The 72,089-nt window shown below is 43.0% G+C and overlaps 1 protein-coding gene across 1 annotated transcript; it reads right to left on the bottom strand.

Annotated features, from left to right (window-relative positions):
- Positions 1-26,056: 26,056 nt before the first annotated feature.
- On the bottom strand, positions 26,057-52,158 carry TRIM42 (tripartite motif containing 42). Its single transcript, XM_040233853.1, has 5 exons — positions 51,818-52,158; positions 46,126-46,826; positions 40,338-41,161; positions 36,026-36,250; positions 26,057-26,143 (listed from the first exon to the last, which is right to left on the bottom strand). Exons 1-5 carry the CDS (start codon positions 52,156-52,158, stop codon positions 26,057-26,059), a joined length of 2,178 nt encoding a protein of 725 aa, XP_040089787.1.
- Between the last annotated feature and the right edge of the window lie 19,931 nt (positions 52,159-72,089).

Below are 72,089 nucleotides of genomic sequence, written 5' to 3'. Positions count from 1 at the left end.
ATACTAATGTCTTCTCAAGGAAGTGTGATAGCTGGAAAAAAAGAAGGCCAAGAAAAGGAAAGCAGACCTGTGTTTTTGCCACAGCTGATGAGGAGGTAAGGTGGAAAGGAGCAGAACTGTGTGATGGAAGAGAAGGGTGTGTGGTCCAGGCAAAGAAGATGATCAGAACAAAGGAACACTTTGGGGAGGCGTGAACTCGCCAGAGACCCCTTCTCACCCCACCTCCACCTGCTTCAGCAAATGCCTGTCAGGGACCTTGTTGAAGGTTGTAGACCCTGACATCACAGAGTTTTCCTCTTTGCCGCAGTCCCTTCATCTATAAAACGAGACCAATGCTAGTGTATTGTGAGGATTTAATGAGTGAACATTTGTAAAGTGTTTAAAATAGGGCCTGGTGAGCCATGAGGGCCGTGTAAGTATAGGTATTAATATTGTGATGGACAATCTGTGGCATTTGATTATTTTTCTTTACAGATGAGCTGTCTGTTTTTAAATTTTCCTTAGAATATCTTCTTTTCTGTTCAGGGAGAGAAAAGAACCTGTCAGCTTTGTACATTTAAACAATAAAGTGGTTTTATTTCAGAAACAGCCCCTATCATCCAGTCCTGGCCAAAACTTTTTTGGCCTTTGCTTCTCTTTATCCTTTTTTTTTTTTTTGCCATACCACGAGGCTTGCGGGATCTTAGTTCCCCAACCAGGGATTGAATCTGGGCTGTGGCCGTGAAAGCGCCGAGTCCTAACCATTGGACTGTCAGGGAATGTTTAACAGGAAGATTCCTACGTGCTGGTTCTCACAAGTCCTTCATTTCTTTTTAAGCGAAACAGCACGCTGCTCCCAGGAACTGGGGTCATTGTGTGAGACAGGCTTAAATCTCCTTTAGTAAACATTTCTTTATGACAAAACTGCTTAGTCTCAATCCCCTTTCTTGAGATATGGATTCTCTCCTGACCTTGTGACCATCATCATCCCTTGTTTCCTTGGTAACAGTTACTGTACATTTGGTTTTCTGATCTTTATCACTGACGAAAGAAACTTCTTGTACTACAGCCTATATATACTCACAGAAAAATCATTAAAGCACCTTTGCTCCATCAGAGCTTGGGTCCCCGGGTCTTTCTCTCTCTCTCTCACTCTCCTCGGCTGATTCCTTGGAACACAGAGGAATCAGCTCACTCTCCTGCCTGGGCTTCTAAGACTCTCTCGAGAAGGTGCCCTGTGCCTTCACCCCCCTTGAGCGGGTGCTCGGCACCTTCACCCCCCTCGAGTGGGCGCCAGTGCCTTCGTGAGAGATCCAAGTCCTGTGTCAAGGACTTTATTGGTTTTCCGCGTGAACCAGGGAGTATCAGCCTCTTTCTCTCTTTCACTTTCTTATCATCGCCTCCAGACCGCCAGGTCCCAGTCCATTAAAGGACCCCAACATTGGACCACTAGAGAATTCCCATCATTTGCTTACCTGATTTGAGAAAGAGTTGGCCTCTGGGTACATGTTCTTTTTTGTTGGCTTTCCCTGTCGTTGGAGAATCAGTGATGGCCGCATGGGAGCTGTTGGGAAAGCTCTGTATAATTTGGAGAGAAGTATGCCTTAGGTCCAAAGTTCCCCACAATGTCCAGCCACCTGCCCATGGGTTCTGGGTGGGGTCTGGGTAAGTAGCTTGGTGGAGAAGTGTAGCCTGCCAGCAGGGTAAGCAAATAAACAGGTCCCAGGATGGGAGCTTTGATGTGTAGCATTACCAATTGCCATAGTGTAAACAGTCCTACCATGGCCAATTTCAGACAGCCAGCATGAGGTCCCTGAATTGTGGAGCTGTGAGGAGATGATGCTGGTGGGTAGGAACTGGCCTGCAAGCTGGTATGAGCCAGCTGGGGCTACCAGCATCTGCTCAGGAAGAACATAGATGGAGCAGAAGAACACTTACTCCCATAGCAAAGGGGCTGCAGCTGGCAAGGTCAGGAGTGTTCCTGCAGGGATTTCTTTCCGAGCAGGGAGTATTGGCCGAATCAGAATGGATTAACATTGGCTGAGCATCTCCAGAGTACTTTCTGAGCTCCATGCTTTGCAGACATGATCTCATTTGATCTTTGCGATGACATTGTGAGCCAGCTAATGTCAACCCCATTTTCATAGGAGAAGACAGAGCCTCAGAGCTTTAAGTATCTTGCCCAAGGTGATGCAGTGGTAGAACAGGGATTTAAACAGTACCAGTGAAAGCATAATGACTCCTGAGATGGAAAGCAGCAGAGAATAATGCTAATGAAGAAATTATAGGTAATTCTCTATGGGTGAATCCATTTTCATGTTACTCTATCACTCTGACACAAAACCCATGGATTTAAGACTTGAAAGGAGGCTTTATTGAGTTTATCAAACAGATAGGGAAATTGGGCTAGAGCTATTGAAATAGACAGCATGAGCACATGGGCAGCAATAGTTAGGAAGGTAGTCTGTACTCTTGGAAGAAAGAGGGAAGAACTGATTTTACTTCCCCAGGTCCCTTCCTCCCACTCCAGAGCAAGAGGCAAGGGCATTCTGTACCCTAATTTTGGGTAAAACAGAGTGACTCCTTGGGCCAGAATTGTAAATAAGCCCATGGGAGGATGTACATCCTTCCTTCCTTGAGGGGCCTTCCCATGGGCACCTGGGCCATGGATTCAAGCCCAAGAAGAGAGACACTGCTGAGGATGCTGATCGCTTCAAACCTGCAGGTGACCAGCTGGCTGGGCACACGTCCCATGGTCTCCCTCTGAGGAGGAGGGCTGCCTTTGAGAACAGCATTGTGGGACTTCCTGGTTTGGCTGTCACTTCTGTGCAGAGGGACTGGAGAAAGTTCTGGCCCTCACCTTGTATTTCAGCTTTTGTTTATTAGGGAGGAGCTAAGGTGGCACATTTGAAACCTTCTGCTCATTCTGCATTGATTTCCTCTATGAATGTAATGACAGCCTCTGGGTCAGATGGGGTCACCATAGGCACAGGGTCACCACGCCTTCGGCCTGCAGGCAGACTTCCCCATCATGTCCTGGCTTCTCCTCTCTCTCTCTGTGGCCCCTGGGCAGAGTGTGGTCAGCTTTGGGCCACACCATCTTTTCTTTACTCCATAAGATCATTCTGATGGTAGAGGCATAAAACAGATGTTTGGCTGAGGTGAATAGACTATTTTTTCCTACCATACTGCCTTTTGGGGTGTTGCTTATATGCCTATAAAGTCTGCTGTTGTGCTAACCATAGTTTATTCACTCATTCATTTTTTTAATGTTAATTTTTCCTTTTTTATAAAATTTATTTTTAATTGGAGGATAATTGCTTTACAATATTGTGTCAATTCCTGCCATACCTCAACATGAATTAGTCATAAGTATACATATGTCCCTTCCTTCTTGAAATCCCCTCCCACCTTCCACTCCTCTAGGTTGTCACAGAGCTTCCTGAGTCATACATCCAGTTCCCCCTGGCTATCTACTTTACATACGGTAGTATATGTGTTTCTGTGCTGCTCTCTCTATTTGTCCCATGCGCTTCTTTCTGCTGTGTGTCACAAGCCTGTTCTCCATTGCTGCCCCTCCATTGCTGCCCTGAAAATTGGTTTATCAGTACCATCTTTCTAGATTCCATATATGTATTAATATACAATATTTATTTTTCTCTTTCTGACTCACTTCACTTCGTATAATAGGCTCTAGGTTTGTCCACCTCATTAGAACTGACTCAATTGTATTTCTTTTTATAGCTGAGTAATATTCCATTGTATATAGGCACCACAACTTTATCCATTCATCTGTCTTTTTAAACATTTTTCTTTAGAGCATAGTTGATTTAAAATGTTGTGTTAGTTTCTGCTATACAGCAAATCAAATCAGTTATATGTGTACATATATCCACTCCTTTCCCATGTAGGTCATTACAGAGTGTTGGTAGTGGCTTAGGTGGGTGGTTCTTTTTTTTTTTTTTAAACTTTATTTTACTTTACAATACTGTATTGGTTTTGCCATACATCAACATGAGGTGGGTGGTTCTTGTTCTAGCTCTTTTATGAGGTTGCTGGCAAGACACTGGATGGGCCATATGAAGGCTTGACTAGGGCTGAAATGTCCACTCACGTGGCTGTGGGCAAGGGCCGTCACTTCCTCTCCGGCTGTTGGCAGGAGACCTGGGTTCCTCGCCACGTGGATCTTTCTTTAGGGCTGCCTGAGTGTCCTCTGACGGGGTAGCTGGCTTTTCCCAGAGCAAGAGATCCAAAAGAAAGCAAGATAAAAGCCACCTACCCTTGAGTCTCACCCTGTAATTTCCACCACATTCTATATATTAGAAGCGACTCACCAAATCCAGCCCACCACACGATTCCCTGATGTGGCTCCACCTGTTGAAGGGAGGAGTGCCAAATGATCTGTAGACATATTTTACATTTATCACACTGAGTTTGACTGGATTCAACCATGAGAATAAGATCTTTCTGTCTCACTCTCAGTCTTTTTCTCCTGCTTCCTTTTCACCAAAACACATGTCAGAAATGCCTTGGCTACTCTTGTTAAACCCTTCCCTCTGTTCCTCATTTACTCAATCAGTGCTTATAAGGCACTTACACAAGGCAATGATTAAGCCAAAGGAATGAATTTCTAATGATAAAATATCAGGCATCATAGCAGGTTGATAGAGGAGATATTTTGGACGGGAGAAGGATAACTATGTCCTTGTTCCAGGCATAAAACTATTACATCTCATAATAATTAAATGCTAGGGAACACTGCTTTTCATATCTTTTTTTTTTTTTTCATCCTCATAGCTCTTACTGGCTATGCCCTCGTACCAAGCACCAAGGGCTGGCTATATGAGTGTGGCCATCAGTGCACAGTGTTCAACACCAGTTACAGGCTTGCAAAGCTGGGCCAGATAACAACACCATCAACAGCAAGGAAAGCAATTTTAAAAGTCCCAGGCTCTCTGCTAAGTGTTCTACATGTATTATCGCGTGTGATTCTCACTATAGTTCCAAAAGGTTAAGTACTGGCACTATTGTCATTTTGCAACTGAGAAAATAGGCTCAAAGAGCTTGCATACTCAATTGCATCCAACTCTTTGCAACCTCCCGGACTGTAGCCCACCAGGCTCTTCTGTCCATGGGATTTTTCAGGCAAGAATACTGGTGTGGGTTGCCATTTCCTTCTCTGGGGGATTATCATGACCCAGGAATCGAACCTGGTGCACCTCTTGCATTGGCAGGTGGATTCTTCACTGCTAGCACCACCTCCGAGAGGTTGAGGTTGAGTCAGTTTTTCATAGTCACATGCTAAAAAGTGATGGCTTTGAACCAAGGTAATGTGATTCCAACTCTGCATGCTGCAACCTGACTTTGGTTAACACACTACAGCCTAGGTCAATGACATGACCCTCTGGGTGGAGACTTACTTGTGTGGGTGGTATGTGGCTCTGTGGAGCTGGCAGTTCACTACTGTGAACTTCCTCCTTCCCCCACCCTCATTGGGGAATATTTTGATCTCTGTGAATCTCCAGGCAAGACTAGGATTTCAACTACTGTCACTCCTCTGGGAAATATCTTACAAGAAATAGCAAAGAAAAGCTTAGCCAAAAAAAAAAAAAAGCAACATATCAGAACAGGAGAATGTAACATAACAGAATGCATTTTCTGCCTGTTCATACAGGTACATTGCATTGAGAAGGGGCTCTGGAAGCACCCCTGAGCTGAATTCTAGGAAAGGCCAACCCCACTGTGGTCATTAGGAATGCGGTCCTCTGATTTTCTTCCATCTGGGGCGCGACAAAGTCAAAGTTGCACATACCTGCCCTTTTGAGGTCAGGTGTGGTCATGGGGTTTTTGTTGGCTGGTGGAATGTGAGCAGAGGTGACATATCTCACTTCTGGATGGAAGCCATGCTCCGCCCCTTTGCCTAGGGGCTGGCCAGGCTGCAGATGGCGCATGCTGTCAGCCTGGATCACAGAGTGGCAGAGCCCAGCTAATCTGGGATACACATGCAGTGAGAGATAGCTATACTTTTCTTAGGCCATTGATTTTGGAATTTTTGTTGCTAGGATCACGATGTTATGACTGATTAGTCATGACTGATGCATCAAGTCTGTCTCCCTGATGAAGGAATTACCCTACGTCTCTAACTGAACCTGATCAAGAGGACAGGTCATGCTTAGGAGACTGCAGTAGTTGGATTTGGGACGGACCCATTGTTTACCTCAAAGTCACCCGAACCAAATAGATTAAAAATGGGAAATTGAGAGGCTTCCCTGGTAGCTCAGTGGTGGAGAATCTGCATGCAAATTCAGGAGATACAGGTTTGATCCCTGGTCTGGGAAGATCCCATATGCCACGGAGCAACTAAGCCTGTGCACCACAGCTGTTGAGCCTCAGCTCTAAAGACTGGAAGTTGCAACCACTAAAGCCTGAGGCCCTAGAGCCTGTGCTCCAATACGAGAAGCCAGTGCGATGAGAGGGCCAGCATTGCAACTAGAGAGTGGCCCCACTTGCCACCAATGAAGGAAGGCCTGAGCGGCAAGGAAGACCTAGCACAGCCAATAATAAATAAATAAGTAAATGATGTTTTTTTAAAAATCGAAAATTGCACTGAGGATCATAACGGAACTTGGTAGATACATGGGAATTTAATTTTCCAGACAAAGGTTATATGAGACAGATTCTACTTTTCTGTATCTAATATCCCATTTGCTCTTCTGCAACATGATCTTGCCCTTCCCCTAACAAGAGATGAGGTTGATGTCTCAGTTCTTGATTCCAGGCTGGACTTTGAGTACTCTGACCAAGAGAAGAAATCCAGTGGAATTTGTGCTTCGCCAGGTCTGAAAGTAACTCTTAATTGACTGAATTTTGCCTGCTGTATTCAGGTTCTGAGATACCATGTGGAGAGAGAGAGAGACTAAGAAGTATTACTGTACCAGATAAGTGAGTGATAGAAGCATCATGGAACTGGATTTTCCAGCCCCAGAAGCCCCGGTTAATCCCACATAGGGCTAAGGTGAACCATCCAGCTGGGTCTTTCCCCAGATCCAAGACCCATATAATCACGAGCAGAAACGAATCACCAGTCTAGGTTCGATGCAGGATACAGGATGCTTGGGGCTGTTGCACTGGGATGACCCAGAGGGATGGTATGGGGAGGGAGGTGGGAAGGGGGTTCAGGATTGGAAACACGTGTATACCTGTGGCGGATTCATGTTGATATATGGCAAAACCAATACAATATTGTAAAGTAATTAGCCTCCAATTAAAATAAATAAATTTAAATTAAAAAAGAAAAAAAATAGATGGTTGTTTTTAGCCAGTATGTCTCATGATAGTGTTAGGAAATACTAGATAACTATGCATGAAAACAACAGACACCTGGAGGTAGCTAAAGCGTGACTTATTTTATTATTTTAAAGAAAAGTAAACAATGCTCAATGACACTAACTCTTTTGCTCGGGATCACAGTGCTCCTTGGAGCCACAGAAAGGGCTGAATACACGTCTGATTATCAGCCTTGCTGAGGTTTTTCTACAACAAAAGACATCGGGGCACACAGGATGCCTGTGGCATATACTGCAAGTGGATCTACATAAGAAGAAAATGAAGCCCAGAGAGACCAGGGCCTAGCTCAAGGTCACCTGGGGAGTCTGAGCCCCTGAACTGACAATAATCCCCATCTTTTAACTCCAGGTCCAGTTCTCTGCCCTACAGGCTTCTGAGTTCTCTATTATCTGAAAGAAAAAGAGCCAAATTGCTTGAACAATTAAAATGTGTTTTGTTGCCTTTGTTTCTTGGTAATACCCTGTAAAAGCAAATGATCATTCTCAGGGGGATGTTAAATAAAAAGCTATAAAAGTATCTCATTGCCACAGGCTGAACATTTGAAGGGAAATTTGCTGAGCGTGAGCCATGTTGTTAGAGCCAAGGGTACTGCAGAGAGAAGGCAGCAGTCTGTTCCCACAGCCAGAGACCCCTCTCTCAGACACCCTGCCCAGACCCACCTCTAGCTGTTGGTTTTCTCAAAATAGAAATAAAAATATAAATCTCAAGTGACATGCTTAAAAGATGCTATTTAATAGTTATATATTATAACATAAATTACATAGTTCATAGATGGTTTAAAGCCCCATCATTGTCTTCCAAATTGTTCTGTCTCATCTCTTTCTCCCTCCCTAACGTTACCTCTAGAAGATTTTACAGCTTTCTAGTCACTTCTTGGTTACAAGAACCCTGCTTTCAGGTGTTAAAAGGTCTAGTCAAATCTAAATAAAGACTCTAATTTCACATCTCCTTCCAGGTTAGAATGAGCCAAGCTGAGGGCTCTGTAATGGGAAAGGAGGGCATGGTGACCTTGTCACATTTCCTTGCTGTTCATTCGTATCCTTGCCACTGGTTCCTGCTCCCACTGCTTTGTCCTCCAAAGGTGCACCCACAGCCTCTAACTCACCTGGAAGACACTGCTTTTGAATGAGATTCCATCAGGCTGCCTCAAGCCTTCTAACTTGTGTCCATGGAGTTGTGTGGGAATGTATGGGAATCTCATACGTCCTTGTCCTACCAAATGGTGGCAGTGCAGCCACCAGCTGTGTCCCATCTCTCCTTGTCCTGGCATTATGGGCAGCTTTTGCCAGGTGCTGCCTTCACAGTTTTCCAGGTGTGAATCTCTAGGCTCATGTATCAAACCCCAGAGTAAATTATCAAGGTGTCTGAAGAACTCTCACCATTGTATCAGTCAGCTAGATGTACAATAACTCTGTGTAACAACTCACTTCCAAACTGAGCGACATGTAGATTACTACATTTATTAAGCATTTATTTTCACAATCACAGGACTTCTGTTCAACTGATACAAGTTTGGCATGTCTGGCAGCTCAGCTTCAAGTGATGGTTCCAGGTGGTCTTGGCTCCTTGCTGCTGATTGGGCTCAGGTTTATTTTGTGTGTGTTCCTTCAAGGCCAAAACTAAAGGGGGAGCAGGTTTCCTGGGAAGTTAAGCCCAAGAGATGACAGAAGTACAAGAGAAAAAATCAAATCATGCCTACACACATCGTAATCTGCTAATTATGATGTCTGCTAATGTATCATTGGTCAGAACAAGCCCCATGACTGAATGTAAATCCAGAGATAAGGAGGGAGGCATACTCTGCTCACTATGGTGTCAAAACAAGTCACATGACCAAGTTCAAACTCCATGGTGTGGGAAAGAACACTCCCATGGGAATGGTTGATTGGAGGGAATATTTGCTCAATAAAAATCTAGTTTACCACAGTCACTAAGACAGGATTTTGTTTCTGGAACTCAGCTTCTAGTTGGAGAGAAAACTGCCAGCCCTCCTTCAGTCTCTCCAGGAAGTTCTCCTCCTCCTGCCCTGAGGCGGCACACACATTCTGCTCCAGGGCAGAGGAAGGGAGGAGACCAATCTACTTTACATTCAGTGAGCTCTCCTTGATTGACTCATCTTCTAATTTATAATTTGGATAGAGTAGCGGTCACTGAATGGGTCACTGTCTTTTAGCAAGACCTATATGGATGTATCTAGAGATTCTCTTTAAAACGGGTGAATACATATCATCTTTGGTTCTCAGCTTTGGAGCTTCAGCCACCCAGAAGAAAAGTCCAGTTAACCAGTCTCTTTCAAAATGATTATGCTATAATTCCCCACAGATTCTCTGTTTCTCCCCTACCTCCTTTAACACCCATCAATGGACACCTTTCCATGCCAACATTCCTTATAACGATTTTAGAGTATTTGAAAGTATGGAGATATCATTATTTAAATACTCAAGCTCTTAAATGGTAGGTTTTTAGCTTGTCTTTATTGTTTTGTTATTTTGAACAACTTTGCAATAAGTATTCCTGACATGCATCTTTATACACTTCTTTGTTTCCCATAGGATATATTTCTAATGGTGGGATTGCTGAATTTGCAATAAATTCCAAAAATTTTTTTTTTTTTTATGGAGAAATTTAAACGTAACATAATATTTCCATACAACATTTCTTTACAACAACTATTGCTAAAGGCATCCCTCTTTTACATTTTGGTAGACTGGCTAATTCTGATGTGAAAGTAGAAAGTCCCAAAGGGAAATCTGATTTAGAGTTGAGAAGACACAGAAAAGAAAAACACTTCAGTTGCTCCTTTTCTTTCCTCTAAATTTGTTCTACATGTGCTGACCAATAGTGCCAGGTTGAAAGATGTCTTACGATCAAAGGAGAGACCAGACATTGGAGTTTCTGTTTCCTTCAGGGTCTCCAGATTTTTTGCAGCAGCAGCATTTGGTGTCTTCTGAGCCAGACTAACATGCTGAATGCACGAGTGACAAGGATGACTGTTCAAATAATAAATGGCTTCTTAATGGGATAGGCAAGCTATATATCATGATTGCATCCAGATTTCATGAATTCATCATGTACACCATGGAACATAAACTCTTATATTGAATGGTAATAAAAGGTAATATCCCAGGAACTATTTTTCTGTGTTTGTTCTTTGAGTAATATTATTACATCGTAGTAACTTTAAAATATTTTCAATTTATTTCTTTTCTGGTTATCAAAGAAACATATTCTCTTCTGAAAGTAGAAGAAATGTATAAAGATGCAGGAGAAGATTTACCCCCATAATCGCACCACTTACAGGTTTATAGAATAAATATTGGTATCTTGGCCCTGATTTACGCTAATATTATTGCTGAGGCTGCAAAATGGGGTATCGCCCCCTGGTGGAAGCTTCCTGAATTGCAGGTAATGCAGATGACCAGTCATTTACTAAGAGAGAAACAAGAAGCTTATCAGCTAGGAAGCAGTTCCGGGATGGAAATGATGCCCCTTTCCCTTGGCAACATAATTCTCCTAAAAGAAAAGGCGTTGGAGGGGGGAATGAGAGAGTAACAGGCAGGAAAGCTAGGGGTCTCCAAATGGAGGAAATAGGCTGCCAATGTCAGACATTTTTTCTCTGTCTCTTAAGCAGCAGGAGGAAACAAACTACACGTGTCAGATTTTTGGCTTCCCTGATAGCTTAGTCGGTAAAGAATCACCCTGCAATGCAGGAAACTGCAGTTTGATTCCTGGGTTGGGAAGATCCCCTGGAGAAGGGATAGGTTACCCACCCCAGTATTCTGGCCTGGAGAATATCCATGGGGTCACAGAGAGTTGGACATGACTGAGCAACTTTAAATGCAAATGTAAAAAAGGAAAAAGAAGTAATAGATCTCTGTTCACCTTTCAGTTCAGTTCCTTTTAGTCACTCAGTCATATCCAACTCTTTGCAGCCCCATGGACTGCAGCATGCCAGGCTTCCCCATCCATCACAAGCTCCCGAAGCTTGCTCAAACTCATGTCCATCGATTTGGTGATGCAATCCAACCATCTCATCCTCTATTGTCCCCTTCTCCTTCTGCCTTCAATCTTTCCCAGCATCAGGGTCTTTTCCAATGAGTCAGTTCTTTGCATCAGGTGGCCAAAGTATTGGAGTTTCAGCTTCAGCATCTGTCCTTTCAATGAATATTCAGGACTGATTTCCTTTAGGATGGACTGGTTGGATCTCCTTGCAGTCCAAGGGACTCTCAAGAGTCTTCTCCAACACCACAGTTCAAAAGCATCAATTCTTCAGTGCTCACCTTTCTTTATAGTCCAGCTCTCACATCTATGCATGACTACTGGAAAAGCCATAGCTTTGACTTGATGGACCTTTGTTGGCAAAGTAATGTCTCTGCTTTTTGATATGCTGTCTAGGTTGGTTATAGCTTTTCTTCCAAGGAGAAAGTGTCTTTTAATTTCATGGCTCCAGTCACCATCTTCAGCGATTTTGGAGCCCCCCAAAATAAAGTCTCTCATTGTTTTCATTGTTTCCCCATCTATTTGCCATGAAGTGATAGGACCAGATGCCATGATCTTTTCTGATAAGTTTTCTGAATGTTGAGTTTAAAGCCAACTTTTTCACTCTCTGCTTTCACTTTCATCAAGAGGCTCTTTAGCTCTTCTTCACTTTTTGCCGTAAGGGTGTTGTCATCTGTGTATCTGAAGTTATTGCTGTTTCTCCTGGCAATCTTGATTCCAGCTTGTGCTTCATCCAGCCTGGGATTTTGCATGATATACTCTGTGTAAAAGTTAAATAAGCAGGGTGACAATATACAATCTTGACGTACACCTTTCCCTATTTGGAACCAGTCTGTTGTTCCATGTCCAGTTCTAACTGTTGCTTCTTGACCTGCATACAGATTTCTCAGGAGGCAGGTCAGGTGGTCTGGTATTCCCATCTCTTTAAGAATTTTCCATGGTTTGTTGTGATCTACACAGTCAAAGGCTTTGATGAAGTCAATAAAACAGATGTTTTTCTGGAATGCTCTTTCTTTTTTTTAATGATCCAATGGATGTTGGCAATTTGGTCACTGGTTCCTCTGTCTTTTCTAAATTCAGCTTGTACATCTGGAAGTTCTCAGTTCTTCACTGTTGAAGCCTGGCTTGGAGAATTTTGAGCATTACTTTACTAGCATGCGAGACTGTGCGTAAGTTTGTGCAAAAGATTGTGCGATTGTGCATAAGTTTGAACATTCTTTGGCATTGCCTTTCTTTGGGATTGGAATGAAAACGGACCTTTTCCAGTCCTGTGGCCACTGCTGAGTTTTCCAAATTTGCTGGCATATTGAGTGCAGCACTTTAACAGCATCATCTTTTAGGATTTGAAATAGCTCAACTATCCATCAGCCCTACTTGCTTTGTTTTTAGTGATGTTTCCTAAGGACCACTTGACTTCGCATTCCAGGATGTCTGGCTCTAGGTGAGTGATTATACTATTGTGGTTATCTGGGTTGTGAAGATCTTTTTTGTACAGTTCTTCTGTGTATTCTTGTCACTTCTTCTTAATATGTTCTGCTTCTGTTAGGTCCATACAATTTCTGTCCTTTATTGGGCCCATCTTTGCATGAAATGTTCCCTTGGTATCTCTAATTTTCTTGAAGAGATCTCTAGTCTTTCACAGTCTATTGTTTTCCTCTATCTCTTTGCATTGAGCACTGAGGAAGGCTTTCTTATCTCTCCTTGCTATTCTTTGGAACTCTGCATTCAAATGGGTATATCTTTCCTTTTCTCCTTTGCCTTTAGCTTTTCTTCTTTTCTCAGCTATTTGTAAGGCCTCCTCAGACAGCCATTTTGCTTCTTGGGGGATGGTCTTGATCACTGCCTCCTGTACAATGTCATGAACCTCTGTCCATAGTTCTTTAGGGACTCTGTCTATCAGATCTAATCCCTTGAATCTATCTGTCACTTCCACTGTATAATCATGAGGGATTTGATTTAGGTCAGGTCCAGTGGACCAGGTTTTGTTCACCTTTGCCTCAAGACTTCTTTGTTCACCTTTGTTTGGAAGATGCAGTAAGAGCTGGGGAGAGGGGCTGGAAGAAGCACAGGTGTGGAATCAGAGGAGGAACACAGAGGTGATGGAGAGGGCTTTAGAAAAAAAGCTTCATTCATTCAACTCTCTTGCCCTAGGCATCTTTGCTTTTTATTATTATTAAATTTCTCCCTATTTTCATTGGCTACAGTATAGTAAGTTGGAGATAGTGTAAACCTACTGGTTTGATTGAGTAGTTCTTTGGAAGAAAATTGAATCATATGCTTTCCACATTTGAAAATCAGGCAAAACTATTTAATCATTCTAACTTTAGTTTCTGTGACTTCAAGAGAGCAAGATGAAAGAAAAAGAAACAAAGACAAACCAACCCAGCCACGACCTTCTTCTTTGTGTATGAGAGTCTAGTTATGGGGAACTGGCAAAGGGGTTATGAGGAGAATCCATGACCAGGGGATCCTGGAAATGGGATTTATTTGCAGGGTCTAAATAAAGGGGGATTATTTTCTTCCATTTAAACCATGCTCTAAAAGATTTCCACTTTAATTAGGTTAGTGGCCACAGGAGGCCCGATACTCAGGCATTGCTAGGCAACCTTCCGTCACAGATGCTGATGCTGGGTGGGGGGCGGGGGAGGGGCAGCTGGACTGTAGCAGGGATTTCTGACCTTGTCAAGTTTGTGGGTTTCCCTAAATGTCAAGCTGTTTCTGGTACCTGCACAGGCTGTTGCCTGTGCTTTCAGAAGCTCTTTGTATCTTGCATTTGTTCATTGCCACAGCAGCTTCAAGTTTGAAAAATGCAAGCTTGCCTGGGGAACAGGTGCTGCTATTTTTTCAGGCTGCACTCACTGCTTGGTGAGCATGCTGATTCCAGGGCATTTTTGTTGCTGGGTGGCCCAATAGGGGGCTCTATGGCAGTGATGGTGATGGGCCTCCTAAAACTGCCCTGGGAAAAAAGTGCCAGGAGGCACTCTTACCCTCATCTCAGGGCAAAATGAAGGAGCTCAGAGATAGGCAAATTCTCCTGGATGCAGAGCCTTTGAACTTGGAGCCCCCAGACGCCCACAGGGCACAAAGGTGGGATTATGGGCTTCTGGACTCTATTGACATCCTGTTCGAAATTTTGTGGGTATGTGCTTTATGCCAGGGTCTGTCATTTCTCCATATTCTCAAAGTTGTTGTTGTTGTTCAGTTGCTAAGGTGTGTCTAAGTCTAGGAATTTTGAAAAAATTCAGAACGGCTCTGCCTTAAAAGGGGCAGTTTTCATCGAGACGTGGCTGAATGGAATGATGGCAATTGTGTGGGTTATTATTGCAACTGTAGCAACACATCCCGGTTACTGGGCGTCCATCACAGGCCAGCACTTCATTTGAGGTTGTGGGGACGTATTCTCCTTACACCCCATGGTCTTCATGAGAGTCCTTTCCAGTGTTACGCTCCCCCATAACAGTGAACTCCTGAGGATCAGAGAATGTCAACACCCTGACAGGGTCCTGCAGGCAGAGAGTGGCCAAGACAGCACAGGGGCCCAGCTCTGGTGCCTCCTAGGCTGTGTCTCTCTGGAGAATCACCCAGGGAAGGTGACAATTGTTCAAATGAGGTGTCCTCTTGGGAATCTCTGCGTATGTGTGAGGGTGTTTTTGAAGTTGAGATCAATCCCCTGAGACAACCCACATGCCATAGGCGAGGTCCAATCAGCAGGTGGGTTCTCACCTTTAAGCCCACAGAGCACTGGGCTGGTCCCAAGAGACCATTTCTCTACAGCCTAGCCCTTCAATTTTGCCCGTATAAGGCCTCAGCTGCTTTTAAAGTGGAAAACACACACTTGAGCTCAGGGCCCTAATGTGTGACGCTGGACCTCAGTGGCCCTTCTTTCAGTGTCCCTTGTGGGGGGCCATGCCCGAAACCTCTGCTGAGATGAGACAAGAATGCAGGGGAAGAGCCTGTCTGAACTTGGTCGTGAGATCTTAGTGGGTGTCTCTGGGTCCAGGCCAGGACCTGGGCCCCTCTCCTAGTGTCCCTGTTCCCGCAGGGCCACCTGGCAGACTCCACCCACCCTCCTCACCTGCCTCCTCTGAGAGCCTTTCCATACTCCCAGGGCATCTTGGACCTGCTTAGATCATGACCCGCCCAGGCTTGCACTTGAAGAGCCCCAATCTGAAAACAGTAAATAATGAAGTGAGAGCTTATGTAAGTGGCAGGACTGCTACTCCAACTAGAGGATTTAAGAGGATGGTGTGGATCCTGATCAGACCCAGAAGCAGCCCCAGGCACCTGTCTACCTCCCACTTTTCAGCTTCATTTTCAGAATGGCTGTGCATGAGACAGGGTACAGAGTGAAGGCAGGGCAGACCCCTCACCCATCAAGTCTCCAGGGCCAGTCTGCATTCTGTCTCAGCTTCTCCGTGCCACTTATAAGCCGTGTCACCTTGGGAAAGTTATTGAACCTCTCTGTGGCTCAGTTCCTCACCAGTGAAATGGAGATGATAATAATAGTTCCTGCTGTGCTAAGTTGCTTCAGTTGTGTCCGACTCTTTGCAGCCCCATGGACTGTAGTCCACCAGGCTTCTCTGTCCATGGGATTTCCCAGGCAAGAATACTGGAGTGGATTGCCATTTCCTTCTCCAGGTCATCTTCCTGCCCCAGGGATTGAACTTGCATCTCTTATGTCTCCTTTATTTGGCAGGTGGGTTCTTTACTACTAGTGCCAGCTGGAAAGCCCTAATAAAGGGCCTACTTCATAGAATTATGGGAAAATTAAATGATCCCATACCTGTAAAATGCTTGGTACAGTGCCTGGCAAGAATCATAAGTATCAACTCTTTCGATTATAATTACTACCAATCTTCATTTCCAGCTTAACAACCTCATCAGCCATAGGATAAACTTGAAATTTGTTTTTCATTGACCTCTCTTCAGTTCAATTCAGTCTCTCAGTCATGTCTGACTCTTTGTGACCCTAAGAACCGCAGCACATCAGGCTTCCCTGTCCATTACCAACTCCCGGAGTTTATCGAAACTCATGTCTATCAAGTCGGTGATGCCATCCAGCCATCTCATCCTCTGTCGTCCCCTTCTCCTCCGCCCCCAATCCCTCCCAGCATCAGGGTCTTTTCCAATGAGTCATCTCTTCGCATGAGGTGGCCAAAGTATTGGAGTTTCAGCCACAGCATCAGTCCTTTCAATGAATACCCAGGACTGATCTCCTTTCGAATGGACTGGTTGGATCTCCTTGCAGTCCAAGGGACTCTCAAGAGTCTTCTCCAACACTGCAGTTCAAAAGCATCAATTCTTCGGTGCTCAGCTTTCTTCACAGTCCTCTTCTCTGGCCACAAATGCCCCATCTAGGCTTTCCTCTCCATTCTTAGAGAGGAAAAACACATTCCTGTGTATTTTTTCCTTCTGTGTGAGGGTTTCCCAACACCAAGTAATTCTCCATGACATCAGCTGGGTGTCCTCCGATTCACTTCAGATCCGACCCTGTCTCCCTTCAGATCCCAGCAGTGAGGGGCTCAGTCCCACCAGACTGCCTTCGCAGTTCTCAGGTGGTCACCTGCGTTTTTGAGCCACTGGCCAACCATCAGGCTTCCCACAACTCCTCCTTGGGCTTGATCATTGCTAAAACAGCTCACAGAACTCAGGGAAACAATCCCCTATGTTTACTAGTTTAGTATAGGATAAAGCCTTTCATAAAGGATGCAGATGAACAACCAGATTGAGATACAGTAGAGAGGTCTGGGATGGTCCCGAGTTCAGGTGCTTCTGTCCTCGTGGAGTTGGGGTGCATCACCCTCCAAGCACATTATTCACTAGACTGGAAGCTCCTAGAACATGTACTATTGGGATTTTTATGGGGCATCATCATGAAAGCATGTTTGCTTATTAACTCCATTTCTAGACCCTCTCCCCTCTCTGGAGGATGGGGAGGGGTTGGGCTGAAAAATTCCCAGCTTCCAAACTTGGTGTGGTCTTTCTGGTGATCAACCCCTGTTGGAAGCCACCCAGAAGCCCACCCAGAGTTGTCTCAATAGAACAAAAGATGCTCTCATCACGTAGGAAATTACGAGGATTTTAGAAGCTGTGCATCAGAGACTGGGGTCAAAGGTTAAATGTCAGACTAGAAGATCCTCCCAGCACTCCTATTTACAAGAGTTTTAGAAGCTCTATGTCAGAAACTGAGAGCAGAGACCAATGTATGTATTTCTTTTTGTTTCACATTCATGCATTTGATACACTAACCTAGCTTCTACCTCTTTCTCCGTGCTGTTCCCCTACCTGCTCTGCCTACTGCTTGTTTTTCTGCTCCTTTAATTTCCTTCAACTTTCATGGCCCTAGGAATGTTCCATGCCTTCAACCAAACCTGGTCTGGACACAGAGCCCGATGGGGGTGGCTTTGCCTGTCTCCTGTTGCTTCCAGTGTGGAAACCCATGGAGGGAAGAGCTTCCTCTATCAGCTCCTCTATTTGGCTGGTGCAGTTTTAATTTTTTAAGTAATTATTTAATTTCAGTTTTGGCTGCTCTGGGTCTTGGTTGCTGTGCAGGAGCTTTCTCTAGTTGTGACAGGTGGGGTCTACTCTCTAGTTGCGGTGCACAGGCTTCTCATTGCGATGACTTCCCTTGTTGCGGAACATGGGCTCTAGGCACTCGGGCTCTGGTAGTTGCAGCATGCAGGCTCAGTAGTTGTGGTTCTCAGGCTCTAGAGCACCTGCTCAGTAGCTGGGTGGGGGGGGGGCAGAGGCTTAGTTGCTCTGCAGCATGTGGACTCCTCCTGGAGCAGGGATCGAACCCATGCCCCTTGCATTGGCAGGCAGACTCTTAACCACTGACCACCAAGAAAGCCCTTGATCAGTTTTTATGGAGTGACTTTGTTGTCTACTTCGGGGCTTGGAAAGAAACTTGCTATGCCTGGCTTTATTGAGATGAAAGACTCTCTTTATCATGATTTTCTTGGAAGGCAAAAAAAAAAAAATCAAAGAAATAAACCCTGAAACATCTACATTTTTATATAGAAAGCATTATTTCTGAGCTAAATGATTTTTTTTTTCCTGAAGGAAAATTTAGAAATTGTAGCTCCTAGTGGAATTAAAGGAATGAAAATGAAGTCATGCATAGATTCGCAGCAGCTGAAGAACTCTGTTCAGGACTCTATTTTGCTAACTTCTACAATTTGCTGTAAAAAAAATCAAGCTTCTGGGCCTGGTTCAGTTTTGCAGTAACCCGTGTCCCTTGGGCTTCTCCCTAAATTGCATTTTTCCCCTAGATTCAGTCAATTATTTGCCTTAGAGCATATTGGCTTTTCTGAGAGCTTCTACACAACCCGACTTCTGGTTGTTTTTTCTGGCAAAGAAATCATTTGATTTAAAACCAAAATGTCCTTGTGAATCCTCTGGAAAACAGGGTGACAGGGAGAGGTCTACCATCATTCCTCCATCATGTCAGACCTTGCCTTCCTCCCTGTCCCCTTCCCGTTGCAGAATTGGAGTTACATTGGAGTATAATTGATTTGGGCTTCCCTGGTGTCTCAGTGGTAAAGAATCTACCTGCTCATGCAGGAGTTGCATTGATTGAACCCTGAACCCAGGGTTCGACCTCTAGGTCAGGACAATCCCCTGGCGAAGAAAATGGCAACTCACCCCTGTATTCTTGCCTGGAAGATCCCAAGGCAAAGGAGCCTGGCAGGCTGCAATCCATGGGATTGCAAAAGTGTTGAATACAACTTAGTGACTAAACAACAATAATAATAGTTGATTTACAATGCTGTGTTAGTTTCAGGTGTACAGCAAAGTGATTCAGTTATATATATATATATATATATATATATATTTCAGATTCTTTTCCATATAAGTTACTACAAGATATTGAAGATACTTCCCTGTGCCATACAGTGGATCCTTGCTGTTTATCTATTTTATATAGCATGTATCTATTAATCCCAAACTCCTAATTATCCCCCGTCTTCTCCTCTGGCAACCACACATCTATTCTCTGTTTCTGTAAGTCTATTTCTGTTTCATATATAAGTTCATTTGTGTCATATTTTAGATTCCACATATAAGGGTTATTATACATTTGTCTTTCTCTGTCTGCCTTACTTCACTTAGTATGTTAATCTCTAGGTCTATCCGTGTTTCTGCAAATGGGAATGTTTCGCCTTTTTTGTGGCATACATTCCATTGTATGTATGTACCACATTTTCTGTATCCATTCATCTGTTGATGGACGTTTTAAGAACCATGCCTCTTTGATCTTTTAATCCTTCAAATCTAAGTGAAAGTGAAAAGTGAATGTGGCAGTTGCTCAGTCCTGTCTGACTCTGCGACCCTGTGGCCTGGAGCCCACCAGGCTCCCCTGTCCATGGATTTCTCCAGGCAAGAACACTGGAGTGGGTAGCCATTCCCTTCTCCAGAGGATCTTCCTACCCAGGGGCTGAACACCAGGACTCCTGTATTACAGGCAGATTCTTTACCACTGAGCGACTAAGACAAGTTCCTATTGGTTCAAGTTTTTTGGGAGAGATGATATGGTTCAAAGGCAGTGAATCTGGAGTGCATGTGTGCATATATGTGTGTTTGTGTGCACATATATTTGTTCATACAAGTGTATGTGTATATACATGTATATGTGTATGTGTGTGTGGGGGTGCACAGCTGAGTGTGTGTGGCTGGGTGCTGCTGATGACTTTTACCAGGAAGACATGTCAGTGGGCAGAAATAGGAGCATTTTCATATAACATTATTCCTGCCGTTTTTGGTTCATATTATCTCTTTTCTCCCCCTGCATATACCCCTTTATTTATTTTGGAGCAAAGCAACTGTTGAAATGATATGAACCTTTCCCCACATACCCTGTTTCTCATTATCTCTCAGAGAAAAATGAGAGATAAAGATAAACAGCACAGGGTAAATTCAGACTTTAACAACTCAAATCAATGAACATTTTCTGAGGGTTTTTTGTGCCCAGCTTCCATTCACTCCTGCTGCCATGCCCTTCTGCAAGCCATCTTCACGGTGGCCTCTCCTCTGGCCTGTGCCTTATCATTCCTGTTCATCCCTTAAAGGCTAACTCTGGTCCTCCTGCAGCCTGGAAGCATCTTCCAGTAACTCAGACCGGGAACCATCTTTCAGCATCTCAGCAGATCTAGTGGTTAACACATGCTTGCTGGTCTGGGAAAGGGCTATTCCTCACAATCACTCAAAAGCTTTTAAAAAATACCAAAACCAAGGTCTCTGGGCCCTATAATCTGATCAGTGGCTCTGGGGTGGACCCTGGGCATCTTTAGTTTTAAAAAGGTCTATAGGTGATTCCAATGCTTGCTTGGGATGGGGCCCCATAACTCCAGAGGCCTCACAACAGATTCAACACCCATGTGCTTTCCAGGTGGCCTGGTGGTTAGTAAGCAACCTGAAGACAGGAACTAGCTTCTTGTCTCTCTGGTCTCTCCTGCAGAGCCTATTTGAGTTGGAGACAGTTTATGCCATTAGTATTCTAGCAAATCACTGAATCACATTAACTGATGACTCGAGTTTGTGTCCCCAGTCCAGGCCTATCCTTTGGGTCCCAGTCTCACATAATTGCAGAGAAGGCAATGGCAACCCACTCCAGTACTCTTGCCTGGAAAATTCCAAGGATGGAGGAGACTGGTAGGCTGCAGTCCATGGGGTCGTTAAGAGTCGGACACGACTGATCGACTTCACTTTCACTTTTCACTTTCATGCATTGGAGAAGGACATGGCAACCCACTCCAGTGTTCTTGCCTGGAGAATCCCAGGGTCAGGAGAGCCTGGTGGGCTGCTGTCTATGGGGTCGCACAGAGTTGGACACGACTGAAGTGACTTAGCAGCAGCAGCAGCTCACATAATTGTGTCAATTATTAAGCGGATGTCTCTCAGCCTTTACTCCACCTTTCTGGACTTGGTCTCTGATGCTGAGGTTGTGGCTCTGCAGATAGCATTTTTTTTTTTTTTTTTTGCCAGCTGACTCCATGATGCTCTGCTACTAGGGGACACCAGAGGAAGACTGGGCTCCTGGGAGGGGGTGTAGGAAAAAGTTTCTTCCGGTCTTGCCCCCTCTTTGGGGCAGCGTCACCTCCCAGGCCGTGGCAGCTCAGCTGTCACTGACAGTTTCCAGCTTTTCTCCCCACACCCTAGAACAGGCCTCCCAGAACTCCCCCAGAGATACCAGCACCAGCACCACTGGTCCTGGCCCTTGCTCAGAGATCTGAGTCCCAGCTCGGCAGGGCTTCTCCTCCAGCCTCTGGTTCTGGTAACCACACCTTCTTCCCTCCATTTCCCTGGCCATGGGGGTGCGGTGGCACCTAGGGATGACAGTTGCCACCTCTGTGTTATGCCAGTGGCTCTTTTCTGTCCTGAGTCTTCCAACATCTGTTGATCAATTCCTGTACTCAGTTCACTCTGTTAAAAGGGCTGGTGTGGTTTCTGTTTTCCAGACTGAATCAGATTGACACAACACCCAGATGCCACTGATTCCACGAATCCTTCAAGCACCCTCTTTCACCCAAGGCAGAACTGTAATGTTTCCCCAAAACTGAAACTTGTCTCTTCTTCCCTTTCTGGATCTGTCATCCACCCAGTGCTTAATCAGGAATCTTTAACACCATCCTTGGTTACTATCTCCTGCTCACCCATATGCACCATTGGTCAGAAAAGGCTCTTGTTCCACCTTGATTCTGTCCCTTCAGCCCAGGTAGCCACGCTGGTGCTAACAGTCCTCCTGCCTTTGCTCTTGGCTCCTTGCAACTCACTGTCCACACAGAAACAAAAGTAACACTGCTAATACATAAATAGGGTTGTGACATTGCCTGGGTTACAGCTTCCTTACATGCACACCCTCTGTGATGGCCTTTAAGTTCTGCCAAGGCCATTTACCACCCTTCTTTTCTCCTAATTTCCTGCAATCAAGCCTCGAGGATTGCTGTGTTCCTGTTTTTTTCCTGCCTCAGGGCCTTAGTACTGCTGCCACTCTATCTGGGATGTTTTTCTCCTCTGCTTGTCACATGGCTGGTTTCTTCCCTTTCTTAAGGAGATAGCTTTAAATTCACTTCTTGGGGAGCCCTTTACTAACAAAGTATCATAGACTGAGTGTCTTATAATAACAGAAATTTACTTCTCACAGTTCTAGAGGCTGGAAGTCCAAGATCAGGGTACCAGCATAATCAGGTTCTGGTGAGGACCCTTCTTCTGTGGGTGTAGATGGTTGTCTTCTTGTTGTTCCCTCAAGTGATAGAAAGACAGTGAGTTAGTTCTCTGGCTTCATCTTATAAAGGCACTAACTCCATTCTTGAGGGTCCTATCCTCATGACCTAATTACCTCCCAAAGCTCCACCTCCAAACACCATCACATTGGGATTAGGGTTTCAACAGATGAATTTTGGAGAATGCAACATTCAGGCCATTTCACCCTCTTTTGAATTGATACCTCCCAGCTCCATGCTCCTTTCCTCCCTAGCACTTTTCATCATTTCTAGTCATCAGCATACTTATATCTTTGTCTTCCTCATTAGACTGTAAAATATGTGTGGCACGACCATGCCTGTTTAATTCCCCACTGTGTTCCTTGTACCTAGGTCTCATTACAGATGTGTTAAATGAATGAATGAGTTTAGAGTGAAAAGAAAAAAAAAAAGAAAAAAGAAAGAAGAAGAGAAGTGCTAGAAAACTACCATTTTCTTAGCTAGCCACTATAGTAATATACTACAAAGTCTTTTCAAGTAGACACAACCACTAATTATCTGTTCCTGAACTCAAACACTGGTCTCTAAAGAAAGACTGATAGGGATGTTGAAATATGCAGATATACAGTGAGATTATTGCTCAACTTAGTGGTGTATATTTATGAATCTCTTGGTTACATTAGTAGCACACACATATATGTACTACTATGCACATGCAGAATTATAAATCATTGTATTTTATGGATGTAACTTATGAAATACTGTGCATCAAATACACTTCAATTAAAAAAAAACTTCCTCTTCAGAACAGACTTGTAGACAGAGTCGGGGATGGAGAGGGTGGGACTTGAGAGAGTACCACATTACTGTATGTGAAATAGATAGCTAGTGGGAAGTTGCTGTAGAGCACAGGGAGCTTGCCCCAGTGCTCTGGGACAACCTACAGGAGTGGGCTGGGTTTGGGGGGTGGGAGGGAAGTTCAAAAGGGAGGAGACATATGTGTACTTATGGTTGATTTACGTTGTAAGGCTGAAACCAGCACAACATTGTAAAGCAATCATTCTCCAATTTTAAGAAGAAACTAACAAAAACTTCCTCTTTAATAGTATTTTCTACTTTGGTACATGCTTTCATGTTTATTACTCATTTGCGTTTGACAATAGTCCTAAGAAGTGGGAAAAGAAATATTATTCTTATTTTATTAAAGATTAGCTGTAAAATATCTAAACAAACCACATCATCATATAGACAATAAAGCTGACATTCAGCTTTATAAGATGAGAGGGAATCAGGCAAGGTGAGAGAGGAGCTCATTCAAGGCCACACGCCAGGTTAGGGAAGTGCTGGTTTTACACCAGGTCCTTGCTTCCCTTTTTATACCACAGGAAGAGTCCTGGGAAGGTGCACTCTGTGTAAACCATAACCCAGGAACCCAATGATGTGCAAGGATTTCTGCACCATTAAGAAACTCCATCTTGCATTTGGGAGAATAGTTCAGCTACCAGTGAAGTGGGCTGCTCAGAGAATCCCACTGACTGTCTTGGTTGCTGAACGCAAGTTTACATGTTCTCTAGAGAGGCAAGATGGGGTGCTGAGGCTTATCTGATTCTGGTCATTCTTCTCAGCTCTGAGTAGGTGTGATCTTTGTAATGCAAGATTGGTATCATTCTATTTTTTTTTCATCTAATTTCATTTTAGTTTATCAGTAGTAAAATCCCTGCTGGCATGTCATTTAATTTGCTCCCTGTGCTAATGATGATTCTGAAGCCTTTTACAGAAATGATTATATGGCAATACCAAATCTGATGGTGGATTTAAGCCATCATTTATAGTAATAGGATCATGACGAAGCTCCCTGCGGTACTGCTTCTTCTAATACTGTTGGGGGGAAGGGCAGGAATCAGCTGAGCTTCATCTCACATTATTAGAAGACCATCACCAGGGACTCCTCACAGGGAAAGGCCCTTTTCTGGCTCTGATGCTGAGCCTCTGGGCAAAATTATGGGTTGCAAATACCATGGCCCTGTGGGTGAAGCTAGGTTGGCTGGCCACATATGCCCGTGGGACAGCTCATGAAAAGGATGGGATTAGAGAAAGGGGAGACCACTGACCACCTGTCCCTTTCCATGCCCCCTCCCACTTCTGTGTATAGACCCTCAAGGTGCAATTTAATGTGTGTGGGGGGGTGGGGTTCACAGGAGGGTCATTCTGTGCACCTGTCTTCCAACACTAGTTCCTCTGTCCCTGGTACTAATGTGAGCTTCACTAAATCAGCCATTGGAACAGACTAAATGAGATGCTGTCCCTGCCCTAGAGACTAGGGACCAATGAGTGCTTCTAAGCATCATGGACTGAAATAGATGACTCTGTGGGGGAGGGGGTGGGGAAGAATTGCTCTGTGTTTAGTGAGAACCCAGGGGAAAAAAGGAGGTATCATCCCAAATTAGACCACCTAGAGATTCAGCAAAGACTTCCGGAAGGAAGTGGTTGAGCTGGGGCCTGTAAGACTGGTGGTGTCTTCTAACCAGCAATTGGGTGCAGTTCAGGAGAGGGTCATTCCAGGCATGGGTCCTTGTCAGGCAAGAAGCTCTGGAGGCTTCACGTTGTCTGAAGGGCCTGGCCAAGTTCAGTGAGGTTGGAGCTGACACACAACTCTGCCATTCTTTACTGCCTTACTTCAAAGAACTGTAGGGGGTCTTCCACCAGGCATTCTACTGCTCCTCCTTTGCTCTGGGGACCAGAAGGAGTGAAGAGACGAGGGAGCACTTGCATTCTTTTGGTTCCGAGGCATGCCATAGGGTTAAAGTTATGGCAAGGCAAGTCCAGGCTCAATAATTAGGAAGTGCATTTTAACAATATTGGCTTTTTCATATTAAAACAGACTGAATCGGAAGGGAGTGATAGGCATATGTTCATATGTGCCGTGTGCTTAGTCATGTCTGACTCTTTGTGACCCCATAGACTGTAGCCTGCCAGGCTCCTCTGTCCATGAAATTTTCCAGGCAAGAATACTGGAGTGGGTTGCCATTTCCTATTCCAGGGAATCTTCCCTACCCGAGATCAAACCTGTGTCTCCTACATCTTCTGCCTCCCCATCCATCAGTGATTTGCCCAAACATTAGTTCTAGTAACTAGAACTACTTAGGCCAGGATCAGAATGCTCACCCAGGGACCTGACTTCAAAGAGAGTGACTTTTTTTTTTTTTTTTTAATTTAACCAATGCTGCCTCCCACAAAACACTACAGAATTCTGAGCCTAGGGTTAGACCTGAGATAATAAAACATACTGACTTGCTGACTGTTTTGTATCTTAGTTTCAATTTAATGAGCAAACAGCAAGCCAAGACATCAGACATTTCCTTTTATTAGCTCTTAGTAGACTCCTGCTGAAATGGCTCAGAAGTCCAGGGAGTATTGTCTACAACCTCACTGAAGAATGTGGTGAGAAAAATACTTTTACATATGTGTGTGTCTCTGTGTGTCTATTTTGTGTTGCATCTCTGAGGTTGCTGCCTGCTCTGCGGGGCTGCTCAGAAGCGTTTCTGGAGGGCAGTCTGGATATTCTTCAGCAGGCCCCACTTAGCTCGGTTCTTTCCACGCCCATCTGGTGTTACCACCTGCAATCAGAAGCAGAGAGCCCTGGAACCAACCACAAGGGACACAGCAGCTCCCAGAAGCCTGGCCTCTGCAGTGGGCCAGACACTACACACATTATCTGATTAGCTCCTCATGCCAACAATCACGTAAGGCAGGTGCCATTGATTCCATTTCAAAGATGAAAAAACTGAGGCTCAGAAGAACCAGGTAGATTTCCTAAAGTCTCAGTATGTGGTGGGTTTGGGATTTCACAGAGAAGGTCCCACTTCTTTAAGGCAGCTCATGGGACCGAGTGCTGATTATTGTGTTGAGGTTGTGACCCAGGTGGGCTTCACCAGAAAGTAGCTCCAGGGTGCTCCCCACCCAACCCATGGAAATTGTTTCTGTCACAGCTCTTATCATTTGTACATTTCAGTGAGTGTGTTTCATTTTCTTACCAGAGTGTGGGCACTTTGATTGGGATGTGGAGGCAATGACAGTCTTTCATTTCTGTATTGCCAACATTGGATATGGTACAGAGAAGTGTCTTAGAAAATTGAATGAAAGGTGAATAGAACCATAATTTGTACATCTGCCAACTGCTTCTCTTTGATGCTTCATACCGTCCCTGACCACAGTGCATAGTCAGTGCTCCCTAGAAAAGGCAGCTTGCATTGGGTAGCAGGACTTTCCTAGAAGTCTCACTGACTCAACTTAGCTGTGGAGCTCCATGCCTTACCTTGAGTATGATGGACTTACCCAAATCTTGCCCTGGTGGCATTTTTGTTCCTTCCCAATACACATTTACTGAGAAGGCATTTAGGGAGTGAGGTCAAAATCCAGGTGTGATAGACAGCACACAGGATCAATGAGCTTAGTCTTGATGGATCAGGACTCATGGGGGAGGTAGACTGAGGGTGCAGTTTGGATTGTGAAGAGCAATGTTTGTACAAAGCACAAAGTCTGTCTATATAAAGATTTTTATGTTTGTATTCAAGGGGAAAGGACAAAAAATAGACACTATTACCATTATGCTCTCTAGTTTTACAAAATTTATTTTTAGTTATAGAGAAAACAGGGCTTCATGCAAGATAAAGATTATATGTATGGTGTTAGATTACCCATTCCTAGATAAAAATGGGAATAATACGTGGAGATAACCCTGATAAGGGTTATATAAATGTGTAAGATACACACACAGAGCTATTGGGGGGCAATGAGGAAGAAATAACAGCATTGTGACAGGTTGAGAATTGACTCATAAAAATAGGGGATTTAAGCTCTATCTTAAAGGACAGGATCTTCAGAGACAAAGCCTAAGTATGACATGTGAATGGGACAGTGGGGACTGAGGTGTGTCTATGAACAAGAGGATCAGATGAAACAGGACAGAAGCAACAGAGAAGAGAACTTGAGATACTAAAGACACTGAAATGATAGCTGATAGGCCTTCCCCTGACCCAAAACCTCAGATGGGTTTCCAAATCAATTCTATCAAACTTTTGAAAAAGAGTACTTTTAGAAAATAGAAAAAGAACAATAGTTTCCTAGCTCATTTTATCAAGCTAGTAAAATATTGGTTCCAGAAGCAGATAAAACCACATAAGCAAAACAGTATAGGTCCAGTTCATATATGATCATAGATGCAATACTCCAAAGCAAAATATGAGCTAACTAAAACCAGGTATATTATAAAAACAATGCATCATGATCATAGAGGGTTTATTTCATGAATTAAAGTAGATTTTAACATCAGGAAAATTAATGTGATTTATTTCATTAATGCCTAAAGGAGAAAAATCACATGATTATCTTAAATGATATAAAAAATTATAAAGTTGCATAAGCTCTCAAAAATTTAAAAGTAGAAAGAACTTTCCTTAACTTAATAAAGATTATACATCACAAAAACTAAATAAAAAAACCTTCAGGCTTCAATGCAAAAACATTAAGATTAAGAATAAGACAAGGACATCGACTCTTACAGTTGCCATTTCTACAGGACTCCTAGCCCTGGCCAAAGGTATAAGGAAAGAAAAAGAAATCAATGAATGTTTAAGAATTGCAAGGAAAGAGATAAAACTATCATTATTTATAGCTGATATGATCTTATGCTTGGGAAAAAAAGCAGAATCAACAGATAGACTCTCAGAATAATGAGAGATTATTGAGATTGCTGGAATCATGATTAACCTATCAACACAGTAGTGTTTTTTCTAAGCCAGCAATACATTAGAAAATATAATTAAAAATAACATTAATAATATAAACTAAGTCTGTAAAATATATAGTTTAACCAGAAACATGTAGTACCTCTACAAGAAGAATTTTAAAACCTTAGTAAAGCACACAGGAGGTGATTTGAACAAAAATCAGAACTATTACAAAAATATTGTCTCCAAAGTAGAGACTCAGTGCCTCACCAACTGAATTCTACTTGTTTTATCTTTTCTTTCTTTTTTTTTAGGAATTCAATTTACTTATTCCAAAATGGAGTTGGCCTTCAATAAATGATACCTTTAAAAAGCATTAATTTTCACGCTTCATGTAAAGGAATGCATTTCTATGATTAACTAAGTAGACCTTAAAAAAGAAAGAAGGACAATAGGGAGGCTTACCTTAGCAGTTCATTAAGACATAACACAAAACTGAAATCAACAATAAAGTAGTGTGGTATTGACATAAGAGCAAATAGACCAATGGAATACAACAGAGGGCTCCGAGAAATGCCTCTGAATATATGGCAATTTAATACCAGATCAAAGTGGCATCCTTTTTGTATTCTAATGGAGAGGATATTGCTAGGTAGATGATATTGGGAAAACTGGCCCATTCAATGCCCCCAAAAGTAGAACATACAAACTTAGCACTACACACAAAGGTGAACTCTGGGTGGATTAAAGTCCTAAATTTCAAAGGTGAAACTAAAGTTAATAAAATATGCGGAAGACTACCCTTGTGATATAAGCCTTCTTAAGGACATTTTAAACGGAACTTCGAAAGGTCGAACCATGAAAAAAAATAACTGGTGACACGGATCACATCAGAACAGAAGATTTCTGCTGTTTCATGAAATACACAATGAACAAAGTTAGTAGACAAATGTCAGAACTGAGAAGATATTGGCAGTATCTAAAACCATGATCTAGAATATATAAGGTCATACTGCAAATCATCTAGAAAAAGAAAAATGCAATGGAAGAATGAGTACATGATATTTAGCAGGCTATCTGCAGAAGGAATCCTGAAAAGAAGCATATGAAATGAAATTTTAAATAATAAGGAGACAGCACTTTCTACCTATTAGGCTAGCAAAATGGTAATGGGTTAGGTGGGGTCTAGAATATAGGGACCCTCATTCACTCCTTATGGAATGTACATGCATCCAATCAGATCAAGTACACACACACTCTATCCCCAGCAATTTCACTCACGGTATATGTCTGATAAGGGCTGAATTGTGTCTTTCAAAAGTCTTTATGTTGAAGTTCTATTCCCAGTATTTCAGAATGTGATGCATTCAGAGACAGGGCTTTCAAAGAGTTGATTAAGTTAAAATGAGGTCATTATGGAGGGTCTTAACAAACCTAGACAGTGTATTAAAAAGCAAAGACATCCCTTTGCTGATAAAGGTCCATATAGTCAAAACTATTGTTTTTCCAGTAGTCATGTTCAGACATTGAGAGTTGGACCATAAAGAAGGTTGAATGCCAAATAATTGATACTTTTGAATTGTGGTGCTGGAAAAGACTCTTGAGAGTTCCTTGGACAGCAAGGAGATCAAACCAGTCAATCTTGAGGGAAATCAACTCTGAATACTCATTGGAAGTACTGATGCTGAAGCTGAAGCTCCAATACTTTGGGTACCCTATGCGAAGAGCTGACTCACTGGAAAAGACCCTGATGCTGGCAGAGACTGAAGGCAGGAGGAGAAGAGGGTGGAGAGGAAAAGGCAGAGGATGAGCTGGTTACATAGCATCACTGACTCAATGGACATGAGTTTGAGCAAATTCCAGGAGATAGTGAAGGACAGGGAAGCCTGGTGTGCTACAGTCCTTGGGGTCACAGAGAGTCAGATATGGCTTAGCGACTGAACAACAACAAATCCAACGTGACTGTCCTTATCAGAAGAGGAAGTCTGGACACACAGAGACACACCTGAGGTGCACTTGCATAAGAAAAGACCCTGTGAGTCTTTTCGCACAGGCAGAAGGTGGGGAGAAAGTAGATATCTTGAAACCATGGGGAAGGGTCTCAGAAGAAACCAGACCCTCTGATACCTTGATCTTGGACTCCTGGCTTCCAGAACAGTGAGACAATACATTTCTGTTGTTTAAGCCAACTAGTCAGTAATATTTAATGTGACAGCCCTGCTGCTGCTGCTGCTGCTAAGTCACTTCAGTCATGTCCGACTCTGTGCGACCCCATAGACGGCAGCCCACCAGGCTCCCCCGTCCCTGGGATTCTCCAGGCAAGAACACTGGAGTGGGTTGCCATTTCCTTCTCCAATACATGAAAGTGAAAAGTGAAAGTGAAGTCTCTCAGTCGAGTCCGACCCTAGTAAACTAATCAAATGTCCCAGAGGAAGTCTCACTTCCCCATCCCACCCATGAATAAGGCTGTTCACCGAGCATTATTGGAGGTCACCTGAGTGTCTATTCTGCTGAGTAAACAGGTAAAATGTGGTGAACACCAGCTCATTGTAAAGGATAGGGCAGTGTTAGGAGTTAGGGGCTAAATGTGCCAAACAACTTGGGTGGTTCATAAAATCAGTGTTCAGAGTAAAAGGGTAAGACTAAGTTATGTAACACCATGATGTTTGCTCAAATTAATAACATTCAAAACAATACACACCATGTAAGAACACATAAAAGCAACAAGATGCACAGAAAACATACTGGAATGGATATTTAGGGACGATAGTCACAAAAGAAATTAAATACATAAATAAGAAAGGGCTTGAAGTCCTAAGATTTTTTGCCCAATAAAACATAACTCAAGAACAAAAGCACCCCCTAATACAAAAAAATCAAACAAACAAAAAGAAAAGGGCCTTAAATAGACCCATGTTGGTAATGGACCATGAATTGAAGTGTCTGACTAATTTCACCTTCTGTGTGTGAGGTTGAAAAATGATAGATCAGGTCTGAGCCTAAATTATACTCATTCTAACTTATTGGCAGGGAAAATAGGAAGGGACCAATAAGGTTCTACTTACATGAACCATCAAGGGGCCCTTTGGAAAATAATGAATTCTAAGGAGACAGAGTATGTAAACCACTTCAACTTCATTTCAGCTCATTTGAAAGGATGGGGAGTCACTGTGAGTACGTGGGTGAGTGAGAGGGTAGATTTGGGGTAGTTATTTCGAATGTGTACTAGTGTTGGTCACTCAAATTATCCTCTAACCCCAGTCCCTGAATATGTATGTGTTACCCTAAGGCAGGGTGTCTGCAGTAGGGACGGAACGAAAACCAGAAGGAGGCTTTTGTGAAACTGAACATGTCCAGGAAGGCGAGGTAGCCCTGCTCTGCGGCTGGACTTCCAGCCTAAGAGCAGCCTGAGCAGGAAGGAAGCAGCGCTGTGGATACTCAGGGTAGCTGGCGGGACCACTTCCTGAGCACACATGAGGCACAGTGAGGGCCGGGACCCAGGACAGCCTGAGAAGGAATTTGAGAGTATGGGTGGGGACAGGGATTGCTGAATTTCCTTGAGAACTACAGGGAATGACACAGAACAGTATCAGCTTGTGGTTATTCTGGGGCCTGAATATCTGTCCTCAGACCTGATGTAATCTGGGACACCTGGTTTATGTCAGATGGTGGTAGGCAGAATAAAGCTCCCCGCAAAGACGCTCACGTCCAAATCTCAGGAGCCTGTGAACGTCATGTTACATGGCTCTGCTGTGTGTGCTTAGTCGCTCAGTCGTGTCCAACTCTCTGCGACCCCATGGACTATAGCCCACTAGGCTCCTCTGTCCCTGGGATTCTCCAGGCAAGAGCACTGGAGTGGGTTGCCATGCCCTCCTCCAGGGGATCTTCCCAACCCAGGGATCGAACCCAGGTCTCCCACAATCCAGGCAGGTTCTTTACCGTCTGAGCCACCAGGAAAGCCCTGTTACATGGCAAAGGGGGGCTAAGGTTGCTAGTCAGCTGGTTTTAAGATAGGGAGATTAAGGACTTCCTGGTGGTCCAGTGGCTAAGACTCCACGCTGTCAATGCAGGGGCCTGGGTTTGATCCCTGGCCAGGGAACAAGATCCCACATGTTGCAACTAAAGAGCCTGTGTACTGTAGCAAAGACTGAAGAGCTCATGTGCAGCCGCTAAGACCCAGTGCAGCCAAATAATTATTAAAAAACAAAAAAGATAGAGGGATTATACTGAATCATCAAGTGGATCCAATGTGGCCACAAAAGCCCTTCAGAGTTGAAGAGGGAGAGGCAGAAGGGAACCAGAGGGATGATGACGTGAGGACTCAGCCTAAAGTTGCTGGCGTTGAAAATAGAGGAAGAGGCCATGAGCCAAGGAACGTGGCAGCTGCCTGAAGCCCAGAAAGGTAAGGAAATGAATTTTCCTCTGGAGCCTCTAGAAATCACATAGCCCTGCTCACACCTTAGATATCTGATCCCCAGAATTGTGAGTTAAGAGGGAAATTTGTATTGTTTAAGCTACCAATTTGTTACAGCAGCAATAGGAAACCAAGGCACAGGGGGAAAGTTAGATTTGTCATGGAAAGATTCCCAGAAGTTTGAAGACTTCCCTGGAGATTTGAAGCCAGAGGGAGACATGGAATGAGAACAGGGGCAGTGGTCATTAGGTGCACTGGGGTCTAGAGGAAGAGCAGGAGGAGGGACGGAGCCCACAGAGTACACGATTGATCCAAGACCACGTCTCCATTCCTTCTCAAACATCAGTGAAGCTCTTGGATGTTAGAAGCTCTCACCTGGGAACTAGGGGCCAAGAGGGGTGAGCAAGGCCAGCATGATGTCTGTCCTCACCGAGTGGGCTGCCTAGGGGACTTGGGGCTTGGACCCAGGTACACTGCTTAAGCCCAGAACTCTTTCCGATGTATGATTTTGCTTTGTAAAAAAAAGTCCCACTCACTGCTGTTGTTTGGACAGCATCCTTCCAGAGTGTGAGGCCAGGTCCCCAAGGCTGAGCCCACTCTGCCCAGACTTCACTGCATCTGATTATCTGATTATGGTGCATGGGATGAAGAACTCCTGCCTTGGATGAAACCTAGGTTCCCACTCAACTCCTTCAGGTTACATGAGGCCAGTCAATTTCCCTGTCTGAGCCTCAGTTTCCTTGGCAGTAACTCCCTGCCTTTGAGCGGTTGGGATGATCACTGATAATGAATATACAATGTTGGACACAGAGTCAGCCTGCAATGAATGAGACCTTTAAAAAGTGTTAAAGTTAATTTTCATGCTTCATGTATTAGGCTGCAAATAAAATCCCTAAAAAATAAAATCAACAAGCCACAGACTATGAAAATCAAATATAAAAGGTGTTATTTCACTTCCTTAACAAAAGGATGGGAATATTGCATTTTGGATAAGAAATGATTCTGCTGCCTCGTTATGGCATTTTAAATGAAACCTTTCAGGAATACCTGCAAAGTACTGATGCCGAAGGAAAAATATTTCGATTTTATAGGAAAGAGCTGAAGTCATTACTTTTATGAAGCTTTATAAATGTCATTCAAACACACCATCTTATTTTCATTTGCTATTGAAGCCTTTACTTATGCAAATCATGACAAATGTTAAGGAAAGCTGAGTTTCCCCTGGAATGCTAATATAATCACAAAGAAGGAGGAAGAATTACTTCTGAAGGAAAAATCTATATTGCCGCTCTGTGAGTCAGATAAAAATGAAGCTTCCAGAAAAGCTCATTAATTAGTGCTCTGCTTATTTAGAAGTTGTGTTAAAAAGAAAAGAAACTGGAATGAGTTTTCTTCCTTTATAAGGAGTGCAAATGCTTGACATAAACAGTATCAGGGGGATGTTGCTTCTCAATTGATTGTAAAATAGCACATAACAACTTTCAGGTCTTTTACAGTAGTTTGCAATTATTAATTTTACATACCAGTTTCTTTCCTCGCTCTTTTATGTAGACATTCGTATATTTATTTGTTTGGTCACATTTTCACTTGTGTATTCATTCAATAACCATTAAGAACCTGCTCTATGCACAGTGCTTTGGTAAGCACTGTGGGAGAAAGAAAGATGAATTAAATGTGAATTTTGTTTTCAAGCAGTTCAGACTGTAAGAGGGATGACAAAATATCTGCCTAAGGAAGGCTGACACTCTTTGGTCTCTCCACCCACATCTTTGTCCCTCGCATCTAAAAATGGCTTAAGATACATGTAAAAAAACCCCAAAAAACGAATAACAGCACTGAGTGCCCTTCATGGGCAAGACATTTCAGAGGAATTTCTAAAAAATGAGAAGGTAGATGGAATTAGATTGAAGGAAAAATCCATAGTCAAAAGGACATGCTGTCAAATGTGGCAGCAGCAGAGGGTGTTCTTTGCTCTGGAGAGAAGGGTACCAGCAAGAACTGGGCTGTGGGGCAATTGACTCACAGGCTACCTGGCTGGAGTCTAACAAGGGGAGCAACGAGGCGACTTTCTCATTACTCACTCTGCCTTCCCGTGTGAGTATCTGGCCTCCGTGGAGGGGCAGGGGATGCACAGGGGTGCTGTGCTCCAGAAACAGCACATTGGGGTGGAGTAGAGGGCCCCCACCCCCCAGGAGACTTGCTTCTAGTGTAATGAGCAACAGCACAATCCTGCCCCACCCTACCTCCCACTTCCTTTTATCACTAGAGGTAGCAACCAGTTAGATTCTCTTCTGCAAACATTTGACCAGAGTCCAAGGGCATGGAGCTAGTCAGACTGTGTTGGTCACACGCAGATTGCACGACAAACCTCCAAAACCACATGCAAGCTGAATTTAGGGGAGGAGAAATGATGGGCCAGCTAACTGTGGTGCAGATTTGGACAGAAGCAGAGATGGAAGAAGGGTGTGTGTGGAGGGAGTAGAACGAGAGATATTGATGGAGAGACTGAGAAAAACTGATGACTTGTCAGTTTTCTTGTGTATAAGGTGTGTGTCCCACGTGGAAGTGGTCTCATGAGAGTCCTCTCTGTACTGTAATTTTTCTTTTCAAAAGTCAAAAGGAATGGATTTATTCTCTTTACTTCTAAAGAATCTCTGATTAAGATATAATTTACTCTGATTCCTAACAGCACCATCATGGTTGTACCGTAAGATAGTTCTAGGCAGTCTTGGCATTTTTCTTCCCTTTCTCTTTTGAATATCAATAAAATTATGCCCCTGAATGTATTTCCCCTGGAGATACAAGGAAGAACCAGCCTTGCATCACAAAAAAAGATAGGAATAATCTTATCCCTTCCTTTTTGGGAGTCCTTTCTGGCTTGCTCACTGGCAACTCCTTGACTTTCAGATACACAACAAATACATTTTTTAGTATAAGCATTTCCTAAATATGGCATAGGATACACTAACACTACAAAATTTATTCATTTCATGCGTCCTGTATTTATATTGGTTAAATCTGATACACTATCTTTTTTTGTCCTTCTTACACCAAGATTATTTTTCTAGACCTTGAGCTCCTTGAAGGCAAGAATTATGTCTTATTTTCCTTGGAATCTCTACATCCTAACCTGATACCTGGCACAAATGTTTTCTGAATCAGACTGAAGTGACGATTCTCAGGCCTCATTGGCAAAGTTGGTTGAGGCCAGGGGCCCTCTCTGTGTCCTTGAGTAGCAAGTTTTCTGGGAGTAGAGGGGCCTGTCACAGGGTGAGTTCCATGATCTCACGATCATCCTGACAGCTGCATCCAAAGTGGATCAAGAACATCTGTCTGAGAAATAATGTGTATAGTACCTTGCAAATGTCACTCCACTGCCCGGGACCGTTATCATTGATGGCTCGCACTTTAAACAGGTACTCGGTGTTGGGGGTCAGGTTGTGTAGCTCCAGATTCTGCTGCATTATGTCCCGAATTTGTCCACAGAGCTCTGTCCGCACATTGTTAGGAGGGGAAGTAATGAGTTCATAGAATTCCATCTCAAAAGAGTCCACGTCTTCTGTTGGGCATGTCCAATAAACCTAGGAAGAAGTGGATGTGTTAGTGGGGTATTAGCAGACACCATGCAGTTTTCTTTTCCTTGAAGATCTGTGTTGTTGACCCCATGGGGTAAGTTTAAACTGACTCAGCCCCTCTGGCTGCTGAAGACCTTGTGCAACAGTCGTGAAAGGCTGGGTGATGATGTTTATCATGCATTTTAAGAACAGATGGATGCTCCTCTGGCTTCTGTTCCTGTCAGTCAACGTGAAGGTGATCTTGCCCTCTGAACACCACTAACCAAAGTGTCTACCATTTACTGAACACCTGCTATGCATCAGATTCTGTGTCAGACATGGCCTGACTCATGTGGTCCTCACAACTTCCTCGGAGGGAGATTTTATTATCCCATTTTACAGTGGAGGGCTTCCCAGGTGGTGCTGTGGTAAAAAGCCTGCCTGCCAATGCAGGAGACACAAGAGATGTGCATTCAATCCCTGGGTCAGGAAGAACCCCTGAAGTAGGAAATGGCAACCCACTCCAGTATTCTTGCCTGGAAAATTCCATGGACAGAGGAGCCTGCAGGGCTGTAGCCCATGGGGTTGCAGAGTTGGACACAACTGAGTGACTGACCATGTATGCAGGCATTTTACAGTGGAGCTCAGAAAGGTTACATTTAGTAATTTCAACTAGAAGTTGAAAAGTGTATATATTTCAACCCTTCATTTATACACAAAGGAGTCCCAAAGAGGTGAAATGACTCATCCAAGTAATGGAGAATATATTTTCACACTCAAAGCATAAAATGTCAACTCTTGGGAAGAGAAATGTTGACAAATGTTAATTAGTAGATTGTGTCTGACATATAAATATTTTATAATAGCTGTATTTTTAAACAGACATTGCATACTTTATTTAAATTTTCATAAAATTAAGTGTTATTGTGTGTACAGGGAGCTCAGCCCAGTTGCTCTGTGATGACCTAGAGGGGTAGGATGGAGGTTGGGGTGGGAGGGGGGTTCAAGACGGAGGAGATGTATGTATACTTATAGCTGATTCACACTGCTGTATGGCAGAAATCAACCAACATTGTAAAGCAAATATCTATAAATTAAAAATATAAAAATGTTCTTGTGTATAAAATAAATTTATAACTACTCTTATAAGTATACATATTTTAAAGTTGCTATGAATTTGTATGATTACTTTATAATTATTTTTATATATTTACACTTTTAAAAGTGTAAAAGGCCTGACTTATTAATAAGTCATATAAATATATAAAGTTTTTAAACATTTTTTGATTATCAAAATGTACTCATTTTAAATACAAACTTGGAAAACACATAAAAAGTATAAGAAAGAAAATAAACATCTCTTATAATCTCAGAGTTCAGTTAATAATTCATTATTATTTCTTTCCAATTTTAGAATACACACGAACACAAAAATGTATGTAATTTGGATTATATTGCTTTGATTCCTGCTTTTTTTTTCCACTTATTGCATTTTATATATGTCCCTATATCATTAAAAATTCAGTAAAGCACCATTTTAATAATTGCCCCATAAATGATTTAGTCCTTCTATAGTTGAACAGTTAGGTTGGCTCTAATTTTATACTCTAATAATGATGCATTGAACGCTTTGGGGCATGGATCTTCACCACATTTTTAATCATTTCCTCAGGGGGGATTTCTAGAAATAAAATGGAGTTTTTATTAAAAAAAAACCTCTTTAAGATTTTTAAGATACATAGTGACAACTCATAAGACTAACTTAAAGAGTATTTCCTGTGCCAAAAGGAGACAATAAATTTAAGGTTACCAAAGGAGAAATGTGTACGGGTGGAGGTATAAATTAGGAGCTTGGGATTAACACACACACACTACTGTATATAAAATAGATAACCAATAAGGACCTACTATATAGCACAGGGAACTATATTCAATATTCTATAATAACCTATATGAAAAAGAATCTGACAAAGAATGAATATATGTATATTTGTAACAGAATCACTCTGCTGTACATCTGAAACTAAAAAATCATTGTAAATCAACTATAGTCCAATTAAATTCAAAAAAACAAAAACAAATATCCCCAAACAAAAGAGAACTGTTAGTCAATCATCACTTAAGAGAGATGCCAATACTGATTTCAGCTTCTGTATCACTGAGCACTATGATTCCTGTGTGAACTATACCCCATGATCCTGAAATAGGTGTACTTCACCTATTCAGGTGAAAATATTAAAAAAAAAAATGATATTTTTACACCAAATACCACTGTCTGGCAGTAGGTTTAGGCGCCCTATCTCGAGAGTTAGTGACTTCACTGAGTTTTCCTATGTACGTTCCTTTCTTGAATTCATCAAGGGTGTGTTAATCCCAAGGGGCCCAGGGAGACTGTTCTCCAAGCCCAAGTATAGAGCAGACATCACCAGTCGTTCCCATCCAGAGCTACTAGTACTACTACTACTACTAATTCGTTTCAGTTGTGTCCGACTCTGTGCGACCCCATAGATGGCAGCCCATCAGGCTCCACCATTCCTGGGATTCTCCAGGCAAGAACACTGGAGTGGGTTGCCATTTCCTTCTCCAAAACATGAAAGTGAAAGTGAAGTCGCTCAGTCATGTCCGACTCTTAGCGACCCCCTGGACTGTAGCCTACCAGGCTCCTCCATCCATGGGATTTTCCAGGCAAGAGTACTGGAGTGGGGTGCCATTGCCTTCTCCCATCCAGAGCTAGATCTTGCCAACCTCTCAAGTGGTCTGAGTTGCGTGGAGATGAGACCTAATGCAATCCCTGATGCAATGTCACGTACATTGCAGGTGTTGCTGATCTAGCATCGTTTGGAAGTGTAGGTTCAGCTGCTTCGTTGTGGGTACCTGTTATGTGAAGGGCAGAGGTACACTGCTGTGTCTGACAGCCCATGGGAGGATATGTTCTGTATGTGTTCTACCTTGCAACATAAGGTCATTCTTGGAGTCAATTATAACTGCCGAAACATAGATTACGATGTTTCAGGAGAATAAAAGGTAAGGCTTGGTCAGTGTCTCCCTTTAATTTTCTTGTTTCTAGATCCTTTGATACTGAAGTGTGGTCTGCTAATTGGCAGCAATGCCAACATCTGGAAGTCTGTTAGAAGTGCAGAATCTCAGGCCCCACTGAGACCCACTGAAGCAGACTCTGCATTTAACAAGATTCCTAGGTGCATGTTAATGTTTGAGAACCACTAGTTTAGGCTTCAAGGACGTTAAGTGTCTTTGTGAGTGCTCTCAGATCATGAGGACAGGAGGTGGATTCTACTACATGGAAGCAGGCCATGGGTTGGCTTGGAAATTGTCTCTCTAGTGGTCCCAAGAGGAGGCAAGATATGCTCTCATAGAATACACTTTTTTCTCCCTGGATGCTAGTAGAACATTATATAAACTATTCAATTTAGATTCAATCAGCTAGATTTGAAAGGAATGTTAAGAGATGGGCTATTTGTTCTGTTCATGTTAGGCCAAGAAGGTCAAGGAAGAGTCACCTCCCTTGATGCTGAATGATGGCAGTTGTAGAGGTCTGTGAGAGATACATACCCTCCCCTCACTAAAAGCTGAATCTCAGGAGATAAGAACTGGAATTCCACTGGGGATTACCTTCTAATCTTTCCAAATCATGAGGAGTCTAGATATTTTCTTTAGAAAAAGTAGCAATTTAGAGCAATCACAGCTGATAGATCATGGAGGCTGCTTTTCTAATTCCAATTTCTGTTCTCTTTCTCCTGTTACAGGCTTTCCTTTGGGAAATATTATTCTCTTCAAGCAGTCTCTTCAAATTACTTTGGTTCCCAAATTGCAGTCTCTTTCAATAGAGAAGCTGCCTTTGAAGTGGAATTGGGGCTTTCAGATGCATTTCTGGCTATGAGTTAAATATATGTTTGGTTTAAGCCAATCTCGGGCTCTTAAGATTTCAGGAACTTTTCCCTTTTGAATGGACTGACCACACAGAGTCCAGAGGAACGGATCTGAGTGACCAGATCCTAGTGGTCAATGAACTAAGTGCAAAATTTCCTGACTACCCACCTCCATGCCATAGCTCACACCCTCCCATCTTTCCTACAGGGCCCAGAGCCTTTCTTACCTTGGCAGCTCTTGGATACACCAGAGTCTGGTAGATAACAATTGGGCCTGGAGTCTGCACAGAGCTATCGTTGAATGAGTACCAGTTGTGGAAGCTATTGCTATTCTGCACAGGCTGGCTTTCTACCCCGGTGCTCCAGTAGGTGTAGAGGCCGTCTGAAGGCTTGGCAGGTGCAGCTGACTGGGCTCGCCCATAGGCTTCCAGACCTATCTTGGTCTTCTCACAGGCAGGGGCACTGAAGGACAATGAGGAGGAGCTTCGCTGGTATATCTGCTGGTTGTTGAAGCTGTGGGTGCTGAAAGTGACCTTCCTGGCGATCATCATTTCTGACTGCAGGGGGTAGGGGGATGGCAGCGAGTCCCCAGAGGAACACACCTTCTTGGGTCCTGTGGGGAAGAGCTCGTGAATGGCACTGGAGAGCTCAGCAAAGTCCAAGGGCATGCAGTTCAAGGAGTGTAGCCGGAGCTGTGGGTCGGGCCTATAAGTGCTCTGGATGCCATCCTCGATCTGGTCCACCAGGATCTTGGCTGACTGCAGGAATGCCACTTGGCCTGTCTCCTTCAGTGCCTCCTTGGAGTAGGCAATCAGGCCATCCATTTCGTTCACCTTCATGGTAGTGACGTACACATACTTTTCAATTTCCTTTTGCCTGGACACCTCCAGATTCTCTATCTGCTCCATGATGGTTTTCTCTTTCTCCTGGAGAATGCTGCGCAGCTTGAGAAATCCATTTCTGATCTCTTTCCGCTTTACCTCCTTGTCAGCTTTAAAGCTGTTTTTTAAAATATTGAATTCCATGAGGTCATTATCAATTTCATAGCGGACTGCAAAACAATCAAGTTAGTTACTTCAGTTAAATTTTTCAGTTCCCCAGATATCAAAGCCAGTGGCAAACTGGAGCATACTAACTTGGGCTCCAAAGAAGTGGGTGGAAAGGGAGGAAAACCACTTGTTGCTGGGCTTAAAGATGCTAGCATAGGTTTATAAAGTGACTGTGGCCCCTCTCCACACACCCTTCTCTTCCTCTCTGTCTAATATTTCCCTTAGGTATGACAGCCAGCCTTCCCTGGCATACTTCTATCTAATAATTCTTACAGCCTTGGGTCTAAAGGTGGAAGTTCAAGGCCACCCTTGATATTAGTTTTCACTCAACTTTACCTGTTAGCAAGTTGGACATGAGAAGAGGTGATGTCACAAAGTGATGGATTTTCCCTATGTGAAAGCCTAAGCTTTTGCAGGGGTGGGAGAAGAAATAAATTTCTGATGACTACTTCTAAATATTGCTTTGTCTCATTCACCAAAACCCAGCCTTAGACAATAGTGGCCAATCAGCAAAGTTCCCCTTCACTGTGGCTTCTCTTTGACATGTCCTTTTCCTCTGCCAGGGGCTTTGACTCCCTTGGGTTCAGCTGGACTCCCTGTCTTGCCTACCCCACTTCCCACTTCCTTTCCAGAAAGGGTCTGCTGTTACAAGTCAAGGAAAACCAAGTTCATCCTGCAGCCTTGACATGGCATTTGGATTTTAAGTCCACTCAACCATTCAACAACCATTTATGGGACACCTATTCCACATCATATACTTCTCTAAGCTCTAGGGATACAGATATGAGTTTGAGAGGCCACTGATGCTCTAGGAATGCACAAACCCAGTGATACTGCAGTGCGGAGGATGCCAAGGCAGAGTGAGCATGTGGCCCACCTCTGTCTATGAAATGGCAACTTCATTGGCTTTACAGGGTTTTAGGCGTTAGACAGCAATTTGAATACAGGTCAGCCTTCTGTGGCCTATTCTGGATGTAAGGTCCTCTCCAGGAAAGGCTGACTCTGCAGTGGATTGATGGGCTATAATCCTTTCCAGATTTTACTCAGCCGTGAGGGTGACCAAATCTTGGTTGGTAACATGGTCCTGGATCCACAGTAAGTTGGATCTCTGTGGGTGGTGGCCTTTGTGACAATGATGTGCATTAAACTCTAGGGTTCTCGCAGACTGTGAGAACAGGACAACGACTGTCTTGGTTACCACCATGACTAGGATATGTAGAGGTGCTGGAAAGGTGTTTGTTGAGTGTAAGCCATTCTGTTGTGTTTTCTAACATCTTCAGGGTGAATGTCAACAGCGTTGCTTTCTGGTCTACTTTCTGAAGCCCTCATTTCCTCTGCTCACCTCCTTCCTCACACTGGCCCAGAAGGGTGGATGGAGAGGCAATACAGATGGGGGCTGAACAGGGGACTATCAGGATGTGATTGCAGTGGTGCTGAGAAATGCTCCCTGCCCTCCCCACACACAAGCCCTGCTTGTGACTTAGGGCCCCAGAAATTCCACTTAATGATGCACTGATTCCTTTAACTCTTCAGCAGTTACTCACTGTTAAAGATATTTGAATAGGAAATTCCTTGCTTTATTAGGGATTAGCTAGGTATCTGTAGAGCAGAGTCCAGAGAGACAAGATAAAAATGTCCTGACGAGGGGGAAGGGGGGTTATCAGGAGAGGAGAAAAGAGAGGAGAGAACAGAAGCACTACCCGCCCCCACCACATTCCCCAACCAAATGCGGTTTTGCAAGAGCTCTTCTTAGAACAAATTCAGAGCAAGTTCTCTTTCAGGCACTGTATTTAATTAACTATTATTTATTAAACATTTACTATAGATCCAATCCGTACATTATCGTGTATCACACCTTGAATCATATCCATATATTATTATACATTGCATATAACTTCCTATGAGGAAGACATCATTTCCATTTTTAGAGGCCACTAAGGCTCAGAGAGGTTAAACGACTGTCCAGTGTCACATGGCAAGTAAGTAGAAACCAGGGCCTGTCCCTAATTCTATTTGCCTAACTCCAGAGCCTTATGTTTTTAATTGCCCCATTTGCCCTTTTCGGCCCTCTGTGAGCACCAGAATCACCCGGGGAACTTAAAAAAAAAAGAAAGAAGTCTCTTAACTTTACCTGCTCAGTGAATCAGGCTGAGCTGAGGCGTAGGAATCCAGGTGAGACTGTCTGCAGCCTGATTTAGAATCTAATCCAGGGAACCTTCAGGAGGTCTTATTAAAACTGCAGATTCTGATGCGGGTGGGACCTGAGGCTCTGCATTTCTAATAGGATCCCAAGTGATTTCCATGCTGCTGGACTTGGATCACACTTTGAGCGGCAAGGCACTAAACTTCTGAGCTCTCTTTAAGCCAGTGGTTCACAATGCTGGTGTCACATTAGAATTTCATGGGAGTTTTGAAAAATCCTTATTGTTTAGCCTATACCTCTATGGGGACAGGATACATATATCAGATGTTAGTGAAGCTTCCCACTGGTGCCAGTGAGCAGCCAGACACTGCACAGCATCAACCCAAACTGAACCGTCTCTTCAGAGCCCAGAGCTTCTCAAAGTGTGTTTTCAGATGACCTGATTTTAAATTATGTGGAGATCTGTTAACAATGCAGATTTATAGCACCTCCCTGGAAATGAATTGAGTCCTTAAGAATAAATTTGAGCCCTGGTTAAAAAAAATTTTTTTTTAAACAAGGATGGACAGGCTCAATTTCCCCCCTATATCTGAATGGATATGCCACAAAGGTGGCCCTTTCCCAATGGCTGGGCTCATTGGAATTTGTAGAGATGTCCCCTCATTGTCTTGTTTTCCAAGTGTCCTGGACTTTGAGAAATGATCCCAGCATGACTTTGTTAAAGACCCAGGCTTTCTATGATTGCACGAGGCCCATAGCAGGCTACATGCAGCATCCCCTTCCCTAAACCGAGGCTCTGGAGAATCCAGTCAAGCTCAGGCCATGAGTCCCACCTTAAAAAAAACTCTGTAGGAACAAGTGGGACTTCCATTGGCCTGGCAGCATGGCTCCTGTAGGATTTCTTTAATATAAGGGCTTCCCTGGTGCTGTTCCCAAACTTAATAAATGCCCATTGACAAACCATGTTTCTAGGCATGGAGCAATTGAGAAATCAAGGTGTTCCTGAAATAAGATGGTGAGAGGTCCTGAGAGGCATAATTAGCAAAGTCTGTCTCTGACCCACCTCTCTGTCCAATGGAACCTTTCTGTGCAGTTCAGGGGAAAGCTGCCCCCCCTTGTCATCTGTTCAGACATGCTTCTATGGACACTAGGGGAGGAACGAGGCTGATCTGGGGCATCCTGGTCACTTGTCTCTAGGCCAGCACTTAGAGGAAAAGGCGGCAGGTGGTGGCGGTGGTCACTGTTGTTTTTCAGCCTCTCTGTCTTTAGATTCTGGCCACTGTTTAGCAGAGTAGGTTGTCGAATGAGTGCTGTGGAATTAACACAAGTTTTGGACTCAGAGAGACTGAGTCACCATTTAGGAGGGGCCTTGTGCCAATTACTTCTTGGAATCCCAATTGTCTTATTCATGGAGGGAATTTTAATGCCTGTACTATAAGATTATTGAAAAGATTAGACAATTATTCTGAAAGGCTTGGGTAAAGTAGGCTTCTGTTCAAGGAAGCTATTCCCACTGATAAAAGGGCCTAAAAGAGTCAATGAGATCCTCTTGTCTACACTGGTGGATATACACAAGGAAATAATTGGGCTCCTTGCTGATATCTGTTGTACCGGGTTTCATCATGAGAACTTGAGTCAGTTTCCCTTATAGAAACTATAACTATGGTATGTGTAGTATTTACATATACCATGAGCAGGTATGCAGAGGAATAGCAAGCTGTGGACTAGAATATTATTGGCTATTTCTGGGTATTTGCTACCAGTTCATTTACTTTACTGCTTGCAGCTTGGGGGAAATTGAAAATCGAAGTAACTCTCAACATCACTTAATTCTTTTCCCCTTCAAATTGAGAAAACACTGCAAGAAATCCATCCTTAAGGACAAAACATATTAGACAGGCTCACAGAACTTCAGAATACTACAGGATGAAGTTCCTTCATTCTCCAAAGAGCAATATGAAGCCCAAGGTCATGAAAATTATAACCAAGATTATAGAATCTTAATGCATTTACTATGTGTGAGATCTGTTTTTACATGTTTTAGATAGAGTAATTCATTTAATCCTCGCAAGGAGTTATTACTATTGTAACAGGGAAGAACAAATCTGACTCCATATTAGATCTGTTCCCTTCGTTTTGTGTTTTGTTAACCTGTGTTTAGTCCTGATGACTCTGCACATTTTGTAAAAGAATAGTGCCTGTAGCCTGAAATATACATGATAGCCTATTCTGAAGACTGGGATCTTCAAGAGTCCATTCATATAGAGATTAAAAGTTGCAGAACAGAGAATAACATTTGTTTCGTTGCAGGTTTGCAAGAACATGGTGACCTGATCTAGGTGGACAGCTGCAAGAACAAAGGCTAGAGACACAGAGAAGTTTGCAGCACCCAACCTTGCCCCTCCCTTACTCTGCCTTTAGAAAAGTGCTTTGCTGAAACCCTTTGGAGAACTCGGGAGTTGGGTGGGGCAGGAGCCACCTGTCTGCTTGCATGACCCTTCAATAAACCTTTCTCTGTTCCAAACTCCAACATTTCGTTGGTTTGTTTAGCCTCACTGTGCGCTGGGCACATGAGTTTGCATTGGGTAACACTATCATCCCCATTTTCCAGCTGAGAAAACCAAGGCACAGGGAGTTAAATGGCTGGCAGTCGTTGCCAGATGTGAATACCAGGCCACTGATCTGCAGACTGGCTCAGTGTCTCCCAGGGCTTGGACCCCTCCACCAGGTGGAGCTAAGACCCTGCTAAACAGATCCTCCCAAATCACCTTCCCCGTCAGTTCCTGACCCAGGAGTAGTGGAGGGAGGAAAAGGGACCAGGACCTGCTTTGAACTTGGCGATGGCGCTGAAGAGCGCGGCAGCCCTCTCGGAGCAGGCGTCGATGAGGCTGACGGTGTCGTGGCCGTTGTGGAGGGCGGTCTTACAGAAGCCGCAGAGCAGCTCGTTGTCGTGGCGGCAGTACTCTATGATGCGGCTGGACGGGTGGTGGATGCAGATCTTCTCGTCGTGGTCCTCCGTGCTGGTGTCCACGAACACGTGGTCCTGCATGGCCACGTCCGAATGGAAAGTCTTGAGGCACTCGTTGCACAGATTGAGGCGGCAGGTGAGGCAACGCTTGTAGGCAACGCGCTGGCTGCGGCAGACCTGGCAGACAATGGGCCCGCTGGAGCGGTCGAAGCGCCACTTGAGGTAGCCGTGCTGCTGCATGTAGCGCTTGGTGAGGCGGCCGCGCAGATAGTTCTCGGGCAGCTGCATCTTGTGGCTGTAGGGCATGCAGTGCGAGCGGTTGCACACCGGGCAGATGAGGATGAAGAAGTTCTCGGTGACCTCGGCCTGCTTCTGCAGCCGCCGCAGGCACTTCTCACACAGGCTGTGGTGGCAGGGCAGCATGAAGGAGTGCAGGCGCAGGCGGCCGCAGATGGGGCACGACAGGTGGCTGACCAGGTGGCTGTTGGCCGTCGGCATCATCTTCACCTCCTCCAGCTGCGTGTCGCTGTTCCCGATGCGCAGCGCCGTCTTGGAGCTGCAAGGAGAAGCAAACGTGCGAACTCAGGAGGCAGCCTCCGTTTCTCCCTCTCGGAAGGAACAGGTGCATCGCTGAGTCGCAGCGCGGTGTGATGGGGGAGGAGTATGGGTTGGCCCCGCCAACCTGGTTCTCAAGCCGCCTCCACTATCCTTTAGCTGGGCTCACGCATTTAAGTTAATTAACCTCTGTTTGCCTGTTTCCTCATTATAGAATCACTTGATGGGGCTTCTTGAGAAACTTAACATGGAACTGAAAACCTGGATGGCCTTTGAGCAGTCCCTGGAATGCTGTACCTGCTTGTTGTTATTTTTGAGCAAGAGAAAAACAGCCCAGAGGGGCAGGCACTTTCAGCTGGGTATTGGGATTCTGTCGGCCATAGATAATATCACAGAACACCCACAGCAGACAAGGCCATTCTGGGACTGTGGTGAAGCAAAGCAGAAACAAATCACTTCCTCATGTTTGAACTCAGAAGCAAGAACATTGTCCAAACCGCAAAAATCACCAAACATCCCCTGTCCTGATTAAAAACAGTGACTGCTGCATTTTTTTTTTAAAACCAATAACAGGTTCAACCCAGTTATTTCCATCTTCTATGCAAGATTTATTAAGATACACAATTGGAGATTTACCCGTGTCCTCACCTATCATGAGCATAAATCCTGTAATTACTTAGTGATGCCTTCCTACTGAGACAACTCACACTTGCTCACGGTGTATCTCTCTCTTGTTTCAGTGGGACAGTAAATTCAGTCTCCTCCAGCTACAGGTGTGTTCTTCATGGGTTTTACCTAGAGGGCACTGGCATCATTATTATTGTTATGTGTGAGAGGGAACACAGAGATGGGCAAAGTGTTCTTCCCAGGACATCAGGCGGTCAGTCTCCGAGCCAAGCCCAGAACTTGAGTGTTCTAATGATCAGACCACAACTGTGGCTTAGCGGGGTAGAAGCCCCCTTAAGGTCGCACATGATGGAATACAGAGCTTTAGAGTTGCACCACTGAGATGTGTCATCACCTCTCTCATCCTCAGCTTCCTCCTCTATAAATCAACGCTCACAATACTACTTCCTTCATGAGGATTTTAAAGTCTCCATGGGATAATCCATGATAAGCGCTTAACTGCCTGGACACGGTAAGCATTCAATAAATGTGCACTGTAATGACTTCATTCTGCTCCTAGCCAGCCCATGTCCACAGCAGAGAAAGACAATGGTCAAGTCTGTAAGAAGTGTGTATTTCTACTGTATGTGTCTGTTGAACCTTTATCTAATATCAGAGGCTGATTTCATATATTGTAAGAACTGTGGATGAAGTAAGTGCATACTTGCAAAACTCAAGTGCCTATTCTAAGAAACTACAATCAGGGCAGAAGCAGTTTGTGAGAATAAGTGAATTAGATGGAAGTATGATAAGATACTTAGTTTGTGACTATTCTGATCTCTCTTATCCTCTGTATTAGTGATGTCTAGGGGTTGAGTTTGGCATTGTGCCTGTGTTTTGTTTTTAACTTTTGCCTTCTTGCAGTCCCTATATGCTCCTGGCTTCTTCCCCTTTCCCCCTTCCCCTAGGTCTCAGAGCCCAGACAGTCAAGTGTGATGCCCAAATACGCTGGAATGGAGTGGCCTTTTGCTGACAGTGTCCCTATGGAGACTTGGGCACCTGGGAAGTTCTCTCTTGGAAATTTGGATGCTGGTATCCAAGCCTGCTAGTCTCAATGTTTTCAGTCTCATTCCTTCTCTGCTTTCCCAGCCTCTCTGCTTTCTCCTGCCCAGGTCCTGAAGGGGCCACCTGGAGAAGCAGGCTAGTTTTACATACGGCAGCTGGATAGACTACTCCAGTTTGATAAGGTGGGACTCTGAGAATCAGGGTGTGATATAAAGAGAAATAGCAAGAGAATTCAGAAAGAGAGAGGGAGAGACAAGGGTGTTGGTGGAAGAGGGAAAGAGAACACGGTGAGGAGACAGGTGTTAATGGCCCAGGGAGCTGGCATGGAGGTGAAAATGAAAGTGGGAAAAGGAGATGAGTAAGGCAGGGACGGATGAATGAGCTCAGAGAGAGGTGGGATGAGGAAGATGCTGAGCAGGAAGCAGTGATGAAGAACAGGGGAGGCCGGGATCAGACACCAGGAGGGAGGCCAGATGGAAGGAATATGTCTCAGTGTACCCAGCACAAGCCGCCTGACACTTGTGGGAGCATCTCTGACCATCATCAGAAAGCCTCAGGCCTGGACTTGGGCATTCAGTGACCATCATTCCTGCCAAAACAGTTACCAAGCCAAGCAGCCTTGTCTTCTTGTTGAGATAACGGCCTCTGCTCCTCTGTACAATGACTACCTGCTCCCGGATTTAGGCCTGTTCCTTTTGTACTTGGGTTCCCATCATATCACCTGCAAGTCTCCTGGCTTCCCTTCTTGTTTCCTCCAGGCCATTCTGCACTGTCGCATCACCTGGGGGTAGGGGTGGGGCTTTTCAAATCCTGATGTCCAGGTCCTACCCCAAGCCAATGAAATCAGAATGTCTGGGGGTGGGGGCCAGGCATCAGTAGTTTGTAAAGATCCCCAGGTGACTCTTATACAAAACAAAGTTTGGGAGTTCCTGGTCTAAGCATCCTCCAAAAGACCAATGTCATCCCCCTCTTGTTGGAATGGCTCCAAGATGCTCCATTGCTGATTTGCAGAAAATGGGGCATTTGAGAGGAGAGAGGGGGTGGAAGCTACTTTCTGCTCCTTAGACCTTCGGGACTTGCATTGAGAACCCCTGGGTTCTCTACTCACGCAAAAATCACAAGAGGTGAGTTGAGAGTAACCTTTACTAAGCATCTACTAAGTGCTGACCTGTGAGAGAGAGCATATCCTTCCCTGAATTCACTGAACCTTTGCTCACAGGATTGTTCTTCCAGCCTTGAAAGGCTTCCAGCCTGCCTCCCATCTTTCTGCCTTTCCAAATGCTGTCATCCTAGAGGGCTGAGTTTTGGTTTTTCTCCTGTAAGAAGTGTGTCTCTGCCACCCCAGACAAAGTGACATAGACTGCTGTGGTCAGAGCAGGAAGAGGATGTTCAGTGCCTGACACAGCGGGTTAATGCCCTAAGTGAGTAATTGAGACTCTCAATGCTATGACATCTGGTTAGGAACAAAGAGAAGGCTGGCAGGAGTTCACGGCCATTTGGGGTATTTACTCAGGCCATAGGGTCAAAAGCAGCCTGTGGAAGCTCTCGCTTTTCCAAGAAGTGTTGCAGATATGAAGGGTTCAGAGGAGGAAGAGGAAGAGCAATTTATATTTTTATATCACATAACAGATTTCAAAACAATATTAATCCTCATACCCCTTGAATCACTGCAGGTACCATACTCTGCATTTTGAAAGACAGCATTTCAATTTAATTTTAATTTAAGCACACAAGCTCTGGGTTCAAATTCTGACTACATCTTACTAGTGGTGTGATCTTGGGTCATTCAAGGTCTTAAATGCTCAGTTTCCTCATAGGTGTAGTGGCCATGGGGCAGGGATTATCTGGGGTCATGCACATGGGTCCTGGCAAGTTGTTTTTGCACTAAGCATCAGCTATTATTATTTTGTAAAGGTGAGAGAGGTGGAGTTCAGGAGAGCTCAGCACTCATCCTGGGTGGGGCTTGGTTTGGAATTCAGGTCTATACTGGTTAGTGACTGTTTAGGGACACCTAAACTTCATTGCTACAAAATTCTTTTTTGAAGTGTAAGTAATTTTTATTGCTACATTTTGAAATGCAAACAAAAGTATTTAAAATAATAAAATCATTCAATATATATTTTATTGTTACATTAAGTACAAAACAGATTATTTGTAGTATTTTTTAGCTCTTCTTTCACCTTCTAGTTTTATTGAAATGTAGTTGACATTTAACAATGTATAAGTTTAAGGTGTAGAACATAATGATTTGATTTACAAACATCAGGAAGTGATTATCACAGTAAATCTAGTGACCATCCATCTTCTCCAACAGATAAAAATTAAAGAAATGGAAAAAAAATTAAAAATTTTTCTTGTGCTAAGAACTCTTAGGAGTTATTCTCCTAACAACTTTCATATATAACTGACAGAAGCATTAATTATGTTCATCCTCTTGTATATGATATCCTTAATACATATCTTTTTTAAAATTTTATTTTATTTTAATTGGAGTATAATAACTTTACAGTATTGTGATGGCCTCTGCCATACATCAACATGAATCAGCCATAGGTATAGATGTGTCCCCTCCCTCCTGAACCCCCACTTCCACTTCTCTCCCCGCCCCATCCATCTGGGTTGTCACAGAGCACCGGCTTTGGGTTCCCTGGTCATACGCCAAACTCCCACTGGTGATCTATTTTACATATGGTGCCTATCTATCTTATAACTGGAAGTTTATATCTTTTGACTGCCTTCATCCAATGCCACATCCCCACCTTCTGCCTCTGATAACCACACATCTATTCTTTTCCTGTGTTTGTTTCTTTTTGAAGTGTAACTGACCCACATCACTATGTTAGATCCTGTTACACAACATAGTGATTTGATATTTCTGTACATTTCCAAATGATCACCGCCGACATCTAGCTACCATCTGTCACCATACAAAGACCATGGGATATATTTGTACCATGGCAAAGTGTAACTAGGACTTCCCTCGTGGCTAGATGGGAAAGAATCCACCTGCCAATGCAGGAGACAGGGGTTGGATCCATAGGTGGAGAAGATCCCCTTGAAATGGCAACCCACTCCGGTATTCTTGTCTGGGAAATCCCATGGACAGAGAAGCCTGGGACTACAGTCCATGGGGTTTCAAAGAGTCAGACATGTCTGAGCAGCTAAACTAGACTTGATCGCTAGCAAGTTGTTGGCCCCTCCTTTTCAGATACGGAGGTGGACTTGGGGCGGGGTGGCTGGCCTGCCCTGTCCCCACAGTTGGTAGGGCACTCCCCAGGTGTCCGGGGTCTCGGTGGCCCGTGTCGGGGGTGCAGCGCTTACGAGGTGCGGATGCTCCGGAGGCGGCCCTTGCGGAAGGTGATGGTGGCATTGCGGCAGCAGCGACTCTCGTAGTAGTAGCACTTGAGGTTGCTGCTGGCCGTGCAGCAGCACTTGCAGTTGGGGTCGTTGGCCCAGGAGCAGCAGCACCAGTGGCAGTTGGGGTTCTCGGAGCAGGTGCAGTGGCAGCACTGGCAGTTGCGCTCGTCTTTGTAAGGGCAGGGGAAGCAGGTGCAGTTCCGCTCCGAGGTGAAGAGGAACTTGCAGCACAGGCAGGAGCACAGCCGCGGACAACATCTCTGCCATGTACAACATGGAGAGCAAACGCACATGGCAGTATCCATGGCTCCTACATGACGGCCACCCGCTCCTGGCACGTGTTGAGGCCTCCTCTACCAGGATTTCGTGGAGGGCGTCCCTCCTCCCCCGGATGAGGACAGCCTCAGCGTGGAGGTTGCAAGAGGCTGGCTGTTATGAGGCCGTCACCGGTGGTGTACCCGCTAGGAAGCCCAGGGGCTGGCATTTACATAGAGCACAGAGCAGCCCCAGGCCGTTTGCTTATGTCATAATCCCTGTCTCCCAACCATGTCTCACCATAAAGGGGAGGAGGGAGGGTGGGATCTGGGGGGTGGTGGCAGGAAGGCTGACGGGCACTCCCTGCTTCCGGAGGGCCAGCTCCAGAAAAGTGTCAACGCAGAGAGCATCCTGGAGGTTTAGCTGTGGCTTGGCACCTTTGGGGTTATGAGTTGGATTTCAGAAGCTATTTCTCTTTCCTTGGAACTTGGGCAAGTTGAGGCAGGGGAATGTCTTCATGGGCCGAAAAGCCTGGGTATGGGGCATTGGAAAAGCAGAAATGATATTCCTCTCCTTGGGCTGTTTTTGCATTGCTAGAACTCTTTATTTGATGAACAAAGTGCAGTGCTTACAAATAATAATGCCATATATAAAGGGAATTACCATTTGTAGAAAGAATTAAAGAAAAAAAAAGATACAGGTTCTTTAAGGCACTTCTTTCTGTAGACACTGAGTTTGTTAGTCACCGCATAGTCACTGCTGATTTTCATGAGGCTTCAGGCATAAGTCACTCTGAATATTTCTTGGCATTTTTTTTTTTGCAGGCTCACGGAGTTTGGCTGAGACTCAGGCTCTATTTTCTATGCCCCTGCCCTCCTCCCCAATCCCATCCTACTGTATCCCTTTTATCAGGAGGCTGGAATTCTACTCAAGACTCTTTATCTCTGCTTTTATCATTAATATATGCTCAGTATCTCTAGAAATGACCTTCTATTTTAGGGGAGAATTTTGCTTTCCACTTTATGCAGCTTGCAAAGATTAAAGGAGCAGAAATTTCATGATCATACCATATATATGTTATGAACACTGTCTTATTTTTTGTCCAAAAAGAAACAGAAGTGAGAGCCAATCTGGCTGCAGGAATTTATTGCATAATATATTATCTCTCCCTACGATTATCACCTTTATAATAAGAAAGAACATTCACTGAGTGCTAGCTGTTCCATCCACACTGTGATTTTAGGTTCTTGCAGATGAAAATTTTGGATCATAGGCTATGTGCTTTATGTATTTATTTGTAATTAATAAATTGTTTACTTAAATGAATATGCCAGTTCATACTGATAGCAGCAGTGTATGAGACACTCTCCCCCACGTAGTTTCGCGAACTCAGTTTTGTCAGTATTCTTGTCTGTTCTCCAAGCACAGAGGTTGGCATTTCATTCCTGAATTTACTTTCATCATTGCGGTTGGCAAGACTTTCTCTTTTTTTAGAAAAATGTTTTTAAAATTTTTATTAAGATATGATTCACTGACCACTAAACTCACTGTTTTATTTATTTATTTATTGGTTGTGCTGGGTCTTCATTGCTGTGTGGGCTTTTCTCTATTGGGGTGAGTGGGGGCCACTTTTCATTGTGGTGCGTGGGCGTCTCAATTTGGTGGCTTCTCTTGTTGCAGAGCACAGGCTCCAGGCACATGGGCTATAGCAGTTGCAGCACATGGGCTCTGTATTTGTAGCTCCCAGGCTCTAGAGCACAGGCTTTGTGGCTGCGGCACATGGGCCTTAGTTGCTCCGCAGCATGTGGTATCCTCCTGGATCAGGGTTCGAACACTTGTCTTCTGCTTTGGCAGGCAGATTCTTTACCACTGAGCCACCAGGGAAGCCCTAAACTCATTGTTTTAGAGTGGATAGTTCAATGGTTTTTAATATATTCACAATATTGTGTAACTACCACCACTGTCTAATTCCAGAACATTTTCACCACTCCCAAAGACACATTGTACTCATTAGTTGTCAACCCCATAGCTCCTGGCAACTATTAATCTATTTTCTGTGTATAAAGATTTGTCTATTCTGGACATTTCATATAAATGTAATCATATAATATGTGGTCGTTTGAATGTGATTTCTTTCACTTTGCATAATGTTTTCAAGGTTCATACATGTATCAGTATTTCCCTTTTTATGACTGAATAATATTGTATGGGGGGCTTCCCTGTGGCTCAGTGGTAAAGAATCCATCTGCTAATGCAGGAGACATGGGTTCAACCCCTGGGTCAGGAAGATCCCCTGGAGAAGGAAATGGCAACCCGCTCCATATTCTTGCAAAAGAAATCCCATGGACTTTTGCATCTGTCTAGGTTTTGGTGGTAACTGTTGCCCCACTACTGCCTGAACTTAGTGTAATCTTTGAGCATTAGTTTCCTAAGCTCCCAAATGGGAAAAAGTACTATTCTATTGCAGGATTGTTGTTCTAAAATATTAAAAAATAACATAGGTAAAATGATAACATAATGCTTATTGCATGACTATCATTCATCTCTGCTATGATGATTTAGGCATGTAGGCATTAGAAAAGGGATTAATCATCTAAATATGAACATGTGTTTTCAATTCTTTTGAGTTTGTACCCAGGAATGGAATTGCTGACTTATATGGTAACTCTATGTTTAACTTTTTGAGGAAACGTCAAACTGTTTCCAAAACAGCTACTCCATTTAACATTTTACATTCTTACCAACAATGTTATGAGGGTTACAAATCCTCTACATTCTTATCAAAACATGTTATTTTTTTTTCAAAAATGATTATTATAGCCATCATGGTGGGTTAAGAAGTGGGCTCTTCTTGTGGTTAGACTTGAAGTTTCCTTATGACTAATGATGTTGATTTGTATATCTTCTTTGGCCTTCCCTGGTGGCTCAGATGGTGAAGAATCTGCTTGCAGTGCTGGAGACCGGGGTTCAGTCCCAGGGTTGGGAAGATTCCCTGGAGAAGGGAATGACAACTCACTTCAGGATTCTTGCCTGGAGAATTCCATGGACAGGGGAACGTGGCAGGCTACACTCTGGTATTACAAAGAGTAAGACAGGACTGAGCAGCTAACATGACACTTTGGAGAAATGTCTATTTAAATGCTTTGCTCAATTAAAAATTGAGCTATTTGTCTTTTTTATAGACTAGAGATCTCTTCAGGAAAATTAGAGATACCAAGGGAACATTTCATGCAAAGATGGGCTCGATAAAGGACAGAAATGGTCTGGACCTAACAGAAGCAGAAGATCTTAAGAACAGGTGGCAAGAATACACAGAAGAACTGTACAAAAAAGATCTTCACAACCCAGATAATCACGATGGTATGGTCACTAATCTAGAGCCAGACATCTTGGAATGTGAAGTCAAGTGGGCCTTAGAAAGCATCACTATGAACAAAGCTAGTGGAGGTGATGGAATTCCAGTTGAGCTGTTTCAAATCCTGAACGATGATGCTGTGAAAGTGCTGCACTCAATATGCCAGCAAGTTTGGAAAACTCAGCAGTGGCCACAGGACTGGAAAAGGTCAGTCTTCATTCCAATCCCAAAGAAAGGCAATGCCAAAGAATGCTCAAACTACCACACAATTGCACTCCTCTCACATGCTAGTAAAGTAATGCTCAAAATTCTCCAAGCCAGGCTTCAGCAATACATGGACTGTGAACTCCCTGATGTTGAAGCTGGTTTTAGAAAAGGCAGAGGAACCAGAGATCAAATTGCCAACATCCGCTGGATCATGGAAAAAGCAAGAGAGTTCCAGAAAAACATCTATTTCTGCTTTATTGACTATGCCAAAGCCTTTGACTGTGTGGATCACAATAAACTGTGGAAAACTCTTCAAGAGAAGGGAATACCAGAGCACCTGACCTGCCTCTTTAGAAACCTGTATGCAGGTCAGGAGGCAACAGAACTGGACATGGAACAACAGACTGGTTCCAAATAGGAAAAGGAGTCCGTCAAGGCTGTATATTGTCATCCTGCTTATTTAACTTCTATGCAGAGTACATCATGAGAAACGCTGGGCTGGAAGAAGCACAAGCTGGAATCAAGATTGCTGGGAGAAATATCAGTCACCTCAGATATGCAGATGACACCACCCTTATGGCAGAAAGTGAAGAGGAACTAAAAAGCCTCTTGATGAAAGTGAAAGAGGAGAGTGAAAAAGTTGGCTTAAAGCTCAACATTCAGAAAACAAAGATCATGGCATCTGGTCCCATCATTTCATGGCAAATAGATGGGGGAACAGTGGAAACAGTGTCAGACATTATTCTTTTGGGCTCCAAAATCACTGCAGATGGTGATTGCAGCCATGAAATTAAAAGACGCTTACTCCTTGGAAGAAAAGTTATGACCAACCTAGATAGTATATTCAAAAGCAGAGACATTACTTTGCCGACTAAGGTCCGTCTCATCAAGGCTATGTTTATTCCTGTGGTCACGTATGGATGTGAGATTTGGATTGTGAAGAGGGCTGAGCGCCGAAGAATTGATGCGTTTGAGCTGTGGTGTTGGAGAAGACTCTTGAGGGTCCCTTGGACTGCAAGGAAATCCAACCAGTCCATTCTGAAGGAGATCAACCCTGGGATTTCTTTGGAAGGAATGATGCTAAAGCTGAAGCTCCAGTACTTTGGCCATCTCATGCGAAGAGTTGACTCATTGGAAAAGACTCTGATGCTGGGAGGGATTGGGGGCAGGAGGAGAAGGGGATGACTGAGGATGAGATGGCTGGATGGCATCACGGACTCGATGGACGTGAATCTGAGTGAACTCTGGGAGATGGTGACGGACAGGGAGGCCTGGCGTGCTGCAATTCATGGGGTCGCAAAGAGTTGGACACAACTGAGCCACTGAACTGAACTGAACTGGAGTTCTTTGAATAATATAGAGGCTACACCATTACCACCTACAAGATTTGTAAATATTTTTTCCATTCTGTTTTTAGGTTAAAAAATTTTTTTTTCACAGTGTCCTTGAAGTATGAAAGTTTTAATTTTCATGAAGTCTAATTTATTTATATTTTTGTTATCATTGCTTGCCCTTTTTTGTCATTTAAGAAACTTTTGCCTAATATAAGATCATGAAGACTTACACCTACATTTTCTCCTAATACTTTATAATTTGAATTATCACACTTAGGTCTTTGATTCATTTTGAATTATTTTTAAAATTTTGATTTGAGAAAATCAATTAACCACTGAACTCTATGTGTCTATCTTTATATCAACCACACTGTTTTGACATGGCAGCTTTGTAGAAAGTTTTAAAATGGGGAAATGTAAGCTCTCCATATATTTTTTCCTTATAGAATTTATTTAGGGTATTCGGGGGAGCCTAGTGGGGTGCTGTCTATGGGGTTGCACAGAGTCGGACATGACTGAGGCGACTTAGCAGCAGCAGCAAGCCTGGTATCGGAGAAGGCAATGGCACCCCACTCCAGTACTCTTGCCTGGAAAATCCCATGGACGGAGGAGCCTGGGAGGCTGCAGTCGATGGGGTTGCTAAGAGTCGCACACGACTGAGCGACTTCACTTTCACTTTTCCCTTTCATGCATTGGAGAAGGAAATGGCAACCCACTCCAGTGTTCTTGCCTGGAGAATCCCAGGGACGGGGAGCCTAGTGGGATGCTGTCTATGGGGTCGCACAGAGTCGGACACGACTGAAGTGACTTAGCAGCAGCAGCAGCAGCAAGCCTGGTGTATTTCAAAATAAATTTTAGGATCAGCTTTCTTTTCTTTCTTTCTTTCTTTCTTTTTTTTTTTATAAAAGGCTATTAGAATCTTGATAGGGATTGCATTTAATCTGTAACTCACTTGCAGAAGTATTTTCATATTAAAATTAAAATTTCCAATCCATGAACACAAGATACTTTTCCATTTATTTAGGTCTTCAAAGATTTCTGTTAACAATGTTGTTTAGTTTTCAGTGTACAAATCTGACACTTATATGGTTAAGTTTATTCCTAAGCATATTTTGTGGATACTACTATAAATAAAATTTTTTCTTAATTTTACTTTTGGATTGTTCATTGTTAAGCTATAGAAATGTAGCAGATCTTTATATACTGGTCCTGTGCCCTGCAACTTTGATGAAGTCATTATTAGAGAGGGAGGTGGGAGAGGGGTTCAGGATGAGGAACACGTGTATACCCGTGGTGGATTCATGTTGATGTATGGCAAAACCAATACAGTATTATAAAGTAATTAGCCTCCAATTAAAATAAATTTATATTAAAAAGTTTTTTAAACTTCATGTCATCTGTGAATAAATATACTTTTACATGATTTTTTTTGGATATGACAACAGAAGCATAGGCAACAAAAGCAAAAATCAACAGGTGGGACTATGCCAAATTAAAAAGATTCTGCACAGCAAAGGAAACAATCAGTAGAGTGAAGAGGCAATCAATGAAATGATGCGAGAAAGTGAAAAAAAAAAAAGAAATGGAAGAAAGTATTTTCAAGCTATATATTTGATAAAGGGTAAATTTCTAAAATATATGAAGGACTCATACAACTCAAGAGCAAAAAAAAAAAAAAAGAAAAGAAAAGAAAGAAAGAAAGAAAAAGAAAGAAATTCCAGGTAATCCAACTAAAAATGGGCAGAAGACTTAAACAAATTTTTTTTTCCAGAGAAGACATGCAAATGGTTAACAAGTACATAAAAAGTGCTCAACACCACTAATCATTAGAAAAATGCAAGTTAAATCCACAGTGAGATATTGCCTCACATCACTTAGGGTGGCTATTGTTGAAAAGACAAGAAATAATAAGTGTTGTTGAGGATGTGGAGAAAAGTGAACCCTAGTACTCTGTTGGTGGGGATGTAAAATGATATAACTACTGTAGAAACAGTATGGAGGTTTCTTAAAAAATTAAAAATAGAACTAATGTAAGAAATCCCAGAAATCCCACTTCTGGTTATATAACTAAAGGAAAAGAAGTCAGTATCTTGAAGAGATGTCTGTACTCCTGTATTCATTGCAGCATTATTTACAATAGTTAACATATGGAAACAAATTAAGTGTCCATCAGCAGATGAATGGAGAAAGAAAATGGGATTCACACACCTACTCACACTGGAATGTTCAGTCATAAAAAAGGAAATCCTGCCATTTGTTTGACAACATGGATGAGCCTGCAGGATGTTCTGCTGCGTGAAACAGGTCAGCTGGAGAAAGACAGCTATCATGTGATCTGGAAAAAAAGAGTCAGACTCAGAGAAAAAGAGAGTAGAATGATGGTTTCCAGGAGTTGGGGGTAGGGACATGGGCAGATATGGGCTAGGGAGTACAACCTCCATTTAAAAGATGTATAAGTTCCGGAGATCTAATGTACAGCGTGGTGACTATAGTTAATATTATGTACTTGAAATATGCTGAGACAGTAGATCTTAAGTATTCTTATCACACTAAAGACTATGGATATATTGATTAACATGATTGTAGTAATCATTTTACAGCTTAGATGTGTTTCAAGTCATCATATTGTATCCTTTATATATATATATATACAATTTTGGCACCCAATTATTCCTCAGTAAAGCAAGGGGAAAAACAAAATTAACATTCAAAAATCAATGAACTTCATATACATGAACAAAACCCAGAAGATATAAAAGGAAGGACTATAAAAGGAAGATATAAAAGGAATGTGACTATCTGTTCACATTCACAAACAAAACAAAAGCAAAAAACAAGAAGTAAATAGGTATAAACTTGACCAGAAAGTTCAAAATCTAAATTGAATAAGTTCTAAAAGACCCTTGAAAAACTTAAATATGGGCTTGAACGAATGGAAAAATGTACCATATTTATGGATAGCAAAACTCAACATCCTAAAGATGTTGGTCTCCCTAGATTAACACATCCAATGTAATTCTAATAAGAATAGAATTTTTTTTTCTGAAGCTAGAGATGTTGCTTATAATGTTTACTTAAAGAACAAATAAGCAAGAATAGCCAGGAGAATTCTGATGGAGAATAGAAATAGAGGGGTGTACTTGTACTTCCTAAAGAATCTGCCTGCAATGCAGTAGACATCTGTTTGATCTCTGGGATCCCCTGGGGAAGGGCCCGGCAACCCACAGCAGTATACTTGCCTAGAGAATCCCATGGGCAGACGAGCCTGGTGGGCTACAGTCATTGGGGTTGCAAACAGTCAGATACGACCGAACAACCAACACTTTCACTTGTACTAAATATTAAAAATTTTTTGTGTCTCTATGATTGAACAGTACTGGTGTTGGTGAAGAAACAGACTGACCCTGAAAGAGAAATAGAAAAATCCTAATAGACAAAATTGGACATGGAAATTTAACATGTGTATAAAGGCATCATCTCAGGTCAATGGAGGAAAAGACAAGGTATTTAAAGTATATGGTTAGGAGGACTGGATAGTCTTCTGTAAAAAAATGGATTCATGTCAATGTATGGTAAAACGAATACAGTATTGTAAAGTAAAATAAAGTAAAAATAAAATTAAAAAAAAATCGAATCCATTCTTCACACCAAGATAAATGCTGAATGGATCAGAAGTTTACATGTGGTAAAAAATGAAATTATGCAAAAAAAGGAACATGGACTAATTGCTTTTTAACTTGGGAGTGGGATAAACCTTCCTAATTGTGACAAAAATGCAATCACAATAAAGAAAAAAGATTAACAAATTTGGTTACATAAATAAGAATATTTTAAAGGATTGAAACGAAACATAAACAAAAAAGTGAAGCAACCCCCCTCCTCCAAAACTACCAAACCCACTCACATTAACAAAGTAGAAAGATGATGGAAAATTGAAAACAATGTGTAGCCTATGGGCAAAGATTTGATATCTTTAACGTCTAAGGAACTTCTAAAGATTTTATATGAAAAATATCAAGTTTCCATCGGAAAAATGAGCTAAAAATATAAAGTTGATAGAAAAAATGTTGTTAGCCTTGGCATGCTCGTGTTCAGTTGCTTCAGTCACATCCAGCTCTTGGTGAACCTATGAACTGTAGCCCACCAGGTTCCTCTATCCACAGGATTCTCCAGGCAAGAATCCTGGAGTCAGTTGCCATGCCCTTCTCCAGAGGATCTTCCTGACCCAGAGACTGAACCCAAGTCTCCTGCATTCCAGACAGATTCTCCACTGACTGAACCACCAGAGAAGCCCTTGAAAGTGAAAGTGAACGTTGCTCAGTTGTGTCCAACTCTTTGAGACTCCATGGCCTATAGTCCATGGAATTCTCCAGGCCAGAATACTGGAGTGGGTAGTCTTTCCCTTCTCCAGGGGATCTTCCCAACCCAGGGATTGAACCCAGGCCTCCCACATTGCAGGCGGATTCTTTATCAGCTGAGCCACAAGCAAAGCCCAAGAATACTAGAATGGGTAGCCTATCCCTTCTCCAGTGGATCTTCCCAACCCAGGAATTGAACTGGGGTCTCCCGCATTGCAGGCAGATTCTTTAACAACTGATCTATCAGGGAAGCCCAGAGAAGCCCTTAGTAGCCTTTAATGATATATAAAGTTTCTTACCTTTGCTCATCATAAGTGAAATGCAAAATAAATCAACACTGAAAAATCAACATTTTCTACCCATTATATTACTAAAATTAAAAACAAAGAAAATTGAGAACATATTCTCTTGGCAAAGCTCTAGATGAACAAAAGTTCTCATGTATTATGTTACTGATGGGAATGTTACACTGGTGAGGAGAGTTTGACTCTCAAAATCTCATCTACCTGTTGACTCAGCTGTTTTAGTTCTAAGAATTTCTCCTAAGGATACACTGACAAAATTACAAACAAGATTCATTCATGGTGTTATTTATTACAGCACTATTGGTAATAGCACAAACCTGGAAACAGTTCAAATGTCCATCATCAGGGAACTGATCAAATAAGCTAAAGCACACAATGATGCTTAATGCTGTTACATAAAAGAGTGAGAAAGACTTCAGGTGACTGTTTTAAAATGATTTCTAAAATATGTTACTGAGTGCAAAAAGGTGTAGCAATGTGTATATAACATGCGGCCATTCATCTCAGAAAAGGTCTTAAGTTGTTGGTTTAACTTGACACGTGAGATAGAAAGATAAAGCAAAAATTTAGATTTATAAGGGCATGCAAGAGTAAGGTGGAGGGGGAATATATCTTTAGAAACCACTTAAATATTTTGTATAATTATAATGCAAAATTAAGCTAAAAGAGAAATCCTAAAACTTGAAGCAAAATGAAAAAAAAAGTGAGCCTGTGACTTGAGTTGATGGTACAATCATACCAAGAGGAATTATTTTCAGTTAGTTTAAAACACAGTAATTTGATTTTACCTAGTGAGATTGATCCCTAAGTAGAGGCAAAATAAAGCAAGGAGAAAGCTTCTGTTCTTTCACTAATTGTGCTGTTAATGGTAGTGTTAGTACTGTTCATCTGAAAGGATTGTGTGTGTATTTTTCAATAAATGAGGAATTTTGTTGATGTCAATGAGTATCACAATCTAAGGCATGGGAGAAAAAACATACAGAGATGACTGCTGAAGTTAAGAACATTGGGTAGTCCTGATACGAATTAAAAATATCAGTGTCAACTCATGATGTATTTTACCTGAAGAAAATTTCTTAATTCTGTCCTCTGAAAAGGCCTTGAAACCATGACTCAGTTCAGTCATTTCAGTCACTCGGTGGTGTCTGACTCTTTGTGATTCCATGGACTGCAGCATGCCAGGCTTCCCTGTCCATCACCAACTCCCAGAGCTTACTCAAACTCATATCCATAGAGTCAGTGATACCATCCAACCATCTCATCCTCTGTCAGCCCCTTCTCCCCAACCTTCAATCTTTCCCAGCATCGGGGTCTTTTCCAATGAGTCAGTTCTTTGCATCAGGTGGCCAAAGTATTGGAGTTTCAGCTTCAGCATCAGTCCTTCAAATTAATATTCAGGACTGACTGAATGGACTGGTTGGATCTCCTTGCAGTCCACGGGACTCTCAAGAGTCTTCTCCAACATCACAGTTCAAAAGCATCAATTCTTCAGTGCTCAGCTTTCTTCACAGTCCAACTCTCACATCCATACATGACTACTGGAAAAGCCACAGCTCTGACTCGATGGACCTTTGTTGGCAAAGTAATGTCTCTGCTTTTTGATATGCTGTCTAGGTTGGTCATAGCTTTTCTTCCAAGGAGCAAGTGTCTTTTAATTTCATGGCTGCAATCACTATCTGCAGTGATTTCAGAGCCCAAGAAAATAAAGTCTGTCACTGTTTCCATTGTTTCCCCATCTATTTGCCATGAAGTGATGGGACTGGATGCCATGATCTTAGTTTTCTGAATGTTGAGTTTTAAGCCAACTTTTTCACTATCCTCTCTCACTTTCATCAAGAGGCTCTTTAGTTCTTAGCTTTCTGCCATTAGGGTGATGTAATCTGCATATCTGAGGGTATTGATATTTCTCCTGGAAATCTTGATTCCAGCTTGTGCTTCATCGAGCCTGGCATTTTGCATGATATACTCTGTATATAAGTTAAATAAGCAGGGTGACAATATGCAGCCTTGATGTACTCCTTTCCCGATTTGGAACCAGTCTGTTATTCCATGTCCAGTTCTAACTGATGCTGCTTTACCTGCATACTGATTTCTCAGGAAGCAGGTAAAGTGGTCTGGTATTCCCATCTCTTTCAGAATTTTCCACAGTTTGTTGTGATCCACACAGTCAAAGGCTTTGGTGTAGTAAATGAAGAAGATAAATGTTTTTCTAAAATTCTCTTGCTTTTTCTATGATCCAGTCTATGTTGGCAATTTGATCTCTGGTTCCTCTGCCTTTTCTAAATCCCAGCTTGAACATCTGGAAGTTCACGGTTCATGTACTGTTGAAGCCTAGGTTGGAGAATTTTTATCATTACTTTGCTAGCATGTGAGATGAGTGCAATTGTGTATAAATTTGAACATTCTTTGGCATTGCCTTTCTTAGGGACTGGAATGAAAACTGACCTTTTCCAGTCCTGTGGCCACTGCTGAGTTTTCCAAATTTGCTGGCATATTGAGTGCAACGCTTTCACAGCATCATCTTTTAGGATTTGAAATAGCTCAACTGGAATTGCATCACTTCCACTAGCTTTGTTCGTAGTGATACTTCCTAAGGCCCACTTGACTTTGATCTGGCTCTAGGTGAGTGATCACATCATAATGGTTATCTGGGTCATGAAGATCTTTCTTGTACAGTTCTTCTGTGTATTCTTGCCACCTCTTCTTAATATCTTCTGCTTCTGTTAGGTCCATACCATTTCTGTCCTTTATTTCATTTTTTCATGAAATGTTCCCTTGTTATCTCCAATTTTCTTGAGATCTCTAGTCTTTGCCATCCTATTGTTTTCCTCCATTTCTTTGCATTGATCACTGAGGAAGGCTTTCTTACCTTTCCTTGCTATTCTTTGGAACTCTGCATTCAAATGGGTATATCTTTCCTTTTCTCCTTTGCCTTTAGCTTCTCTTCTTTTCTCAGCTATTTGTAAGGCCTCCTCAGACAACCATTTGCCTTTTTGCCTTTCTTTTTCTTGGAGATGGTCTTGATGATTGCCTACTGTACAATGTCACAAACCTCCATCCATAGTTCTTCAGGCACTCTGTCTCTCAGATCTAATCCCTTGAATCTGTTTGTCACTTTCACTGTATTTAGGTCATACCTGAATGGTCTAGTGGTTTTCCCTATTTTCTTGAATTTCAGTCTGAATTTTGCAATAAGGAGTTCGTGATCTGAGCCACCGTCAGTTCCCAGTTTTGTTTTTGCTGACTGTATAGAGCTTCTCCATCTTTGGCTGCAAAGAGTATAATCAATCTGATTTTGGTATAGACCATCTGGTGATGTTCATGTGTAGAGTCTTTCCTTGTGTTGTTGGAAGAGGGTGTTTGCTATAACCTGTGCGTTCTCTTGGCAAAACTCTATTAGCCTTTGCCCTGCTTCATTCTGTACTCCAAGGCCAAACTTGTCTGTTACTCCAGATATCTCTTGACTTCCTACTTTTGCATTCCAATCCCCTATAATGAAAAGGACATCTTTTTTTGGGTATTAGTTCTAGAAGGTCTTATATGTCTTCATAGAACTGTTCAGCTTCAGCTTCTTCAGCATTACTAGTTGGGGCATAGACTTGGATTACTGTGATATTGAATGGTTTGGCTTGGAAATGAACAGAGATCATTCTGTTGTTTTTGAGATTGCATCCAAGTACTGCATTTTGGATTTTTTTTGTTGACTATGAGGACTACTTCATTTCTTCTAAGGGATTCTTGCCCACAGTAGTAGATATAATGGTCATCTGAGTTAAATTCACCCATTCCTGTTTGTTTCAGTTCATTGATTCCTAAAATGTCAACGTTCACTCTTGCCATCTCTCGTTTGACCACTTCCAATTTACCTTGATTCATGGACCTAGCATTCCAGGTTAATGAATCCTCTTGTCTCCTAGATTATTGTCTCTGAATTTCAGCAAAATGAACTAAGACTTTTTGGACAAATGGATGGTCCTAGGTCTAGGGCAGGAAATGCATAAAACAAATGTGGATTTGGGTATACATTTCACAAAAGTCAACAAGTCCTCTTTTGGCACTAGCTCATTTAGCCTTGCTATTAGAGAAGGAAATGGCAACCCACTCCAGTGTTCTTGCCTGGAGAATCCCAGGGATGGGGGAGCCTGGTGGGCTGCCGTCTATGGCGTCGCACAGAGTCTGACACGACTGAAGCAACTTAGCAGCAGCAGCAGAGGATACAGGGCAAGAAGAACAGAATGTCAGGGGCAGGGGATGGTATGACAGCTCATGTACAAAGGAACGAGACCAAATGAGTGGGTGCAATGATGCTGTAATGCACTATCCATGTATCCTTGTTAAGACTGAGATACTCACTCCTCTTGTTGGCTGCCTGCAGTCCACGCCTGAATCTTTGGGAATTGCTTTCAGTGGAGGAGCGCTGCCTTGCCCAAGATTAAGCTCCAATTCAGGGAGCAGTTCTGCCTAAATTGGAGCCACCACAGTTACTGAGGCTTCCCTGGTAGCTCAGTTGGTAAAGAATCCACCTGCAATGCAGGAGACCCTGGTTTGATTCCTGGGTCAGGAAGATCCCCTGGAGATAGGATAGGCCACCCACTCCAGCATTCTTGGGCTTCCCTTGTGGCTCAGCTGGTAAAGAATCCACCTGCAATGTGCGAGACCTGGGTTCGATCCCTGGGTTTGGAAGATCCCCTGGAGAAGGGAAAGGCTACCCACTCCAGTGTTCTGCCCTGGAGAATATGATGGACTGTATAGTCCATGGGGTCACAAAGAGTTGGACGCGACTGAGCGACTTTCGATCACCAGCTACTGAGGAAGTCCAGCTGGACTGGCTGAGGTTCCCAGTTTCAATTATGATACAGTTTAAGTTGTCCCGCTGTACAATCCTGTTCCCCTCACTCCCCATGAGCCCTCTCTAGTACACATCTAGTGCATAAGTTTCCATCTCATAGTCTGTTTCTTGGGGAGCCCAGCCTAACTGATGGGTACGGGAGCCATACCGGCTTATGAGTGCCATTTCCCTTACGAAACAATATGTTTCACTTCCTCCCGGGGGAATAGTTTCCAGGGGTCTTAGCAAGGGATATGCAGTTACAAGAATGCACTGCATTCAGAGAAGCTCAAACTATGGATCCCATTTAGATAGTTGTAGTTAATTCACAATCCTCCAAGGCCAGGTGTAGTTTACTAATTAGAAGTCATTTTATAAGCAATGTTGCCAGGTAACATAGACGACTTCCACCTTTATTATGTTTCCAGGGGAACGGAGCTAGGAAGTTAACTCAAGGTCATTTTTCTGGAGAGAAAAAGAGCGAGTTTGTTAACCATTCACATTTAAAGATAATCACAAAGATAACTGAAACAAAAGAAAAAAAATCCCAACAACCCTCACTTGGATGATACTAGGAAACTAACTTATTTTGAGACCTGGTAAATAAAGGGAGAGAATAATTTATCTAGATATTGTTATATGAACTGTATAAGGGGAATTTTCTCTTCACAGAAGTATCCTGGCTTTTGTGAGGATCGAAGAGGGATTGAATTGTGATATCATCCATTGCAACTCCTACTGAAAAGGTGACTCTAGACAGGGGTCCCCAACCTCCAGGATCTATTGCCTGATGATCAGAGGTAGAGCTGATGTAATGATAGTATAAATAAAGTGCACAATAAATGTAATGCCCTTGAATCATCCCCAAACCATCCCCCACCCTCCTGGTCTATGGAAAAATTGTCTTCCATGAAACCGGTCCCTGGTATCAAAAAATTTGGGGACTACTGATCTAGACAATATCACTAGAGACAGCTAATAGTTCCAAAGGCCATCAGACTTCGTGCACCCCCTGGATGTATGTACACAGCAGAATCTATAATGTGTTGCAAAAAGTTCTCACCTGAATTTGACCAGACTCCTAGATCTAACTGCCAGTTGTTCAGGACAGTTGATATCAAGGTGAAACAGTTTGCAAAATGCAGATTGTGGAAAACACAATGACCTAGTTTCTTCAACAGAGACTTTGCAAGGGAGACACAAACATTACAGATATAAAGGTGAAAATTTCTGATTTAAAAGAGACCTAAGACACAAGAGACATATAAACCAATTGTAATTCTTGAGTCTACAATCCTGATTTGAACAAGTTGTAAAACTATTTATTATTCATGATTCAACTGAGGGATTTGAATACTGCTGGAAGATTGGATGATAGGAAGAAGTGATTATTAATTTTTCAGGTTTGAGAATGGTATTGTGGTTATGTTATTTAGAAGAGTCCTTAACTTTTACAGGTAAAGACAGATGCATTTATAGATTAAGTGATAAAATATCCATTCCTCTTCCCCCAAATAATCTAGACTGTAGCGAAGTGGGTAAGAGATTACATGAAAGAGATGAAAGTGGGTGAGAGATTACAGACTGGTCATACCCTGATAACAGCTGAAGCTGGCCATTAGGTTTATGAGGGCTCTTTATTCTATTTCCATGACTTTTACATGTTTGAAAATTTTAATTATAACAAATAGAAGCATATACGCATTTACTTTTTAATATAATCATCTCCTGGAAATCTTCTATAGGTCCAAGGATTCTTAATGTAGCAACACTAACAAAAAGAAAAGAAACCCTGGAAATAAAATGAATACCCAACAATGACATATGGTTGAATGAATTGTGATAGTGTACTGTCATTAAAAAGAATAATTTAGAGCCAACTCAGTTCACCTGGAGGAGTTTTGGGGAATAATGTTGAATGAGAAAAGCAAGGTGCACACAGGAGTATATAAGACCTCATTTTTTGAAAGAAAAAAAAGACTTGTGCCTATTTGTCTACTATGCGTAGTATATATTAGAGGGTGTCCAGAGAGGTGTTCACACGGTTTCCTTGGGGTTGGGGAGTGAGAAAGTATGAGCCCCGGTTGTGGGGTCAGACTGTGTTCTGGTCCAACTTTGTCACCAGTGGCGTCACTACGGAGAGTTCAGCAGTGTTCATGGAGCATTTCCTGTGTGCCCAGCTGGCCTAGCAGCTGATGATACAGCAATATAGATGCTGTTCCTGTGACTTCCCACGAGGTCTAGTGGTTAAGAATCCACCATCCAGTGCAGGGGACGCATATTCACCCCTGGTCAGGGAACTAAGATCCAACATGCCTTGGAGCAACTAAGCCCATGTTGAAAATAACCAAGCCTGCATGCCTCCATGAAGATCCAGCTTAGCCAGAAAAAAAAGATAAAATGTTGTTCTTATCTCTGGGAAGCTGCCATGTTGAGGAGGGAAGGTTGAAAGGTCAACATGCATAAATTGCAGGGTGCTGTGGGCGTATTGCTTAACTTTTATGAACCTCAGTTTTCTTATTTGTGAAATGGGATTATGACATACGCTTCATAGGGCAATTTTGAGGTTTAAATATGTGCAACATGAATCTAATTGCACCATCTTGGGCCACAATCTTCTCATTGTAAGGCCCTAGCAACCTGCTGGTATTGTCCCCAGGGGCAGAAAGATTGACCCTGAGAGACGTAAGGGGAGGGAAGGTGTTGGTCAGGCAGTCAGTCTGAGAGCTAAGACAGAAGAGTGAGGTAGAACTGTATTATGGTTTCTTGAGAACATAGAGGAAAGAAGGCAAATGTGTGCATTTATCCTTCATTTGAAAGCGTTCACTTAATCTGTGTGTGGGGGCTTCCTCAGTGGTGCAGATGGTAAAGAGTCTGCCTGCAATATGAGAGACCCAGGTTCGATCCCTGGGTTGGGAAGATCCTCTGGAGAAGGAAATGGCAACCCACTCCAGTATTCTTGCCTGGAGAATCCCATGGACAGAGAGCCTGGCAGGCTACAATCCATGGGGTCACAAGTAGTTGGACACAACTAAGGGACTAACACTCAATAACTGAAAGTGTGTGTGTTAGTTGCTCAGTCATGTCCGACTCTTTGTGACCCTGTAGACTGTAGCTTGCCAGGCTTCTCCACTCATTGGATTCTCCAGGCAAGAATACTGGAATGGGGTGCCATTCGCTTCTCCAGGGGATTTTCCTGACCCAGGGATTGAACCCAGGTCTCCTGCATTGTGGACTGATTGTTTACTATCTAAGCCACCAGGGAGGCCCATTCACTCAATTCTTTATATTAATACCTTATACACGAGTGAACAAAGCAGACGAAGACCTGTGCCCCTTCAGAAGTGATGGTCCAAAAAGGGGAGACAGACACTAGACGTTAAAAGGAAGAAGTGAGTAAATCTGATGATTCGTTGAAGTTTCATGGGAAAGAGGAAAAGCAGAGCAGAGGAAGTATATTAGTTAGCTAGGGCTGCTGTAACAAAGTGCCACAGACCAGGTGACATAAACAATAGAAATGTGTTGTCTCACTGGTCTGGAGCCTGGAGGTCTGGGATCAAGACCATGCTTCCTCTGCCAAATCTAGAAGATCTGTTCCAGGGACCCCTTCTAGCTTCTGGTAGTTCCCTGGCTTGTGGCAGCTTAACTGCAATCCTCACCTGGCATTCTTCCTCTATGCATGTGTGTCTCAGTGTCCAAATTTTATCTTTTTCTAAGGACACCAGTCAGATTAGGGGCCACTCTACTCCAGTGTGACCTCATCTTAACTAATTACATTGACAATGACCCTATTTCCATATTAGGTCCCATTTGGAGTTATTGGGGGTTGAGACTTCAACAAACAAATTTATGGAACAGGAAGGGATGTGGAAGTGCCCAAGAGAGTGGGCAGCCTGCAGTATTAAATTGGGAAACTTCGTGAGAAAGGGACATTGGAGAGAATGTTTGAAGAAGGTAGGGAATGGGCCATGTGGCTATCTGGGGAACTGAAGATTATCCCAGGTAGAGAGGGCAACCAATGCAAAGACATCTTGGCAGGCGTGTGCTTGAGATTTTCTAGAAGCAGCAGGAAGACTCTGTGGCTGCAGCAGAGAAGGAGTGAACAGGACATGTCAGATGGGATCAGGCCCTAAGCATGCAGCCCTTGGACACTTATGAAGGACTTTGGCTTTTACTTGGAGCGTAACGATCGGTGGTTCTGGGCAGAGTGGCTATGTTGATAGACACAGTAGATGGGTGGGGAAGCAGTTAGGAAGCCATGTCTGTGATCCATGTGGGAAATGACTGAATTAGGAGAGAGGGGAGAATTGCTGGGGCAACCTCCTGAGTAGAGAAGGGGAATCAGTCCAGTGCATAAGCAGAAGGATTGGCATGGGTCCTGGGCCTTGGTGAATATATTTAATTTAAATACTTTCCCCTTATTGCATATTTAAAGAATCTAGCAAAGTATGTGGTGGACAGAAGATTCTCAGTACAGGTTAGTTTTTCTTTCCTCTCCCTTCCATCCCAGAATCTGGTCTCCTCAGCACCCACCCATCATTCTCCATTCCCATCACTCAATTAGCTCTCTGTTAGTTCTTTAATCCTTAAAGAATCTGAGCTGGTAGTGGCTTATAGAAATGTTTTGAATGGTTGCTCAATGAATCCTAGGTTTTGGAGTAGAACCTTGGGGCCACGTAAGATTTTAGGAAATCCTAAATGGAGGAACTCCAATTCCTGCCCATTCCCATGCCTACTCCATTTCTCACTTTATCCAGAAAATTTAGTATCTATGGTTTGTATGAAAGTATTAGTTGCTCAGTTGTATCCAATTCTTTGCGACCCCATGGACTCTAGCTCGCAAGGCTCCTCTGTCCGTGGAATTCTCTAGGCAAGAATAATGGAATGGGTAGTTCATTCTTTTCTCCAGGGTATCTTCCTGACTCAGGGATCAAAACTGGGTCTTATGCATTGTAGCCAGATTCTTTACAGCCACCAAGAAAGCTCCATGGTTTGTATTGAGGGGCGCATTCAAAAATTTCATTTAAAAGCAAGAAGATTTCTGCTTTTTGAAAGTAACCCATTGCCTCAGAGCATTTCTTTTGTCTGAGATATTTTAAAACCCTCTAACTCAAAAGAAATAAATCTCTAATGGTAGAATTTTAGATCATGATTCTACTTGTTTTGCGGCAAACAGATTTTTTCTGACTTCACCCAATAATGATGATGATGACAATGATAACCAATATTAATTCAGGGCTAAACTTGCCCTTGTTTAGGATCCTGCCAAGGAATTATAAAGAACGAAGCTATTTATAGTCAAGGCATAGATTTGTGAAGCCATTATGTTAGAGCTTGGAGAGCTCTTAACAATACTCTAGTTTCAACCCTTTCATTTTATTAACAAATAACTGAGAGAAATGTTTATTTGATCAAGTTCATCTAAGGGTGGCTGGGTCTAGAATCCAAGCAACCTATGTCCCAGGTCCCCAATTTTCTCATTATATCCTGCTAGAAGGCAGGTGTCCTCAGATTAGGATAAGGAGTGCCATATCACAGCTGTTGAAACAAAGGGTAGACATGAAATGAATACTGAAGACATTTGATGTGACATT

The sequence above is a fragment of the Oryx dammah genome, unplaced genomic scaffold (genome assembly GCF_014754425.2).
Source record: "Oryx dammah isolate SB20612 unplaced genomic scaffold, SCBI_Odam_1.1 HiC_scaffold_2, whole genome shotgun sequence".
NCBI lineage: Eukaryota > Metazoa > Chordata > Mammalia > Artiodactyla > Bovidae > Oryx > Oryx dammah.
Note: the sequence above shows the minus strand (reverse complement) of the source record. Positions and strands in the feature narration are given on the sequence as shown.

Coding starts and splice junctions, on each gene's coding strand:
- TRIM42 (XM_040233853.1), bottom strand. CDS start 52,158: ATGGATACTGCCATGTGCGTTTGCTCTCCATGTTGTACATGGCAGAGA. Junction 36,251..40,337: donor TGTATCCAAGAGCTGCCAAG/GTAAGAAAGGCT, acceptor ACTTCTTCCTAG/GTTTATTGGACATGCCCAAC. Junction 26,144..36,025: donor AGTGGAGTGACATTTGCAAG/GTACTATACACA, acceptor TTCTGATTGCAG/GTGGTAACACCAGATGGGCG.